Raw genomic sequence first — 65608 nt, 5'->3', positions numbered from 1 at the left:
ATCGACCTTCAAAATATTTGGATCGTAGCCCAATCGAATTTCAAAATATTTGGATCGTAGCCCTATCGATTTTCAAAATAATCTGGTTCGTAGCCCTACCGATTTTGAAATTTTTTGAATACTATAAATTTTTAAAATATTTGGATCATAACCCAATCGATTTTGAAATTAATCGAATCCTATAGATTTTAAAAATATTTGGATCATAGCCCTATCGATTTTCAAAATATTTTGTTCTTATCGATTTTCAAAATATTTGGATTGTAGAGTTAGTCATATTTTTGAAATTATGGAATGGAAAATTTTAGGCAAAACAGGACCAGGTTCAGATGGAATGTTTAGCCCCCACTCAACACAAAACAGGTCATTTCAGGATCAACATTATATGGTACAATTTCATTTTAATATTTCACCTGCAAGTAGTTGTCTTTAACAGTGGGAGGAAACTGAGGACCCAGGGAAAACCCACAAAGTTAGACAGGTGACCTTATTACCTACAAGTATGGTGACTTTATGATCTGAAAAGCACACATTGGACCAATCGGCCCCACGAAATCGCTTACAACTAGACCAGACAAATAAGGGCATATGCCATACAGAGAGCTATGTGAGAAATTTTGCCCAGATTGTAGTAATACGGGCTGTTCTTAATTCAAAGCTCTTTTTTTTACGTGCACGGCATGTACACAGGACCTTGTTTTTTTTGTCCAACCCCGCGACGAATGAAATAAATATCTATCAACCTTAAAAGATTTAATTTTATAAACAACCTTTATTTATACACCAAATAGGTTATGTGTGTTCAATTATACATTTATTTAAAATACAATAATTATTTATCCTCAGCATTATCATAAAAAACATTAAAAAACATAAAAAAAACCATAAAAAAACCCCTAAAACACCATGATATCATAATTTCTTTTTCACTTAACAACAAAAACAATATGTTATCACTTATTTGACTCCCCTCCCAATCTTCCTGTCACAACCATAGAGAGGAGGATACAAGGTTGTTTTAAAAACAATATACCAAAGCCAAGTATGATGACCTATGTTTAAGAGAGAGAGAGAGAGAGAGAGAGAGAGGGTTTAAGTCCACTCAACACAAACTAGGTCATTTTGGGACTAAGATGGTTCAATTTTATTTCACTAATTCGCTTGCGTGTAGGGGTCTTTAGCAGCAGGAGGAAGCTGGAGCACCCAGAGAAAACCCCCCAGGTTGGGCACGTGACCCTACTCCTTGTCATGTACAACCGAAGAATCGAAACCACCCTAGTTGACTCAATGACGCGCCAACCATTTACCCCCCCCTCCTCCTCCTATGTTTAAGACTACTGTAATAAAGGCTTATACACCTTCTGGGGAGGCCTTCTAGATCTTGAGGCTCTAGGCTTCAGTCTGACACTGGTTGCGAGGTAAGGTGGTCTACTGGTTTAATGCGTGCATGAGAAATCACATGATCTCTCATTGAGTCAATTGTCGTGGTTTCGATTCCCAGCTTGTATGCAAGTTTTCTCTTTGTCCTCCGGATTCCTCCCACTGCTAAAGACCCCTACGCGCAAGCAAATTATAGAAATAGTTTGTATCGAGTGGATGTTACACCCCATTTCTGTTCCTCTCTATCTGACATCGTTTATCAAGTTAAACACAAATTTGCAGAGTTAGAGCTATGATCATGAAGTCTCTAGAGTGGATTATCAAGTCCCCACACACTGCATCTATATATATATATGTTTATTGTCAATGAAGACAAGGGGTATATGACAAGGGAGATAAATCTATATTATTACATCATATAATCTATATGTAGACGTGAAATAAACACATAGCCTACTGTGAAACGAAATGAAATGGATTCTAGTCGATTGATTTGGCCTTATGAGAAAGAAAGAGATAGGGTTTAATGTGCACTCAACACAAACTAGGTCATTTCGGGACTAACATAATATTTAATTTTATTTCAATAATTCGCTTGCGCGTAGGGGTCTTTATTTTGAGAGGAAACCGGAGGATCCGGAGAAAAACCATAAGGTCAGACAGGCGACCCTACTCCTTGTCACGTACAAGCGAGGAATCATAACCACGCTACTTGACTCCATGACAAATCTTATGATGCGATAACCATTCGGCCACCCAACCCCCCTTGTCCTTATGTTATCCTACACATATTAATATCTTATAGACCATGCAGGATAACTGTTCAACAAAACAAAGACAAAACAAACAATACAATTAGCATATATAACATGGCAGAAAAACAAAACCAAATATATATAACAAAAGGGTATATTGAGCATAAATGTCATTTTTCATATTGATGGATAAAATAAAAAAAACAAATTTTTCCATTAATATTGCAACATATTCAAAAAAAATTATTGATGATAATAAAAATATATAAATGAAATAAATGAAAATTATAGTATGTGTAAAACTGTAGGTTTTCATGGTAACTGTAGGTTTTCATGGTAACTGTAGATTTACTTGGTATAAACAGTAGGTTTACAAGGTAACTGTAGGTTTACTTGGTATAAACAGTAGGTTTACAGGGTAGAATTCCAACTTTGTACCATTTCTAAAATGGGTAACTGTAGGTTTACTTGGTACAAACGGTAGGTTTACAGGTTAGAATTCCAACTTTGTACTATATCTAGGACATGTAAAAATGATTTGTAATAGCACAACATCTTTGTTTGAGGTCAAAATACATGTATGTACCGGTGATGAATATAGTTATATATAAATGAAATAAATGAAAATTATAGTATGTGTAAAACTGTAGGTTTTCATGGTAACTGTAGATTTACTTGGTATAAACAGTAGGTTTACAAGGTAACTGTAGGTTTACTTGGTATAAACAGTAGGTTTACAGGGTAGAATTCCAACTTTGTACCATTTCTAAAATGGGTAACTGTAGGTTTACTTGGTACAAACGGTAGGTTTACAGGTTAGAATTCCAACTTTGTACTATATCTAGGACATGTAAAAATGATTTGTAATAGCACAACATCTTTGTTTGAGGTCAAAATACATGTATGTACCGGTGATGAATATAGTTATACTTGAAGGAATGTGGTAAGGTCTAAATAATAAGGCCATCTGCAGATTTGGACAAAGGTCACAGGATGTAAACAGGGTTAGTGCTAACCCTAACCCAGAATCTCGTCAACAATCACATGACCTAACCCTATTTGCATTCCGGAACCTTGACGAAATCTGCAGTTGGACTTAATATTTAGACCTGACAACAAAATGTCAGACATCACTAAACTAGGGTACGTAGTACCTGACATATTTAACTTTGTGCTGGACATGTATTAATAATATCAATAAAAACACAGACAAATCGGTGCCAAAAACAAATGACAGGCACTATAGGATTTGTGTCTGACAAAGCCTAACTTGTGTCTGAGATTGTCCGTGGTAGGTGCCTTATTTCAAGCCTTGTTAGAGATTAAGTGGAGGTCAAGGTCCGTATTCAAAGAATAAAAATACTTATTTTTCCACTTAACTAAGTGTGTTACCTTAAATCGGTATTCAAAGGCTGTGTTAGATCTCCTTGGCTATGTGAAAACCTCAACTGTACACTTAAATTATGGAATACCTGCAATTGCCAAAAAGAATGAATTTCTAACTTATGGAGAGAGAGAGAGAAATGGGGTTTATAGTCCACTCGACACAAACTAGGTCATTTCGGGACTAACATATGGTTTCATTTTATTTCAATAATTCGCTTGCGCGTAGGGGTCTTTAGCAGTGGGAAGAAACCGGAGAAAACCCACGAGGTTGGACAGGCGACCCTACTCCTTGCCACGTACAACCGGTGATTCGAAACCACGCCAGTCGACTCAATGACAGACTGTATGATACAGCGCGTGCACGCTAACCATTCAGCCATCCAACCCCCCCTTCTAACTTATGGAATACCCGCTTCTGCCAAAATCATGTATTTCTAACTTCACAAACAAGTTGTGTCCCGTTAAGAGCCCCACAAAACTCATACTAAACTAATCTACAATTAGCTCCCGCTAAGCTAGTTGGCCAATATTTTAATTCCTAAATGAACACTTTCGAAAACTCTTAAGTATAATTTTAAGAAATATTCATTCCACTTCAATTTAATATCATTGAAACGGTTTATTTAGTCTTTGTGTGTATGGCAGACAGGCCTGGAAATAACAGTTTTAAATGAACCTGACAAAATGTCAGGCACTAATGAAATGGTACCTCACATTTTCAACTTAGTGCTGGACATGTATTAATAATATCAATAGAAAACAAAAATCAGTGCCAGACAAAATGACAGGCACCAGAGGTTTTGTGTCTGACAAAGCCTGAATCTGTGCCTGACATTGTCTGTGACAGGTGCGTTATTTCCAGGCTTGATGGCAGATATGAAATGGAGTAGAACCACATTACAAAATAGTATACCATTTTTGAGATATCGCGGCCATTTAGGGCAGAGATCTATTCTTGAAGAAGATAGTTGGCTGTGTTAGAATGCACTATACTCTATTAAAATCAAAGTGGTCATTACTATGAAAATGTTTCTCAAAATATTATATGAAAAAAGTATAACTATAAATAATCATTGTATACATCTTGTTGTTTTCGTAGATTTTTATAAAGTGGATTTTTCTCACTCCAACTGGCCTTTGGATACCGCTAAAAGACTAAACACTTAAAAGTTATGGCAGTTTAACTTAAGGAAAAATCTTATACTTAACATTGCCTTTGAATACCACTTACCCTCAACTTACAGGAAGTTACATATTATATATGTGAAATCTAGTAGCTAAGTGACTATCTTAAGACTTAAGATACCCTTTGAACACGGACCCAGTTCTTTTACTAAATTTAGACTGGCTTTATCAGAGACATACAACTTACAGAAAGACAAATTGGCATCATAAAACAAATCAACATATGAAATTAATTTAGTTGTCTAATCATTAAAAGCTTTACTCAAATAAAAAAAATCGCTTATAGGAAATTCACACTAAATAAAAACTTTGCCTTGAAGTATTATGAACACAAAATCAACACCCACCAATATTATGCAGCATTCGATGAAATAAAATTAAGTAAAATGAATAAAATATAAATAATACAAAAATATCATAGCAATGAAAACTAGCAAATTCTCCAGTCCGAAGATTCGCCAAATAATCAACAGAGCTACCTGGCAGAGGCCAAACCTCATAGCAATGAACACCATCTGATTATCCACTGAGGATCCAGGGGCCTGTTTCATGAAGTTTTAACTAAGATAAAATCCAAATTTTAGTCATTTGATTGGATAATATTAGATTGATTTTAGTGCTTAGCCAATCAAAATTGAAGTATCTACTAAAATTTGAATTTTATTTATAGTTAAGATTTCGAGAAACAGTGTCCAGAGCTACCTGGCAGATGACAAATCTCAAAGCAAAAAATACCAGTTGTCAGTTTACATGTCATAAAATTAAGTATTTCAATGAATTTAAAGCGGCATTAGGTAAGATTAGATAAAGAGCTGTCAGTTCTTGCTATAGCAGTTAAAAAATGGATAATGAAAAGAGAATATTTTGAAAATTTCAGTCAAATTACTTCCCTCTGAGCCAAGGAATCGGAGATATAATCATAGACTAGCCTTGATTGTCACTAATACCATAGTTACGATAATAAACAAAGTCTTGATTATCCATTTTTACTGTAACCGCATCCAGCACAAAATGTACTTGAATCCACTAAATATCTCAGGTATCCAATGGCCTCGAGAGGTAATTATGGTCTTGGTAAGTTAATTAATGTCTAATTAATAATTTAGATAACAGACCTAAAGAAAGACCTGCAATTATAATAGTCAGATTTAGCTCTTGCATAATACATGTTTAACTGTACAATAAAATAAAATACTGTTAATTCTATAGTTTTCATGTGTTAAAAATATACCTAAAAACTGATTTATAAAAAACAGCTGGCAAAAGTTAGATTCCTGGAATTGGAATTCTGATATTTCTTTTCACGCTATCTGATGATATGTCCTCTTGTTACACAGATTGAACACATAAACATCAATACTCAACAGATACTATATGACACTATATACATATCAATACAATAATTTTACAAATAAAATATTAACACATTATTAACATAATACATTGTAATCAACCCTAATAAAATTATAACATATGTAATAAAGTTTTGAAGAAATGCAGTTTTTCAATTTCATTGTTAGATTGGTAGGAAGTCCTAAAATTCTATGTTAAATAATTTCCATTATAAATGTCATTAACTTTAAATAACTTTCAAAATAAAATTATAATTAATTTTAAATAAATTCATTGATAATATCATATGTTAAGTTAATGGATTAATAAATTTCTACCTTAAATAAATTTCTTAATAAATTCATTGATAAAATTTAACGTTAACCCTTTAGCACTTAGACCTTCAGAACTAGGACTTCTTAAACTGCCCCATCATGCGCACAGCTGTCCCACTTGGACTTAGACCTCCCCAAGCCATCTTATTTAGGGCACCTTAGACCATCCCGTCATGTGCACAGCTGTCCTGCCTAGACTGAGATCCCCCAAATGCCATTTACAAAAGGGTTAAATGAATTTCCGAAGATGTTATGTTAAATAAATTCCTTAAAATGTTATGTTATATAAATTTCTTAAAATGTAATGTTAAATAAATTTCTTAAAATGTAATGTTAAATAAATTTCTTAAAAAGTTGTGTTAAATAAATTCCATAAAATGTCATGTTAAATAAATTCTTGAACATAATGTTATGTTAAATAAATTTCTTAATAAAAAGTTACGTTAAATAACTTTCATAAAATGTTATGTTAAATAAATTCCTTAATAAAATGCTATGTTAAATAAATTCCTTCAAAAAATTATACATTAAATAAATTTCTTAATAAATTTAAATTATCTTGGACAAGTGCACAACCTCAATTGTCATGGAAGAGATGAATGACATGAAAAATAAACAAAGCTTAGAATTACTTTGTGTAAAAAAAACCCAACCCTATCCTCACAGGCAAAAAAGGATCGTCCAAAAGGAACATATCGCCAGAACAATTGCCATATGTAAAATTTTATGGCCACAGTTTTATTGCAATTGGCTCAGATAGAAGTTGTTTAACGCCCCCTCGACACAAACTAGGTCATTTTAGGACTGACATAGGGTTAAATTCTATTTCAATAACTCGCTTGGTAATATGGTCTTTAGTGATGGGCGCAAACAGGAGGACCTGAAGAAAACCCAGGAAATTTCACAGGCGACCTAACTCATTCTCACGTACAAGTTCGGAATTGAAACCACGCCACTTTTCTCAATGGCATACCTTATGTTCACACGTCCGAACCCCTTCCACAATAGAAACTTACAAACATATAATATACCTTTAACAATAACCTTGTCCATGCAGTTATTTTAATTATCCACAATTCGGCTACCCATCCCCCTTCAACAATACAAACTTACAAAGATATAATATACCTTTAAAGATGGGTTCCCAGAAAAGTATTTATCGGGTGGTTATTTCCAATAAAAGTATGGCAATTTTGGTATATATGGAAATTAGAGATACCCAATCTTACTAGAAAAATACTGGATTCCCCGCAAAACACTCATGGAGCATATACAGGACAAAACTGTAAGGGTTCCCCTAATCAACAGCCCGACGATTTAGAATTTCTGCACGCGTGATGTCAAAGGTCACACGCGAACATTGAGCGCTTGATGTACAAGTTGATAAACGCTATGAAGAGTTAGACGTACAACACTTTCTGAGATAAAAATGACGGAAAATGCGCGGGTATTTGATAATCCGAGAATTTAATTAGGATTCGATATTTGTAATAAATAGTAAGCGATTAAAGACAACATCGTCTAATGTATGCAATGAATTCTCCTCTGACATCCAAGACGTGACGTAAACATGACCTGGTTTGATAAATTTAATAAATATCGCTAGTCTGATTTTACTTTAGCTCATGAAACTATCAGGTAAGAGTTTATGAAAGAAGTTTTATTATATGGGAAGGGGAACGATAATAAAATGAAATGGGGTTTAACATCCTACAGTTCTGCTCCTGACTGGGCTAATGAAGACGGGAATATGCCATACAGTGTGCTGTGAGGGAAATTTTGACCGGGCACCATGTCAGAGGAAGGGGAACAGTAAACAGAAAATTTATTAAATATAGTTTGTTGATTAGTAGCTTTAAAGTGAGAATAGAAAAAAAAAAAAAAATACTGCATGTCTTTAATATTATGTTATTGCGTGCCCTTTACTGAAACATTGTTTTATAGTAAACACAATACCAACGATGTAAATACGTCTATGTTCGGTTATTTTATTGCACTCTGTATCCCTACTATAGAAGGAATGAAATGAATGGGGTTTAACAGCCTACTAAGTTTATTGTATCTGTTATTATTGTTGAATGTACCTATATACTGTAATTTGTATGCTTGATAACGACTAGTGAAATCTTGTTGTATATAATATAGTATTGTTATCCATAGAACTCTGTTGTGTTGTATTAAGATCAATTGCTAAATGCCATTAAAAGATAAAAACAACCATGGTCAGTCGAATGTGGTGTAAAATAAACACATTCATGACTTTAACCCGTTTTTAACCTCAAGCCATGGGGATTTCCAGCTTTGTTTTTTCTCTTCATAGAACTGTGTTTTGCTTCTTCCTCGTGTTTGCCACCATCTTGTGTCACGTTCGATGAAACTGGATGACAGAAACAGTATTTACGCAAGTCTGGGTATTTCTCTTGAACACATTTTGGTTGATCACCATAGCGATCTATTCTGCTAATTTCTGGCGTGACATTATATCGGTAAGTTTCGTTACGGAAATCCACTTCAACAGTCGCTTCATATATTCCCTTATTTGGTAGAGTTTCTATGGTGATCTGATAATGAGCTTTATCCATGTTAATATCCCTGGTGAAGTTTGCGATTCTCTGATCGTCATCTTGCGAGCTTTTGTATCGTAAAACCTGAAATACACAAGATTATGAAAACAAAACTGACCTAAAGATGCATTATGTATGATTTAGATAAAGAGCTGGCTATAACAGTTCAAAAATAAATAATAAAAAAAATAAATATATTGAAAATTTCAGTCAAATTACTTTATGCCGTGCGATGTATGAGTGTATGAATGGCCGATTGCCAAGTACTTGGTATGATAATAAACAATGTTTTGACAGGGTCTGATTAAGCATGCATGGGGCATCAACAGTGAAAAGAGGGTAATTGTCAGTATGGTAGATAGGTTTATTTGGCCCAGTCATATACAATATAATAAATGACATGTTTATTTATGGTAACAAACTTTTTAGAGCTAATTTTGGGTTCCCTTTAATATCAGTCTCGATTGTCAGTCCTTTTATTGAGTGACATCCATTTTAATGATAAGCGATTACATTTTAGGGGGTCTTTAGCATTGCAGTGGGATGAAACCCACAAGGTTAGGAAGGTGACCCCTTGTCGCTTACAAGATGGGGTTTGAAAGCATGCCATGACATATCTTATGATCTAAAGCGTATGTGCTAGACTACTTCCCCCCATGTACAAGATGGTGTTTGAAAGCACACCACGGCAGACCTTATATCTGTATGTATTAGACCAACTCCTCCGCACGCCCATCCCATCCTGCCCCCCTCCCCCCCCCCAAAAAAGAAAGCACATTAATACCTGTTCATTTGGAATGACTAACATAGCCGTCAACACTTCTTTTAGTCTTAATACAGCACAATAATGTCTTTGTTTCTGAGTATAATTGTTTATATACGACACCAATGCCTTGGCCGAAATCCTTGCAAATTTATCATTAGATGGAATACGAACTTGCGTTAGACAGGCACACCAATGTGTATCAATCCCTGCTGATTCACACGATCGATTTAACGGAACTTCTTTCAATAAACTCATGGATTTATCCCCAGGTTGAGACTGGACGCCAATTCTACTATAGTCTAGAACATCTAGCAAAGTTTCATGAACATCAAAAGGTGTGGACAAGCGATTGGCATTTTTGCGTAAGTTATGAATTGCATTTGGAAATTTGTCTTCGAACCAAGGCGGGAATCTGAAGGTCATCATGGGCAGACGTTCCTCCAGTTTACCCTGAACTGTGTTACGGACGGTACTATATCGTGCTCCGTGATCTCCCATTAAAATTAACAACGTATTATCTAAAAACCCTTTGACATTTAAAAATCGTAGAAAATCTGTCAGTTCCTCGTCAATATATTCCACAGGGTTATTGTTCCAGTGTGACAACTCACTTTGAAATCCGAACGCAAATTTCGACACATTGTGGTATTTCACAAAAAAATCTTTTAAATAGTCAAGCATGAAAGTATGATGTGGCATGTTTCCGGTACAGTAACGAGGGCTATTAGAACGAAGCATCGATTCCCAGATCGCGAGCCAGAACTGTCGCATGTAATGATCAGTAGGCTGTTCCTGAAATCCAGTTAAGCGGAGATTAAAGGCCCCTATAGTTGGTTCGTCCTCCGCGAACATTGTAACGTATCCATCATCTTTAAACTTTTTCCAGATTAAAGGATAGACATCCACCATCTCTGATTCCATCTCAGATTTACGAACCTCAGGTAATTCAACTTCAGTTTTTCCTGCAAAAAATCAAAACATATGAAATAGTTAAATATGATTGTTAAAGCCTTCTGAAAGTCTAAACATCTTTCATTATTAGCAATAAAATGAAATTTAACATTTATGCACAGACTGGGCATACGTCATACCGTGTGCTATGAGGGAAATTTTGCCCGGACAGTAGGACAATGGCTCTTATATCGATTTCCAACTGCCAAGGGATCTTTTATGTGCATTCCCATGTGTACACTGGACCTCGATTTTGTCAGTTCATCTGAATGACTATGCATTGTCCTGCACCACTGACAAGGGGGGAAACCTCACCGGAAAATCCCATAGATGATATTGCAGGATAACACTATGGCTGATGGATAGGGATAGGCTAATCATGTGTCTGATACTGCAGGTTAACACTATGGTTGATGGATAGGCTAATCATGTGGCTGATACTGCAGGATAACACTTTATGGCTAATGGATAGGCTAATCATGTGGCTGATACTGCAGGATAACACTATGGTTGATGGATAGGCTAATCTTGTGGCTGATACTGCAGGATAACACTATGGTTGATGGATAGACTAATCATGTGGCTGATACTGCAGGATAACACTATGGTTGATGGATAGACTAATCATGTGGCTGATACTGCAGGATAACACTATGGTTGATGGATAGACTAATCATGTGGCTGATACTGCAGGATAACACTATGGTTGATGGATAGGCTAATCATGTGGCTGATACTGCAGGATAACACTATGGTTGATGGATAGGCTAATCTTGTGACTGATAAGTTGCAGGATAACACTAAGGCTGATAGATAACTCTGAGGCTGATAATAATGTATAACCCTACAGATGATACTGATAGGAAACCCTATGGCTGATAATGATGGATAACCTCATGGCTGATACCCAAATTTCTCTGTTATTAATAAATAAACTTACCTGTTAACATGGGTATAAGTGCTGCAGTGGTTGCATCCCCGACAATGTTATAACCATTCAATGTCACAGATTTCAACTCCTGTAAATATTTCATTGTCTTGGGCAACTTTCGCCTAAAGCTAAGCTGTGACATGGAGTCCAGCCCAAAAAACAAAACATTCATCTTAGTTGAAAATTTTCCTGGTTTTGTTTTAGAAATTCTATCGAAGACACTGGCTTTTGGATGAACATGAAGGAGAAACTGATCAAAGTCGCATTCCGAGGATTCGACCCCGAAAGCCTGGTTCTTTTGATTCCACATATCATAGTTATATCCATAGTCTCCATAGTCGTTATGGGGAAAAGCATTTTCCACCTCACTACTGTTGCTATGGAAACTATGTTCAAAATCGCCATAGTCATTACCTTGGATTTTAACACTGTCTTCGGTTTTGTTATTGATGTGGTAACTATGTTTATAATCACTGTCTAACGTTAGGTTATTATTGCTGTGGTAACTGTTATTGCTATGGTAACTGTTATTGGAATGATTATAATTGGAAATAAAGTTGGTGGTATTCTTTGAGTGCGGAATGTGGTTTGATTTATTTTCATCTGGAACAAACCCTAAATCACTTGGATTATTTTCATCTGGTAAATTACGTAGCAAACGACGTCTAAATGAGATAACAGATTTCTCGTGACTCGTTATTTCAACTTTCTCTTTATTCTCGCTTTCACTACTCTTTAAAAAACACTGAATTCTGATAAAATCCTGCTCTAATATAATATCATACGGATCAGTGTTTTTCTCCAAACTTTCGGTGTACGTGAAATAATCGTCCGTCACTCGCTCTATGCCGAGATAGACACACTTACCCAGTTCTTTCCCCTCTAGTACAGAACGATTCAACTTTACGACACCGTTTAACAAGCTGAACAGACTTTTTCCTGTACAATTTAACGGAGGCAAATGATAATATGCGTGTTTATTTGCGTCATGTTTTAAATCTAGATGAGGATGCCTGCACACCTGTTGATCTTCTGATCTAGAATTCGTCTTCGATTTAGAATGTTTCTCGAAAATACGTTGAAACATAACCATCCTTTCGTGATGTTTTCTTTCCATTTCGCGCTGCGCTGCATTTTTTCTCATGAATGGTGGAAGTGGCAAGATGCTGTTATATCCGGACATCATGCCTTCTGTGTCGTATAAAATGTTTGTATTCATCAAATTCAAACCAAATGCCAAATTTACGACGACAAGTAAAGAGCCGCATGTTAAAATAAAGAGCAGGGTTCGAACTTTTCGTGAGCGAGAATACAGCCGTATGAGTCTCACCATGATGGTATTGTGTTTTGTAAGGCCATACTCCCCTCCAATCACATACATCAGTACGACTGAAATATATAAAATAAATCTTAGATTATTTTTGCTGCCATCAAACAGCTTTTAGCATAATTTTGGTTGCATTATAAATGAATAAATCATTATTATTATAAAAGCAACATACATGTATACCGATGAAATGAAATGGGGTTTAGTGTCCTACTGTTTTGCTCTGACTGATGTATATTGATGTCCAGAAGGAACTATTAATACCTGAAATGAAATGGTGTTTAACATCCTACCTTTCCGAAGCAACCGGGACCAATGGAGAAGGGCATACAGGGAAAATTTGGAAAGACGGTGGCATTTCAATGAATTCCAGGGGTTGGGTGGTCAAATGGTTAGTGTGTACGTTGCATCACAAGGTCTGTCGTTGAGTCAAGTGATATGGTTTTGATTCCCTGCTTGTACGTGACAAGGGATGGGGTCTCCTGTGCAACCTCAGGAGTTTTCTCCAGGTCCTTCGGTTTCCCCCCACTGCTAAAGACCCCTACATGCAAGCGAATAATTGAAATAATATAAACAATATAAAAATATAAACACATGTTTGCTTTAGTCTCCCCGGTTGTACGTGGCAAGGAGTAGGGTCGCCTGTCCAACCTCGTGAGTTTTCTCCGGGTCCTCCGGTTTCCTCCCACTGCTAAAGACCCCTACGCGCAAGCAAATTATGTAAATAAAATTAAACCATGTTAGTCCCGAAATGACCTAGTTTGTGTCGAGTGGACGTTAAACCCCATTTCTCTCTCTCTCTCTCTTGCTTTAGTCTATAATATAAACAATATAAAAATATAAACACATGTTCCCTTTAGTCTCTCTCTCTCTGCATATGTGTATCTATCTCTCTGGATGTTAAACCCCATTTCTCTTTCCATCTCTTATTAAATTCCATCCATTAAGGGTTCTTATACATGCATGACAATACAGGCACATGCAAGAACCTCAGATTATTTGTACCATCCAAATGACTAGACACTGTTCCTTACCAAGCCCTCCTTCTGTAGACTAATGTAGACAAAAAAGTTGCTGTTCAATACATAAAATTTCAGGTGTATCAACTCATTGCAAAATGATAAAAACAATGTTTTGCTTCAGGCCAAAAGATCAATAGTAAGAATGACTCATTATCTCGGAAAACCATCTGTTGATGTTTGATTGCTTGTAAACATAAACTAACATATTAAATGATACTATAGGTGATAATCAATCTGCTGACATCAAATACCACATGTATATATATGGCAACAAAATACACACTTCCATTTAAAAATAAAATGGAGTTGAAAATAGACCCCATGGCACACCAAACCTTATTTTAATAATTTGCTCGATCATAGGGTCTTTAAAGTAGCCAAGTCTCCAACTCAATATCAAAAAAAGTCTTACACGTTGAAAACACAAATTATTTGTCAATTCAAATCAACATTGATGTTGTGATCTTACCGGGAAAAGGTAGGCTTCTGATATCCAATATTTAAGACAAAATAAACATTTTACCATTGGTACACGAATCGTGTACCATAGTGCGTTTCAGCGTCATTTGTAACAAGTGACCAGAAAGAACGAGGCTAGACATATTCCACAACTTCTGTCAAACGGGGACGCCATCTTATCTGGAGAGCATGCGCAATAGACTGGAATAACCAGACACTAGAAATTGTCATTCGGTTGAGACTCGTGCCATATTTCGCTGGACATAACTGATTTGAAATTAAGAGTCAAAACGGAAACAATTGAATGTAAATCAGTTTATATACAATCAGATTACATCATTATATGCGTTGCGACCCATTAGGGTCAATGATCGTATTCCTTGACACTTTCAAGCCAGTTGACTCAATGACAGACCTTATGATTTTGCATGCACTCGTTTAACCACTAGACCACCCAACCCCATAGGAGTTAACCAGGAGACTGGAGAAAACCCACAAGGCTGTAGGCTACAGGAGGTGACCCTACTCATTGTCACATAAAACTTTCTTGAAAAGCATGGGTACTTAGATAAAATGTTTACTCACAATAGTCTCTATTATCACACTTGTTCTTAGTCGATGTAAAACATGTTAATTATGTATAGATATACTTACGAAAATATACAACCCTATTTGAGACAAGCACAGCCCAAAGTATCTGATTTTACAGTAAACAGTGAAATATAGCATACAGTATCTACTTCATCTAATGAAGTTTGTTATCATTATCATGTAGTCAATATCTTATATGAAAGAATGACAGCTGTTACAATATAAAACCAATATCTTTAATATTAAAGATGATGGCTACTGAACATGTGGCTATTGTTGCTATTAATCAATCTTACTTCCAACAAAATAATCTCTCTGGCTAAGTGGGTAAAACACTGGCTCGCTAGTCTGGAGGTTGCGGGTTTGCTCCCGGTGTTGGCCGGGAAAGTTCGTTGCGATTTTCCGGCGTGGGTTCCCATTGTCATTGGTGCAGGATGGAGGACCTGACAAGGATAGCTGTCTAGTCATTTGGATAGGACAAAAACAAAAAACCCATTGGCGTGCACATAAAAGATCCCCCGACAGTTGAAATTCGATATAAGAGTAGGCTGTAGAGTCGCTGTCTGGGCAAAATTTACCTCATGGAACACCATGGCGTATGCCTATCTTCATTAGCCTTGTCGAAGCAGAACAGTAGGACATTAAACCCCATTTTATTTTCAATCCTCATCTCTCTGCTTGAATGTATAAAGTGTTAATTCTGGGGGCTAGCACCGACTTATACATGTATAATTTTAAACAAGAAGACTGTCAAAAGTTTTATTCACAAACTGAGTTGAAGATACATCTTAAAAATTAATTAGCCACACTTTTCCGTTCTGAATTTTGGTTTTTAGGCTTAAGTCTTTAGATGAATGAAATGAATTGAAATGGCATTTCTAACGTCATACTTTTCTGCACCAACCGGGCAATGAGTGTTCATGTAAGTATGGGCCGGCACCATGTTATATGCTAGAAATTTTGTCCAGGTAGCAGTCCAGTGTCGGCTCTTTAATATGTGCATGCCAATTGTGTAGGTGTGTACACAAAGCCTTGGTTTTTAGTATCACCCGAACAACTAGCCACTGTTCTTTGTCGGGACCTGTTACGTCACCTGTGACCCGTGACCCGTGACCCAACCACGCTGGGAAACTTTGCGAGTGAACCCTATCCTGATTAGTATTCAGCCAGATCTTTACTCACTGGGCCAGTTAGAAATGGTTCCACTCCTGACTCCACTAACTGATGTCGTCCGTCTTACCCCAATATTATCGCGACAATATTGTTTGTACATGTCGCTATGGGTCACTTTACTGAGCGGAGATATAAACTGAATACCAATGCAGAGTTACTGGTTATCTTGCGTCTTGTAGATTTTTGACTTCTGACCCTAACCCTAAGTAGCCGGATCAGCATACTGCGCCTAGATTTTTTTAGGATTTAGATAAGGCATAAGCATTCGAATATATCATAATCATGACATGGAAGCGGTGACAGTTCGAAACTTTGGCCGATTTAGGCTCGACTTGCATGCAATAAATGACGTATCATACATACTGTAATTTTATCGGTAAATACAGTTAACCACGTGTTAACCGTTCTCTTCTAATTCAGACAATAAACAACTGACAACAGGTTGTTGTTGACACTCTCACCGTCTAGCTCTTCAATGGTTGTACATTAGAGGCAAGAACTGTCGTCCATGCAATAACTCTCGGTGCTTCCGGTAGTAGAAAACTTCGTTGAAAGAATTTATGAATCATTCTAAAGAGTTTAGACTAGTCAATTATTTTAAAATTTAGGCGTCGAAATGGCTGTTTCTAGTGTTCATTTAGAAGCAGACGCCTATCTGGTTTGTATAACTCACGCACTGTCAACGGAGAGAGAAGAAGTGATGGGCTTGTTGATTGGAGAGGTAAAAAAAAAAAAAAACAAACAAAAAATAAAATCGTAAAAAAACAAAAAATGCAACCCCTTACAACTGACCACATGCTCTGCTAAACTAAGAATTATAAATAGGCCTAAAGTGAACAATAAACGAAACTTAGAGTTAGTTTAAATTTCTCAATCATGAATCTCTAATAGGAATTTAAGCCCTAAAATGGTCCACTTCCGTTTGAGTAGTTTGACAGTAAAAGGCTATTTTAACTATTTAAAGATGGGTTCCCAGAAAATATTTATCGGGTGGTTATTTCCAATAAAAGTATGGCAATTTTGGTATATATGGAAAGTAGAGATATCCAATCCTACTGGAAAAATACTGGATTTTATTTTGAAAAACACTCATGGAGCATATACAGGACAAAAATGTAAGGGTTCCCCTAATCAACAGCCCGACGATTAGGAACTTTTGCACGCATGATGTCAAAGGTCACAAGCGAACATTGAGCGCTTGATGTACAAGTTGATAAACTTTATGAAGAGTTAGACGTACAATACTTTCTGAGATAAAAAAGGCGCGGGTAGTGGATAATCCGAGAATTTAATTAGGATTCGATATTTGTAATAAATAGTAAGCGATTAAAGACAACATCGTTTTATGTAAGCAACTAATTCTCCTCGGACTCCCAAGACGTGACGTAAACATGACCTGGTTTGATCGAATTTTAATAGCAGGGCATTCCTTAGCAATTACAATGTTTGAGAAGGATTTGAAGCATAATTATGACAAATTAATTAGTTTGAATATGTTTTTGGTCCATATATACCATTAAATCACCCAGTTTGTATGCGGGAACCCATCTTTAAATTACATTTACAATTTACATGTTAAAGTAGTGAAATTTGATCAATCTATTATGTTCTGTGTATAACAAGCCCGTCGCGGAACAGAATTGATAGGTCTGTTTTAAATCTGATTGAATCCAAGATGGCAAATTAAATACACAGTTGGTAGTTTGATTTTGTTTTCTTAATTAATAAATCAGATTGGGCCTACATATTAGCATGGATTAAGCCCAGAGATATTTGATATTTTAGCGAAAAATGCAAACGACGCATCCTTACTTTAATTATCATCCTTGGAATTTTAGTTGTTTAACTCAGAACTGCTAAGTTGATTTGGTTACAGGTGGATGTATGATTTGTTACCCGGCAACTCATTTTTAATTTATTTGTAGGTGGATGAGCAGCATGTGTCCCATGTTTCGGCAGTCATTATGTTACGACGGTCAGATAAACGACCAGATCGTGTTGAGATATCACCAGAACAACTCTCAGATGCTTCAACCAAGGCTGAGGTTAGTCAAACGAAACTATTCCATAAAACGATAAAAAAAATTGTTTGCATTGGAATGGAAAGGGTTTTAATGTCTCATCAACACAATTGTTAGATCATTTTGTGACTAACAAATGGTAAAATGATTTCCATGGTCACAGGTGCAAAGCTAGAGAGGTAATTTTTGCCCAACGACTATGTAAGACTTTCCTTGTCAGTCTCTATATATAAAGCAGATGCTACCCCCGACAAATGGGAAGCAAGCTGAGAGTGCCTGGAGCGATTATTAGAACCTGGGAAATGAGAATAAAAAGTTTAGAGTCCGTGATTTAGGCTTATCGTCGACACAGGTAATTTTTTTATTTGCCTACCGATCTCTGTTACTAAGTAATATCCGTATATTTTATTTGCTTCAGATGCTGGCTAAAGAATTAGATCGCCCAATGCGAGTTTTAGGCTGGTATCATTCCCATCCCCATATTACTGTATGGCCTTCACATGTTGGTATGTATCATTGTCTAATAAAACTTAATTGACATGTTAATGCCATTATTCAAGTGGGATGGGTGTCAGAGTGGTATAACATATGATGTGTGGAGAGTTTGATCTAAGATTTGTATGTATTGTGACTCAGTGAGTAAGGCACTATCTCGCTATCCAAGAGGCCCTGAAGAGGTTTCGCCTTGTTGGTGTTGTAGGATGGGACAGGAGGACCTGGTAAGGGCCAGTGTCTTCTAGATGTTCGGATGAGACATGTCTTCTATAATAATTATTAAAGATACATTATGTAAGATTTAGATAAAGAGCTAACCATTCTTGCTATAAAAGTTCAAAATGAATATATTGAAAATTTCATTCAAAGTACTCTATTGCGAGTTAAGATATTAGCTTAGGAAGGTTTGACAAGATGTGTGCACTGATTGTAACCACCATACTGGTTGTTCGTAGCTAAGCCTAGCTTCTCCATTTTTAAATTAAATCAAAATATGGCTGAACTGTTCTAATCTACTTAATATTGGAGGTATCTGATTGCATCGAGAGTTGATTATGGCCTGGATCAGTTAATTAATGTCTAATTAACAATTTAGAAAAAATTTCAGGTCTGAAGAAAGACCTGCAATAGGCATATTTAGCTTTTGCATAATGTATTTTTATTATTACTTCAATGAAATCAACTGATATCGAAAAATAACAAACAGATGAAAGAAAAGATCTTGATGTTGGATAGATTTACAGATTCTAGAAAATTCTTCCAAAATTGATTATTTTAATTGAATTAATTATTCGAATTCCATTTGTTGTGACTATTGACAAACTCTGTATCATTTTTGTTTCGTTGGATCAAGGGTTTAAAGGGTTAATATTTTCTGTTTTTATTGTAGATGTACGAACTCAGGCAATGTATCAGATGTTAGATCCAGGGTTTATAGGCTTAATATTCTCAGTTTTTAATGAAGATAAAAATACAAAGGTAAGTGCAAGGAACTGTCCAAGATTTCTTACGATATAAATCAATAGAAATAAAATGGGGTTATACTTTTCTGGAGCCACAGTGGCTAAGTAAGTAAGATGCTGGCTGGCTAGCCTGGAGGTCGTGAGTTCTCAATCCTGGTGTTGGCCTAGAAAGTTCATCAGGATTTCCCATCGTGGTTTCCCCTTGTCAGTGGTACAGGATGGAGGGTCTGACAAGGGCGGCTGCCCAGTCGTTCGGATGGCACGGAAAATCGAGGTCCCATGTACACATTGGGATGCACGTAAAAGATCCGTTGGCAGTTGGAATTTGTTATAACAGTAAGCTGTAATGCAACCGTCCAGGCAAAATTTTCCTCATAGTACACTGTATAGCGTATGCCCATCTTCATTAGCCCAGTCGGAGAGAGAGAGAAGGGTTTAACGTCCACTCGACACAAACTAGGTCATTTCGGGACTAAGGCTGACCTTAAAAATATCTTTGTTTCACCAAACCCGACCCACAATCGAGGAGAAGGGTCGGTAGGTCGGGTTTTTTTTCAGATTTTTTTTTTAAGAGCTAATTTGACAGCTTGATAATTTTCCGGGTGCAAACATTCGTCTTCTTTTATTGGCAAACAAATCAATGACATCGGGATTTTTCTTGATGCACGACTCGCACACAAATTGCGACAAACTCACGTTTGAAACTCCCTCAACACGTTTTTAACGATCGTGCGGGTTGTGCCTTTATTTTTCTCGAAAACGGATGTTGAAAATATCGTCGTCATGTTTAAAACGACGCCCCACAGACATAGAGGCAGAATCATTTCGTGGGAATGGACGTGCTTTCGTCTGCAACCATTTTGTTGAGAAGCGACACCTATGACGCTTTCGTCTTGATCAACCAGTTTCAATAATGAATCAAACCATAGCCATGGTAAAGGGAAATAACTCTCGTGATATATTTCAGGTTGACACACAAAATAAAATAAAAAGATCGCGGAAAAGTGCAATAAAATAATTTAAGTCGGGGGTGGTTTTAGTTAGTCGGTCGCGTTAGGCGAAACAAAGATATTTTTAAGGTCAGCCTAACATACGGTTTAATTTTATTTCAATAATTCGCTTGCGCATAGTGGTCTTTAGCAGTGGGAGGAAACCGGAGGACCCGGAGAAAACCCACGAGGTTGGACAGGCGACCCTACTCCTTGCCACGTACAACCGGGGATTCGAAACCACGCCAGTTGACTCAATGACAGACTTTATGATACAGCGCGCGCACGCTAACCATTCAGCCATCCAACCCCCCTTAGCCCAGTCGGTGCAGAACAGTAGGATTGGGCTAATGACAATAGGCATACGCCATACAGTGTGCTATGAGCGAAATTTTGCCCAGACAGTGGCGCTACAACCTACTCTTATATCGAATTCCAACTGTCAAGGGATCTTTTACGTTATTACGTGCATGCCAATGTGTACATTTTTCATCCCATCCAAACAAGCCCTTCGTCCTGCACCACTGACAAGGTGAAACCACACTGGAAAATACTACAGATTACAATCCTAGTAGAAATGTTGCTTGGTAATAAACATTAGATTATGGTTGGCCCCTGGATCCATTAACTTGATTTGATATTGTTTGTTTTTTCTAGCAATATCTGTGTAGTTTGTCCGCAGGTTTGTCTTATCGTTTCTGTATTTCCAGTTCAATCCCTTAATGTCATTGAAACAATTTATCATAAAAAACTGAAGATATAAGTTTGTGTATTTTTACAATGAATTTCTTTTTTATGTAGCAAAATCGAGTCCAGGTGACCTGTTTTCAATCTGTGAATTATGGAGGAGATTATGGACCACCTCAGTAAGTATTTATGTCATTCTATATTCTTCATAGAGTCCAGGTAACCCAGTCCTACATTTTCAAGACATACTGTACAGGTATGATATATTATTTTTTGTGTCCATTTGTAGCAAAAACCATAAAAGAATCTTTCATATAACGGTAACTTTGAAAATGACATGGCCTCATTAGGAAAACTTGACCCAATATATTTCATTGCACTGAAAAAAAGGGAAAAAAATCGCATAGGATTTTGAAAATCTTTAGTTTCAATTGATTTACAATGTTTTTATGTTGATGAACAGGTACGAGCGAGTGGAAGTTCCACTACACATTGTACCAAGTGCAGGTATAGGTTCAACAGCTCTTGATGCTCTCGTAGAATTACCCAGAATTCTGTGTCTAGAGGAAGGAGAGGCATACGATCAAACAACACAGGGCGGTGATCTGGATCTTCTAACTAAAATACAGAACGCATCAGGTGAGTGTGTACCATTCTGTGTGTGTGTGTGTGTTGGAGGTGGGGGATTATGTTACCTGTTCAACCATGTGCGGCCTCCTTTTTCTTCCCACTGGTACAGATCTCTACCTGCAAGTGAATTATTAAAATAAAATTGCACCATCTGAGTTTGGAGTCAATCGGATTAAAAAGAGAAATAGCGTTTAAGATCCACTCGACCCAGACTAGATCATTTCAATAATTTGTTTGCGTTTAGTGGTCTTTAGCAGTCGGAGAAAACCTGAGGACCCGGAGATAACCCACAAGGTCGGACAAACGACCCTACTCCTTGTCACGTTCAAGCGGGGAATCGAAACCACGCCACTTGACGGATTAAAAAGAAGCCCATCAAAAGATTTTAGGTTAACTTACATGTGGCTTTTGACCATATTCCCCTTGTCAGTGGTACAGGACAGAGGGTTTAGACAAGGACAGCTGTCTAGTCATTTGGATGGGACTTCGCAATTGGAATTTGATAGGCCATAGCACTGCTGTGTATGCCGGTCGTCAAGTCGGAGCAGAACAGTAGCAGGGTAAACCCCATTTCATTTTTCTTTTTTTCTCTACCCCCCCCCCCCCTTTTATCTTCCCAATGTCTGTATAAAATTGTCTGTGATTATTTCAGTTTACACAAATTATTTATGTCATATTATGTAATTGTCTGTGATTATTTTCAGTTTATACGAAATGTTTATGTCATATTATGGAAGTAATGAGTGGACCTTTAATACAGGCACTAGAGAATCGTCTTAAAATGAACAAATTTAGAATGGAACAATTGACGCAGCAACGAGAAGATTTAAAACAACAACTGAGAACCTTGAAAACTTCCTGATGAGATGTGAGATGAAGATGCCTGTTGTATTTTATAAACATTAGTTTTATTTACAAACTTTCGGATTGGGGAACCAACAGAGACAATGTTAAACCCCTCCCTCAATGTGTATTGGAGAATTGAAAAACAAAACTTGTGTATACTCTCTCCAAGTGTATTTGGGAACAGACAGTAACTATGGTAACCTCCTCGCCTTTCTCCATGTGTATTGGAGGTGGTAACTATGGTAATCCCTTTTCAATGTGTATATGAGAACAGTAACTATGTAAACCCTTCCCCCTATTAAATGAGTATTGGAGGACAGTAACTATGGTAACTCCATACTCTTCTCAATTTGTATTTGAGGATAGTAACTATGGTAACCCCTCTCCATTCTCAATGTGTTTGGAAGGCAGTAACTATGGTAATCCCCTTCTCAATGTGTATGGGAGGGCAGTAATGATGGTAACACCCTCTCCCCAGTCTCAGTATGCATTGAGGGAAAGTAACTATGGTAATCCCTCTTCCTTCTCAATGTGTATTGGAGAGCAGTAACATGGGTAACCACTCCCCCTTTTCAACGTGTATTCGAGGACAGTAACATGGGTAACCCCTCCCCCTTTTCAACGTGTATTGGAGGACAGTTACATGAGTACCCCCCCCCCCCCCTTCAATGTCTATTGGAGGACATTAACTTAGATAATCCCTCTCCCTTTGAATTGTGTATTGGAGGACAGTCACTGTCAGTGCATAGGTGAATTTCAAATGGTACTTCTGATGTAGACTGCCATTCAAATGGGCTGCTGGCTTATTTTGATGAACAAATATGATTAGAAATTTCAATAAAAGTTTTAATAAAAGCGTGTAAATCAGTTTATTACATTAAAGGAGCTAAATCTCTAATATTTGGGACCTAGAAATTGACCCAAATGGGTCGCTACACATATAATAATGTAATCTGATTGTATAGAAACTGATTTACATTCAATTGTTTCTGTTTTGACTCTTAATTTCAAAATCAGTTATGTCCAACGAAATACGACACAAGTCTCAACCAAATGCCAATTTCTAGCGTCTGGTTATTCCAGTCTATTGCGCATGCTCTCCAGATAAGATATGGCGTCACCATTTGACATGAGTTGTTGAATATGTCTAGCCCCATTCTTTCTGATCACTTGTTGCAAATGACGCTGAAACGCACTATGTTTATTTTGTCTTAAATATTGGATATCAGAAGCCTACCTTTTCCTGGTAAGATTACAACATCAATGTTGATTTGAATTGACATATAATTCGTGTTTTCAAGGTGTAAGACTTTGGATGATATTGAGTTAGAGACTTGGCTACTTTAATATAAGGGGGGTTTGATGGCTGAATGGTTAGCGTGCGCGCTGTATCATAAAGTCTGTCATTGAGTCGACTGGCGTGGTTTCGAATCCCCGGTTGTATGTGGCAAGGAGTAGGGTCGCCTGTCCAACCTCGTGGGTTTTCTCCGGGTCCTCCGGTTTCCTCCAACTGCTAAAGGCCCCTACGCGCAAGCGAATTATGTAAATAAAATTAAACCATATGTTAGTCCCGAAATTACCTAGTTTGTGTCGAGTGGACGTTAAACCCCATTTCTATCTCTCTCACTTTAATATGAGCTTTTTTTTTTCTTTTTTTTTTGACCAATTTTCGTTTATACATGTATTAGGTTCCAAAGAATAGAGATTTAGCCCCTTTAAATAATATCTCGGCAAAAAAAAACCTTTAATTGTTGTGTAAACAAATGTTGAGTGTAAATATTTATTAAATAAAAGTTGTTAAATATTTTTGGGAATTTGAAATAAGTATCTCCTGGCGGTTGGAATTCGATATAAGAGTAGGCAATAGCGACGCTGTCCGAGCAAACGAGCAAAATTTTACTCATAGAACACTGTATGGCATATACCTATCTTCATTATCCCAGGTTAAACCTCGTTTTATTTCGGTTTATTCCCGCGAAGGCGCAGTTATTGACCGTAACGGATTAAAAAAGGTCGTTTTCGACGACTTCGCGGGAATCCAGCCCTAAGGATTAAAATGGATTAAAAACGTAACAATGGTGTTATAGATTGTTATGATAAGAATTTACACTTTCATAATCCCCACTTAACTAATTAACCAACATTTTAGCAACAGATAATAAATAAAAAACATAACTATACTATAACAAAAATTAATTTAGTCAAATAAATAAAAAAACATAACTATATTATAACAAAAATTAATTTAACTTTGCCAATAAAAACAACTATAATATAACAAAAATTAATTTAACTTTGCCAATAAAACAACTATAATATAACAAAAATTAGTTCAATTTCGCCAAATACGACACCCTGTCTAAATACTCGACTACTGTCAATTCATCGTACTGCGTCTTCGTTTTAATTCCTCGAGCTGGCTTTGAATTTGAGCATATTTATATCTTTTCTTTGGTGGTTCCTGTCCCCCAGCATATTGGACGATTCTTATCTCATTAATATTTTGTTCTTGTTGCAAAAATGTAATCAATTCAAAAACATTAGAGTGGGCTTTTCCAACTAGCTTCTTACATATAACCACCTGAGCAAAGATATCGCCCTCCGCGATTTGTAGGTACAAAGCTCAATCCAAGTTGTGCGTTTGCCATTGTAGAATATTATCTGAATTTCAGATAGTGTAACGGGATTTTATATCTTTAAAAATGACACTGATTGTGTGAGTGAGCGAATAGGTGAACACTACTTGGGTGATTTGATGATATTCATCATTAGTTGTCAATTGGTGAATAAATTCAGAGTGAACATAAATTCATAAAATCTTTAACACCGTTAATTGGGTCCTAATAACAACATGTCTCTCTTCAAACGAAAGCCGACACGTCGATATCTGCGCCTTCGCGGGAAGGATTAATTTTGGTCACGATCTGTAACTGCGCCTTCGCGGGAATACACCTTTATTTCATTTGTCTATGTTGTGTACCGTCATCGGCGCTGAAAAAGCGTTTGGCCTCGCTAACTGTCGTTAATCACTATTATATAGCGGCTATTTTAGGTAACTAGGTTACTGAGTTTATATGGTACGGGAAGACAAATTTGTTTATTTATTTTAGTAAAAATAAATCCCTTTTTATTAGGTGTATTAAAACCAGTTCATTGACACCCTGTTTAAAGGTTTGATCGACATCTAATTTCAATGGGATTGACTTCAGGTAATGACCCAGTTATAAATCTATTTCACACGACCTTGAAATGTACGTATTACCAATGCTATTTGCAACCGAAAGAGGCATATGAGATCTTTTATAATTCGGGGAAGAAGTGGGCTAAAATATATAGCCTGAAATCAGTTAATAATATTGCCCACCAAATTGTTCTTTTGCTCGATTGTTGTCAGCACCATCGGTTATTTTAGCGAAACGGGTCTGTTTTCCCGGAAGAAACGCCCTTTGGACATACATGTATACTAAACCGCGAAAAAAAAAACGTCAGTACGATTTCAAAATCAGAGAGGCCTTTAATCAAATCATTCTAGAAAACGACTTACTAAATGGATCAAAGCAATTTTTTGTGAACAGTATGTCGGCACATTAGTGATTAATTCATCACAATTCCAAGACATTACGAGGTTTAGAGTCTGTACACAGTCTATACATCAGTCTCTGGTGTGCCCACCGCGAGTGTCAATAACAGCAGCGCAGCGTCTGTACATGGAGTGGTCCAGACGATTGATGAACGCCATTGGCACCTGGAACCACACTCTCAGAAAAGCCTGTGGCAATCCAGCGGTACGACCTTATTAAATATCCTCTGAATTTCATCCCAAAGATGTTCAATCGGGTTTAAGTCCGGACTAAGGGCTGACCAGTGCATAACGTTGACACCGTTCTGTTGTAAAACGTCCCGATTAATTCTGGCGGTGTGGGCACGGGCGTTGTCATGCTGGAAAACGTTGTTTCGATGATGTGCGAAATGTGGTATGACGTGGGGTCTGAAAGCTTGGTCGATGTAGCGCACTGCTGTGATGCCGCCTCCTCTCCCTGGACCAAGATTTTGGAATACCACAAGACCCACTCTCTGGTTCAGACAGATTCCACCCCAAACCTTTATGCTTGGAACTCCCCATGAGTCTCATTCCATGACACATTGGTCAGAAAAACGCTGGCCACGTCGACGCCATATTCTGGTCCTGCCATCTGCAGTTGATACGCGATACCGACTCTCATCTGTGAACAGAACAGTTCTCCATTGGTGTTGTTGGGCAAACTGTAGACGTTCACGTCGATGGCGAGGGGTGACAATCGGTCCACGGTAAGGTCTACGGCAATGGATGTTCTCTCTGGTGAGACCTCGGCGCACTGTATCGGTACTGATGGGCCTTCCGTGTGTTCCCACTGTCAGACGTGCTGTCTCAGATGCCTGTGTGAATGGATTCTGCACGTGCTGTCGCACAACATGGCGGTCTTGTCGCCTTGTTGTAATCCTTGATCTACCAGTTCGCGGGCAATCGTCCGTGGTGTTGGTGGCCCGAAAGCGTTGCTGAAGCCTGTAGATGGTCTAAACATTGACCTGGAAGTGATTGGCAACGGCTTGGGCAGTGTGGCCAGCGTCGAGTCGTCCAAGCGCCTGGTTTCTCTGAGCTGTCGTGAGTCCTGGCATGCCGCTGACGTTGTAGTGTGAATGATTCAACCAGGTATATGTGTGCATTTTATAGGGGTGATCCCGGTGAACATCAATCATGTGCAGCATGAGTTACATGAAACTCATGGAGAACACATTACCATCTCAGAAGTCAGGTTGCGTTTTTGAGAACATTTCCTTCGTTCAATTCTGTGTTTGGGAAGGCGCCTTACTGCTCAGGTAAAGTTGGGATGTGGACACAAATTATACAATAAAAGCATTTGGCATGTTTTATGCAATGCGTCTATTCAGAGTAACATACCAACCTGACGTTTCATTTTCTGCTTAGTATATTTATAAGTGTAACATCAACCTTTACCCTCCCGCGTTCATTCAATATATCAACAGGCAGTTATTGTTGCGACCTATTCAAACACATGTCATATATTAAAGGCCAGATTATACTCCAAATAAGTTAAATTCAAGAGAGTTTAATGTCCTACATTACACACACACAGCAACAAGTTTATAGACAACGTTCTCACATAGTAACACGTTTATAGACAACGTTCTCACACTGCAGCATGTTTATAGACAACGTTCTCACATAGTAAAACGTTTATAGACAACGTTCTTACACACACACAGCAGCAAGTTTATAGACAACGTTCTCACACACATACAATAACACGTTTATAGGCAACATTCTAACATAATAACAAGTTTATAGACGGCGTTCTCACACACATACAGTAACACGTTTATTAACAACGTTCACCCACACATACAGTAACACGTTTATAGACAACGTTCACCCCCACACATACAGTAACACGTTTATAGACAAGGTTCTCACATAGTAACAAGTTTATATAAGACAACGTTGTCACACACACAGCAACATTTTTATAGACGAGAACTGCCAACAAGAGAGAGAGACGAGTACATTAAAGACATGCTATAATTTACAAAATATTTGAAAACATTTTAGTGTTAAACGATTATAAAGCAAATTCTCCTAATTCAATTAATATCACAGCCATCTGATGGCATACATAGTTGCTTATCGGTTTGTCATGTAAATAATAATTTGTATAACAAATGTAGCCAGATAAAAGACCTGCAATTTGTAGATTTAGCTCTTACATAATGCATCTTTAAAGAGACAATAACACTCTTGCTGGCTTGAAAGCTAACAGTAGGACGTTAAACCCCATTTCATTTCATTTCATTTGGCTTGAAAGCTCCAGAAAATAAATAATATCTCTATCTTAGTACTAGATGTTTAAGTGTCCTACCTGTTGTGTAAATTATCCATTACATCCTATTTTACTTGTCCAGAGGGTTCGAAAATATTTTTAAATCGAAGTTTCATTTGAAAAGGTTTACGTTAGACGTTTCAAACCATTATGTTGAATTTTTCAAATTTTTTAAATAAGGTGTGTTAGATGAAATTTGTATCATCAATTAATTGAAATATTCTAAAATAGTACAATTTGTTGACCAGAATAAAGATTGGGACATATTATTCAGTTACAACAAGAGTGGTATTGAGCCTTTAATTGAATCATATATACCGGTATTATCTCTTTTAGCAAAGTCATAATGGCCTCCTTTAAGATTTGATTTCTCATTATAAAAATGTCAACATGTCGACATTATTTTATTTGATGTAGGCCTAATCTTGAACTTCAAGCCTGCCCTCAATAGTGACGGTTGTTGTATATCTGAAAGTGTAAGGGAGGTATAGAATTCGAATTATTGGGGGGGGGGGATGGCTGAATGGTTAGCGTGCGCGCGCTGTATCATAAAGTCTGTCATTGAGTCGACTGGCGTGGTTTCGAATCCCCGGTTGTACGTGACAAGGAGTAGGGTCGCCTGTCCAACCTCGTGGGTTTTCTCCGGGTCCTCCGGTTTCCTCCCACTGCTAAAGACCCCTATGCGCAAGCGAATTATTGAAATAAAATTAAACCATATGTTAGTCCCGAAATGACCTAGTTTGTGTCGAGTGGACGTTAAACCCCATTTCTCTCTCTCTCTCTCGAATTATTGGAGATGAAATTAAATGGGGTTTAACGTCCTAATTGTCTGCACCGCACCGACTGGGCTAATGAAGACAGACATACCCCATGTAGTGTTCTACGGCCTACTCTTGTATCGAATGCCAACTGCCAAGGGTGTTTTACGTGCACGCTAATCAATGTGTACACGGAACCTCGGTATTTTGTCCCACCCGAACGACTAGACAGTTGTCTTTGTCAGGCTTTCTGTCCTGCACCACTGACATAGAAAACCGCGTCGTAAAACGACGAGGAACTTTCTCAGGCACAAGAGTAATTAGAGTTTAGTGGCTTAAAAGGTGTTTCGATATTTGCTACACACAGGTTTTGTATATCTTTCAATTGCACCACACGCACCCTTTATCCAGCCCCATAGAGCCCCACCCGACACCCTCCTTCCCGCAATACACCCTCCACCTTCTATCCAGCTACAGCGATCCGCCATCCTCGCCCTCTATCCCGCCACATATACAGCCGCTACCCGAACCTCTCTATCCAGCCACAGGAATCCGCCACCCCACGCCCTCTATATCCAGCCCATAAATTCGTCAGGGATCGCCTTTATAAAAATCTAGCCGAGTCATTGATCGTCTTTAATATGAATAGATACACCAATTCAATATTAATTTATTGTAGCTTTAACACATGCTGTTGCGATAATATAGGGGGTTGGGTCGTCGAATGGTTTAACGCGTGTGTGTTAGATATTAAGGCCTATCATTGAGTCAAGGGTGTATTTTCGATTCCCCGCTTGTACGTGACAATTAGTAGGGTCGCCTGTACAACCTCGTGGGTTTTCTCCAGGTCATCTGGTTTCCCCCGTCTTCGTAAGCCTAGTCGATGCAGAACTATAGGACGTTAAGCCCCAATTCATTTCATTTACTCTGGTTTCCTCCCACTTCTAAAGACTCCGCGCAAGCGAAATATTGAAATGATATTGAACAATATGTTAGCCCCGAAATGACCTAGTTTGTGTCGGGTGAACGTTAAATCCCACACCCTCTCTCTCTCTCTCTCTCTCTCTTTCTCTCTCTGGACATATATTACAATATATACACTGAATGAAATGGGGTTTAACGTCCCACTTTTTTGCACCAACCGGGATAACGAAGATGAATAATATATATACACACATTCCTTTATCTTAAAAAGAAAGATAAATGAAATGAAACAGGGTTAACGTCCTACATTTCTGCACCAACCGACATAATGGAGAGACCTAAACGCCATGCAGTGTGCTACGAGGACCATTTCCCCCAGAAAGCAGTGCTGTGGCCTACTCTTATTTCGAATTCAAGCTGTCAATGGATCTTTGTACGCACACACCAAAGTGCGTCCACCCACTCTTCTATCTGTGTAAGGGACGTCGGGTAATCGTTCTACGACAGGTCCACAACCTACACCACAAACAAAGAAGCCAGACATGGAAATCCCGAGGAACTTTCTCACCGAACAATGGAATCGAAGTCGGTATCTCCTGTTTAGTGATCCTTTCTCATTGAGCCGCAAACAAACCACTAATTTATTCCTACCGCGGAGATAGGTTTAATTCTTTCAGATAACAATCTTGCTGTTTTACTATCTTGTAGAATTGGGAACCTCCCTTCTTTTATTTGTAGCTGCCAGAGGACCTGTAAAGCAACTGCTTATAGTCGTTTGGATGGGATAAAAGAAACGAAAACGGAAGTCCGTGTAATCGTTGGCGTCCACGTAAAAAAGGGCGATTACGTCGCATTTCTAGCACCCCCCACCCCCCATACTCATAGCACACCAAGTGGCACACAACCCTAGTAACAATTATATGTACGTAACAAATATTCAATGTTTGGGCTACGTGCATTAACTATCCAAATATTACTCAAATTTGCAATTGGCCAGACTTCCATTGGAGAAAAACAATATCTGAAACAACTTAATCCCCGTATCCCCACTTTAACCCCATACATACGGGGATTATGACGTGAATAATGACAAAGAAGTTTCAAGGTCCATGATATTGTGTAAATATACCAGAATAATTTAGTTGAATATACAGAAGGATTCAAGCTGCAGTATTTACAGTTAGTGCATGCCTTATCTCTGGTAAGAAACATTTTTTATTTTACCCTTGGTGCTAGCAATATATATAGAATGTGATCGCCGCTCTTGTTCTCTACATTTTTTCGTTTCTCGTGGACAATTCGCTGCATACTAAACAGAAGCTGTGTGTCTACAATAAGCTCCGTTTGAGAACAGACACTAAGCTAACTGTATGACATCTTAAGTCCTAAATCGACGATTTTAGTCGAAAACACTAAGCACGCTTTCAGAATTTTGAGAAGTAATTATTCCGCCCCCATCTAATAAAATTGAAATGGTTTATTTGGCCTGTCTGTGTATGAAATGTGAAACTGAGTAGAACCGCATTAAAACAGTATACTCATTCTAGGATATGGCGACCATTTAGGGCAGAGATCTATTTTCGAGGGGGGTTGGATGGCCGAATTGTTAGCACGTGCGCGCTGTATCATAAGGTCAATCAGTCAACTGGCGCGGTTTCGATTCCCCGGTTGTACGTGACAAGAAGTAGGGTCGCCTGTCCAACCTCTTGGGTATTCTCCGGGTCCTCCGGTTTCCTCCCACTGCTAAAGACTCCTACGCGCAAGCGAATTATTGAAATAAAATTGAACCATGGGTTAGTCCCAAAATGACCTAGTTTATGTCGAGTGTACGTTAAATCTCTCTCTCTCTCTCTCTCTCTCTCTCTCTCTCTCAGTGGCTAAGTGGGTAAGGCGCTGACTCGCTAGCCTGGAGGTCGGGTGTTCGATCAGGGCATTGGCCGAGAAAGTTCATCCAGTGGTTTCCAATTGTCAGTGATGCAGGACGGAGGGCCTGACAAGGACAGCTGTCTAGTCGTTCGGATGGGACGAAAAACCGAGACCCGTGTACATATTGGCGTGCACGTAAAAGATCCCTTGGCAGTTGGAATTCGATATAAGAGTAGGCCGTAGCGCCGCTGTCTGGGCAAAATTTCCCTCATAGCACACTGTATGGCGTATGCCCGTCTTCATTAGCCCAGTTTAGGAGCAGAACAGTAGGACGTTAAACCCCATTTCATTTCATTTCTCTCTCAGTTCTCTGTGTGCAGAATGAATAGGTTGGTGACAGGAATCAGCAGTTCGTGAACAACATCAGCAGTTTGTGAACAACATCTTGACGACGCTCGCTGGAAACCACGCGGTTGTTCTGACCCGATTTTTGAAGAAAGGGAAGATTTTAAATCTTGTTTCATTTCAAGCTTAGGGAGACACGATGGCTAAGCCGGTAAGACGCTGGCTCGCTAGTCTATAGGTCGCGGGTTCGTTCGCGGTATTGGCGGGGAAAGTTCATCGAGATTTATAACACTATCTAGTCGTTCGGATGCCCGAAAAACCTCGGTTCCGTGTACACATTGGCATGCACGTAAAAGATCCCTTGGCAGTTGGAATTCGATAGAAGAGTAGACCTTAGCCTACACTGTATGACGTATGTCTGTCTTCATTAGCCCAGTCGAAGCAGAACAGTATGACGTTAAACACCATTTCATTTCTCCCGTTTTGATCTGATATGTTTAGTTCGACGAGAGAAGCCCTGTTAGACATTGCAAGAATATTTCAATATCGAAAAATAAGTAAAAGTATGTATGATACTGCTAATGTTATATCTCAGTCTATAGGCATACATCTTTTTGTGCAGAAAAAGTGTTGCCCATCTTGCTAATAATTTATTGATTATAAACTTCAATTTACATGTTCATCGTACACCCAAACTGAAGAGGTCTGATGGTGAATGGCTTAAAGTGTGAGCTTTAGTTCGTAATGTCTGTCATTGAGTCAGGTCGTGTGGTTTCCATAAGGCCTGTCATTAAGTCAACTGACGTGGTTTCGATTCCCAGGTTGTACGTAACAAGAAGTAGGGTCGCCTGTCCAACCTCGTGGGTTTTCCCCGGGTACTCCGGTTTCCCCCCATGGCTCAAAAATCCCCACGCGCAAGCGAAGTATTGAAATAAAATTGAACAATGTGTTAGTCCCGAAATGATCTAGTTTGTGTCGAGTGGACGTTAAACCCCATTTCTCTCTCTCTCTCTCTCTATCTATCTATCTCTCTCTCTCTCTCACGTGTGGTTTCGATTCCTAGCTTGTACGTGACAAGGGGTGGGTTCGCCTGTCCAACCTCGTGGGTTTTCTCCCGGTCTTCAGTACCATATATTAGTCTCGAAATGACCTAGTTTGTGTCGAATGGAAGTTTACCCCCTTTCTCTATCCAGTCCGTCTTGATTAGCCCAGTCGGTGTAGAACAGCAGGGCATTGAACCTTATTCCATTTTTTCTCCAGTGTCCTGATTACCCAACTACGACGACCCCAGAGTGAGTAAACATATATAGTGATACTATATTATTATGTTTTTGATTGTCATACGATTGAGTTCAAGGTACAACTTGAAGATCTGAACAAAGAGTTTATAGAATACATGGAGCTCTGTGTAAATATTACGTACTACCCCAGTAGCGGAGCCAGAGCGAGCAAAGGGGGTGACATAATAGTGTTGGATTAATATTTCGCTAAGCAGGGCTCAACATGACAATATTGTGACTCCGTACTACCTCAGTAGCGCAGCCAGAGTGGACAGAAAGTGACAAATGGTCCCTAATGCTGGATTGATGTTTCGCTGAGCGGGACATTTTGGGTAAAATTGCAATCGTTTAGCTTTAATTTACAACACGTGATATCTCCTAATAAAAGGGATATATAATAGTATGTACAAGGGGACCGCTCTACACGTAAACAAAATGCATAAGACAAACCTGCGGACAAGTCACACAAACTACGCAGTGCAAGCTATAAACAACAAATATCAAATCAAGTGAATGGAACCGGACCGGTGGTCATTGGTAAGTACCCCCGCCCCCACCCTACAAAAATTAAATTAAATGAAATGGGGTTTATCGCCTTACTGTTCAGCTCCGACTTAGCTAATGAAGACGGGCATATGCCATACAGTGTACTATGAGGGAAATATTGCCCGGATAGCAGCAATTTTCTATCGAATTCCAACTGCCAGGGGATCTTTTACGTGCCCTTCAATGTGTACACGGGAGCTCGGTTTTCCGTCCCATTCCAACGACCGGGAGAACCACGACGGAAACATTTTTGGCCCAATAAACACAAGAAAGGGGCCATGGGAATTAATGATGCCGATCGTCTGCCGAATGACGGGACCCCATCCCAAACACTGTTAAAGGCCCCGTCATACTTATTCGAAAATCAAACAGAACCAGTCGGAATGAAGATTCCAAATTGACCAAAATTCTTACTGTTTTGTAAGAATGCTTAGTATTTGGTTAAGGTGCTGAATCGTAATTTAAAGTGGAAAGGCGTAAAACAGTTGTTTGATCTGAAAATACAAGATCGAGCGATATTTATATACGTCTAATAAGTGCTTAGTATTCACAAATGATGCCTTTGTTAAGACAGCCATACAAAGAATTTTATACAAAGTGTATTCCCAATTTGGATTAATAGTCGACAGAATTTTTAAAAATTGTATTGCTCTGTTATTCTGGTTTCAAAGAGTCTGTTGATTTACTTGCATTGATCACACGTGAAGTACTATATTTAAAGGTGGAATAGACTTCCAGTCTGATTTAAACACAGATCCTATTTCGTTTTTTTTTATATAGTTCAAAATTTCGTTTTACTTGTCTTTACACACTAGGGATAAGACAATAAAACGGTCTGTTACGGCGACTTCTTGGCGTGCCATGCACAGAACTGTGGGTAAACCACTAGAAACGTCAACGCTGATTGGTTAATCAATGTCTGACGCCATAGGGTCAAAAGCCGCTCGTACGACCCCTGACACGACCTTCGGGTACAACTTGTCAGATCTTCATGTAGTATAGGCCATCGAAAGTATAAAAAACGAAACGAAATATAGATCTGTATTTTAATCAGATTGACAACTTCTTATCAAACCTGGCCCTCGCTTGGTCGCCGCCCCTAATTTACCTGTATTTACCTGTATTGGTCATATTCACGTGGAGCACCATTTATAGGCTGGGTATACCTTTGTATCAATATTGGCTGAAATCTATAATCAAACGTAAGTTGCTTTATCATAAATACTTGATATTACTACACTGTTTAAAGAACCCTTGATCGGTTATATATTATAAATAGAGGAACAGAGGAACTGTATTACTTCACACAATTATTGTTTGCTAAATTTCTAAACAATTTTATCCGACAGTTTAATGTATACGCCAGGTATTTTTTTTAGCTCTTTTATGCTACTAAAACTTTACTTCATCTGTTATCGTAATTCTTATTTTATTTTGGGAAACGACTGGGTCCTTTAGCGAGTGTACCTTGGATCGGAAGTTTATTACAGGCCTCTACTTAGACCTACCCATTTATGTTTCTTTCATCATACAACGAGACAAATAATTAACTTTGAGATAATATATCTTTAAAACGCTCTGAAATCTAAATAGTTCATATTGATTACAGTATTTGTATTAGTTTTTTTATAGCAAAGGATTCGTCCCATTATTTTATTACCATAGTTTTAAGAACTCAAGAAGTATTTAGAAAACTATTAAATACCCCGATTAAAACATGGGTATATGTGAAAGGGTGGGACGATTTACCCATTACTACCCAATACTACCCAATACCACCCAATACCACCACATACTAGCCAATACTACAACACAGTGATGCAAAATGGACATATCATATTTTTTTTAAATAGAGAGTTGTATCACGGGAATGTACTTCAAATCCGATATCGATGTCTGGCTGTTTCATTTGCCTCCCTATATCACCCAAAACAAGCAAATAATAACCCAATAATACCAAATACTTACCAAATACTACTCAATATTGACAAATAACAGCACATTAGGATAATTACTGCAACGAATATTTGATATTTTACCCAGTTATCTCCCTTTACAACCGATAAATAGAGTTTAGATTGCTACTCAGGTTAAAGCTGAAATCCGATTACAAAACTATGGAAATAATTAAATTTAAAAAAAGATAACGGCCCAAACAGTCGCCATACTTGTTTTCAATTTGTTGAACAAATATGGCGCCAGATGAGGGGTATAAGGAGACGGTGAAAACATACCTATTTGGTATAGGGAACAATAGTTTTATTGCTGCTTTGGATACCTTTTGGAACTATAATACTAGACTTTATGATGCATTAAATTATATGATGTTTCTACCTTGTTGTGCAAAGCATTTCACAAAATAAGAAGAATTGAATGGCGTTTGCATAGTTAATGTTTGGGGGTAAGAGAGTTTTTCTCTTGTTTTTTAGAACAAAAGTACATTGTGGCTGGCTTATTTCATCTAATTAGTAAAATGTATCTGACCAGACATAATAATTGTGTAGCAATAATATTTTCAATACTGAAAAAAAAAAAAAAAAAATTCAACCATTCGAGCGTGTGTGCGTATATTCTAGGAATATAGAAAGCCGTATGTGCATACGGTTCTTGACAAGGCATATCGTCGACGGGGAGTCAAGGTCGTATTTAGATTTTGCTAAATTTTCCAGGAGAGCCAAAAATCACACAGAGGTTAAGAATCAAAATATCTTATAAAACCGTCACGTCGAAATGTCGTATTTCTGAAACTTTTCTCAGATATTTCGGTACAAAATGTATGTGTAGCCATTTAAACAGTGTGCAACTATCCGCACATATCAAGCTCGACATTTAGTGCAGAAATAAAGAGTGAAAGCTACTAGTTATTTGCAATTTTATACAGCAAAGGCGTATCTTAGGAAAATATTCACCTTTTCCTGCTTCAATTTCATAGATTTCACACAGTAGAGGCTCAACAATAATTTCAATAATACGTATTTAACCATAAAACAATACTGGCTATATGTCTTTTGATTGTAATGGTTAGACAACAAAGTTAATTTTTTCAAGAAAATTCGACAATTTAGCTCTTAATATTTTATTATTATTTTTTTGGAACACAACATATACATTTTGAAATAATATCTATAAAACCTCTTTTTTTTATTGGCTTAGAAATACGACAACCAGATGAAAAAATGCACAAGAAAATAATTATCATTCAGAAGAAGCAAAAAAGTGAATTTCGAAATTAAGCAGATAGTGAAATAAAAACCCTAGTTGGAATATAGAAAGCCGGATGACGGTGCTTGACAAGGCATACTGGATGTGGGCGTTCGTTCGTTTCGATCCAATACATGCCAATATCGACAGGAACTGAGATCTTTTAGAGATAAACCTATATTTCAATTTTCTTCAAAATCGGATAAGAATTGTGAGCTGTAGATTGACCACAAATTGTGGCCGGATGGCCAGATGCCGGACGGACAGGGGCGACGACAATATACGTCCACATGAAAATGTGGGCGAATAAAGGGGTTTACAGATAATATACTAGATATATTTTGGGGGAGAACTTATATAGGCCCTTATTTGTTTTTAAATCCTATTCAGTTTAAACTAAATACTCTAATCAATAATTAGTGATAGTTTCCATAAAGAGAGATAACTCCTTGTAACGTAAATGGATGTTCCCTTGTCCATTATGTTTTCTGCATTTTGGTTTAAATCAAACTCTAACCAATACCAACAATATTCTTTGCCGAGAATGATAGCAATGGTGATGTTGCCAAAATTTGAGAGAGAGAGAGAGAGAGAGAGAGAGAGATATTTAACGTTCACGCGACACAAAATAGGTAATTTCGGGACTAACATATGGTTCAAATTTATTTTATTAATTCGCCTGCGCGTAGAAGTCTTTAGCAGTGGGAGGAAACCGGAGGACCCGGAAAAAACCCACGAGGTTGGACAGGCGACCATAATCCTTGTCACGTAAAAACGAGGAAATATGCCATATAATCAAGGCAGTTAAATATCTTATATAACATGATTACATGCGATGTTTAGCAGGGATGGAGCAAGATGGAGCCAGTATGATAGGCCCGGGGTCCCCTAAAGAACGCAATGATTCATTATGTAAGATTTAGATAAAGTGCTGGTCGTTCTTGCTATAATAGTTCAAAAACAGATAATGCAAAACAAATATAGTGAAAATTTTGTTCAGATTACTTTATTCTAAGCTGAGATATTAGCCTTTAAAGTTTGACAAGATGTGTGCACTGATTGTAACCATCGTACAGGTTGTTCGAGGCTTAGTCTCGCTTTACCAATTTTACATTAAATCATTAAATGGCTGAACCGTTCTAACCTACTTGAAATCGGATCTATCTGATGACATCGAGACTTTGTTATCGTCTTGTCATGTTAATAAATGTCTAATTAATAGTTTATATAACATTTAAGGCCTAGACAAAGACATGCAATAGGCAGATTCAACTCTCGCATAGTGCCTGTTTAAATTTGAGGCCCTTTACAGTCATGATTGTATTATGATTTTATAAACACTCGCTTTATTCCATATCTTCAGATTGAGAAACTGGAAGTTCAACAATGGAAGAATTAATCGATGCTGTTGGATCGTTTGGACGATTTCAATGGATGCTGATTCTACTCATTATGGTGTCCAAGATAACGTTTGGATTCAGTATGCTGATCATGGCATTTGGAGCGGTGATTCCAGACTGGTGGTGCCTTGCTCCTGAAAGTGATTCCATCAGCGGTAACTTCACCAACAGAACTTCCTTTAATTTTAAGAAGTGTGACATCATTGTCGATAATGTGACGTTACCATCGTGTAGCAGAGTGTTTGAAACCTCCATTACAAGTACTGTTGTCAGCGCGGTAGGTTAGCTCCGATTCTTCGTTTATTTATAATGGGTTATTTATTTGTAGCATTCGTGGTATCGTTATAAAACGAGGTTTTACCTCAACCGGGCTAAAGAAGACAATATTGGGTCTTTGAAAAATTGTTGCTTCACTCTTTCTATAGAGTCAAACCACACGTACTTAATGAACGCGAATGATATATTTATATATTAAAACAGTGATATTTTGGTAAAATCCTAACCATTGTCAAAATAGCCATCAAATTATGTATGTTTATTGATCTATGGTTGGTAGACCAAATAAGGTAATGCCCCCCTACCCACTCCCTGCTCTTGAGAAATGGAGAGGTTTATTCCATATGTGGGATTGAAATTAACGTCAAGGTTAATCTAAAACGTGCAGAAATTAGGGGGTTATAAAAGAGGGTGTTGAGCGAGACTGGTCAGAGCTCACCCAGGTATTCCAACCAGCTATTATTTATTGAGAACGAGGAACCTTCGTAGTCATTCCAGCTTAACAATAATGTCGTAGGAACCATTTAACCTGTAGTGTTATATATTACTATCACGAAGAAAACAAACGCAACAAGGAAAGACGTCCGATAGTACTACAAGGGTCATGCCATTTAGTGTGCAATGAAATAAATTGTCCCCGGACAGTGGTTTTATTACGAACTTCTAGCAAAAAAATCCCAAGGAAATATGAACCTAACCCAGATAACCGCTCATAGTAATAAATGGTTGGACTTGTTGATCAGCAGTGGACCACACAGAGACGATGGAATCAATCGAAACTGCGACATCAATCAATTCTCGGTTGTTATAAAATGGAACCGATCCAAACAGGGTACCGAGTTGAACCGCGACACCACACCAAAGCTGTTAGAATTTAATTGCATTATTTTTATTTTAGTTTGATCTGGTCTGTGAGAAGGAGTGGATTAAACCTGTAGTAACAGCTGTCCAGATGGGAGGAGTTCTTGTGGGAGCTCTGTTAGCTGGTCAAGCTGGTGATACCATCGGTAGAAAGAAAACCATCTATCTGTGTATGCTGCTTCACGCCATCTTCAACTTCACCATTATCTTCTCCATCAATTGGGAAATGTTTGCCGTGTTTAGATTTTTGATTGGTTTAACAATTGGTGGTTATCTGGTGATAGTTGTCTATCCTCTCGAGTTTATTGGTACCCACAGACGTGCTCTAGCAAGTGCCATGCCCTTCTGGGCTGTTGGCGTCTGCCTGTTGGCTCTTGTTGCTTACTTGATACCAGATTGGGAATGTCTTCATCTTTTATGCGGAGGTTTCACTATGCCTTTTCTGCTCGGCTGGTTGTGAGTATACTACATAATTAGGTTCTGGTTTCAAATAGGGCGCCATGGTTGCTCAGGGAGATCATGATTTGCCTGGCTGTGGTGCAGGGCGGTAGAACTGGCAAGGAGAACCCATGTAGAGTGCACGGAAACTATTCCATACATTTCACGTCGGCAAGAAAGTCCGGACTAGAAATGATAAGCCTTCAGGGGTTAGCGAGCTACGGTGACGTCAAGGTCTCGTATTGGATTCCGACTTTGTGTCCAGGAATGTAGTCCCTTATACCCGTATTCTAGGCTATCCAGCTGTAAATGCCGACCGACGTGATAGTGCATAATTAATGTAAACAAAATAGATAGGGGCAATAAAATGTAAGTCAAAGTTCGATTGCAGGAGTTGGTGCAAGTACGTTCACTTTACATTTATTTGATTTGGGTTAAAATTTATATGGAAAAACAAACAGATTAAAATATACCTTTTAGCATTATAGATAAAATTACAAGTTTTATAAATGTAATTTGAATTTTATAACTGTTGTTTGAATTTTATAAATGTAGTTTGAATTTTATAAATGCAATTTGTATTTCTTTAAATGCAGTTTGTATTTCTATGAATGCAATTTGTATTTCTATAAATACTGTTTGTATTTCTATAAATACTGTTTGTATTTCTATAAATACTGTTTGTATTTCTATAAATACTGTTTGTATTTCTATACAATTTGTATAGAATGCAATTTGTATTTCTATAAATGCAGTTTGTATTTCTATAAATGCAGTTTGTATTTCTATAAATGCAATTTGTATTTCTATAAATGCGATTTGTATTTCTATAAATACAATTTGTATTTCTATAAATACAATTTGTATTTCTATAAATACAATTTGTATTTCTATAAATACAATTTGTATTTCTATAAATACAATTTGTATTTCTATAAATACCGTTTGTATTTTAATAAATATTGTTCGAAGTTTGTTTTTGTAATTTAAATAAATCTAGTTTTGTACCCGAGAGTATGAGATGGTTAGCAACCAAAGATAAAATTCCAGAAGCTCTGGAAATCTTGGCCAGGATTGCTAAAATAAATGGAACAGTTGTACCGACAAATGCCGAGAGTGTTTTAAGGAAACTTAGCGAGGCAGAAAAGCAACAAAATGAAGGATTAAAGAAATATACCTATTTAGATATTTATCGTGGTTTGACCATGTTTAAAACAACGTTTTGTATTCAATTTATTTGGTAAGTTTCATTTGTCTTTTTAAAATATAAATCATTAGCTGGTTACCCAAGAAGTTACCGCCCAGCTAGAGCTGGAAGTGCGACACTCAAAACAACTTGGGCCTCCCCAACCCCTGACTCTACATGGAGCTGCCCTTATGTAGGCTTTATGTAGTCACCAAACAGACAACAAATATACATCTGAGGTAGGGTTTTTTAAGACGCCAAAACTACTGGCGTTAATTTCTTCTGGAGTTATGGCCCTCGTTTCACGTTATTGCACCTTGTTAACACCAAAAATTATCATCCGATTTGTATGTAATTTATATGCATCCTTTAACTTAATGAAACGAAAAATCCTATTGAATTTTGGTTATTTCCGTTAATTACGTGTAGAGTTATGGCCCTTGTTTCACTTTGTAGAACCCTGTGAAGGCTCTAACGACAAAAGTTATCGTCCGATCTGTATGAAATTTGTATGCATTATTTAAATTAGCGAAACGAAGAAGTCTATTGAATTTCAGTAATTTCCGTCAATTGCTTCTAGAGTTATGACTCCTGTTTTATCTTCTTGAACCTTGGGAATGCCCTAACAACAACAGTTATCATCCGATCTGCATTATTTAAATTAGTAAAACGAAAAAGACTGTTGAATTCAACAATTTTTGTATATTACTTCCATAGTTAAGGCCCTTGTTTCAGTTTGTAGCACCTTGTGATCCTTCAAAGGACAAAAATTATATTTTGATTTGTATGAAATTGTCTTGTAAATGCCCCCCACCCCCATTACCTACAAACTATTAAATATGACTGCTAGGACGATTTAGCTGCCGTGGGCGTATGTTTCGTTGTCTGGCAATCTATATTTCTTGTATTTGTTAATAATCTATTTTTTATGTTTTCTGTGGCTGCTATTTATCATGGTGTTATATTTTCTAGATTTTCTGTAGCTGCTATTTAATATGGTGTTATATTTTGTAGGTGCTCTGTTGCTGCTATTTATTATGGTGTTATATTTTCTCGGTTTTCTGTAGCTGCTATTTATTATGGTGTTATCTTTCGTATATAGGTACTCTGTAGTTGTTTGCTGCTATATTTTGTAGGTTTTCTGTGGCTGTTATTTAATATGGCATTATATTTTGTAGGTTCTCTGTTGCTGCTATTTATTATGGTGTTAAATTTTGTAGGTTCTCTGTTGCTGCTATTTATTATGGTGTTAAATTTTGTAGGTTCTCTGTAGCTGCTATATATCATGGTGTTATATTTTCTAGGTTTTCTGTGGCTGCTGTATATGATAGTTTTATATTTCATATTGTTTCTGTGGATTCTATATGCTATGGTGTTATATTTTCTAGGTTTTCTGTAAACGTTATATATTACGATGTTATATTTTCTGCTTTCCGTAGCTGCTATTTATTATGGTGTTATATTTTCTAGATTTTCTGTCGCTGCTATATATTATGGTGTTATATTTTCAATGCTATCTGTTATGGTGTTATTTTTTGTAGGTTTTCTGTCGCTGCTGTTTATTATGGTGTTATATTTGGCATTAGTGCTCTAGCGGGAAATTTCTATCTTAATTTCTTCATTGTAAATTCCCTGGAAATGCCTCTCTTTTTGCCAGCTGTTTGGCTTCTAGGAAAGTAAGTTATTTATTTATTTACTGGACAAAGTGCCGAGGTATTGGACCAGAGCTTTCAGTGTGAATGAAATAAAATAGGGTTTATCGTCCCACTTTTGTGTACCTGCAACCAGACTAATGTAGACATAGATAAGCCAAGATGGAAGCAAGCTAAACGATCCCGAGGAACTATATTGGCCAACACATCCGGGGCCTCCTGGTTAGCGAAATGAAATGGGGTTTAACCGCTTACTGGTTTGCTCCGAACTGGGCTAACAGCGGCACTACGGCCTACTCTTATATCGAATTCCAACTGTCAAGGGATCTTTTACGTGCACACCAATATGTACACGGGACCTCAGTTTTTCGTCTCATCCGAATGACTAAACAGCTGTCCTTGTCAGGCCCTCCGAACCGGCATCACTGACAAGGGGGAACCATACCGGAAAATCTGGATGAACTTTCTCGGCCAATGCAGGGATCGAACACCCGACCTCCAGGCTAGCGAGCCAGCGTCTTACCCACTTAGCCACCGTGGTCCCCTTTTTATGGTTAGCGAGTCAGTACAAGATTTACTGAGCCACATTATGGCGCAATAAAGGTCAAATGGCTGATTTCCTAAACCGTCGAGATATGTTTCCGAGGAAATATCTTGGCCAACACCCGAGACCTTCTGGTTGGCGAGTCAGTTATGTTTCATCCTATCATTCGGATAACAATGTTTTTTTTTTGTTTTCTTGTAGAATTGGTCGTAGATTGGGAACCTCTCTTCCTTTATTTCTGGCGGGTGCCTTGTGTATTATAGTAATAATAGTACAGGAAGGTAAGTCACGTGTAGAGTTATTTCCTCTGTCGCACTGATAACTCAGTATCTGTCCACCATTTCTTCTCGTACAATAAACATTACTTGACGTTAAAGGAGCTAAATCGCTAATATTTGGGACCTAGAAATTGGGTCTCAACGCATATAATAATGTAATATGAATGTATATAAACTGATTTACATTCAGTCGTTTCCGTTTTTATTCTAATTTCAAATCATTTATGTTAGGCGAAATACGCCAGAAGTCTCAATCGAATGGCAATCTCCAGTGTCTGGATATTTCAGTCTACACCGATAACATTTATTGCGCATGCTCCCCAGATAAGAATATGGCGTCAGCGTTTGAAATGACCTGTGGAATATGTTTGGCCTCGTTCTTCGAGTCTTTTGTACACGATTCTTGTACCAATGGTAAAATGTTTATTTTGTCTTAAATATTGGATATAAGAAGCCCATCTTTTGTCGGTAAGATCACAATATTAATGTTGATTTAAATTGACAAATAATTCGTGTTTTCAATGTCGAAGACGGGATGATACTGAGTTAGAGACTTAGCTACTTTAATTACAGCATGAAACGCGGCTCATCGGACTGGTTGACCGGTTATAATATCGTTATTCAGATCTGCAGGGGAATGACATTCCAAATCGTGAATCAAACCGAAACCGGGTGAATGGTGTTTAAATCAGTGTACTTGAGAGTCACAAATCTGTCAACAAAACCCCTCTAATGAGGTTATGGTTTCTTTGGACTTACATCCCAACACCCGGGGTTTCATAAAGATAACACTATGTTTTATAGTTGACGTAGTGTGCCTATAGTCACCATAATTGGCAAGTTAATGGTTGACGCCATGTATTTTTATTATTCTTAGTGTTTAACGTCCGCTTCCACCGAAGGTGATATCGCAGACAAGTCTTATTTTTTTTATTAGCTTAGCGCACGCCCAGGAGTCTTTCCAGTGGGAGGAAACCGGAGTACCCGCAGTAAACCCAGAAGGTTCAGAAGGCGCCCCTATCTCCAAGCCACATAGGCTTTATAGCCAAGATCATGTTTTTTATAGTTGACGTCACGTCTATTTGTAGTGTAGACAACGTGTGTATAATCTATTTTTCAGCAACTGACACGGCTAGAGGTACAGCTATAACAGCCTTGTCATTGGCAGCTAAATTATCCGTCGGAGCAGCATGGATGGCTTTACTTCTTATAACAAATGAAAGTTATCCCACTGTTATCAGGTTTGTGTATATTTCTTATTGACTTGAGAGTCACTGGCCACAGTTGCCGAATGGCAGACAAAAACATTAGTTCAGTTATCTAATAGACCGCGAATTGTCTAAGAAAAATACAAATTAAACGTAGAAGACAACTCTATGCAAAAATTATTTTGTTCCCATTGCCTCGAGATTGCCTTTTACCAAATAACATGGCCTCTGAAAACAGAGAACAGTCATTTTACAAGATAGGCCTCTGACCAAAGTACGTTATATTTTTGACACTGTCATATGCCGTTCGTAAACATCCGTCATCATCCTCGGGTTCCTCTAGTCGTGATGGTAAGGTATTGGGAGAGGCCTCTCTTCATACATTTTCAATAGAAGACCTGATCTCGCTTTTAACTCAATTCATCTTATCAAGGCGTGGTCATTGCTTCCCGAACATGCTCTTCATTTTAGAAACCGGGCGCCGATTTCATACTTAACAACGCGGTGGCTCAGTTAGTACAACACTTGCTCTCGAACAAGGAGGTGTAGTGTTCGCTCCTGGTGTTGGCCGAGGAAATAGGTAGTTAAACCAAATTTCATTTTATTTTATAGTGGATATCTTTGTTTGTAGGTATGTGGGTTATGGTGCTGCTAATACAGTGGCTCGAGCTGGTGGAATTCTGGCGCCCTTCATCTTCAGTGTGGTAAGTTGACACAAAACATTCACTGGTTATGTAGGATGTAAAAATAAAGTACTTCTTAGCGACTTTCTGTTGGGTGGTCGAGTGGTCAAATGCGTGCGCTTTAAATCACATGGTCAGCCACTGAGTCAAGTGACGTGGTTTCGATCCCTAGTTTGTACGTGACAAGACGTGGGTCGCCTACCCAACCTCATGCATTTTCTACAAGTCCCCTGGTTTTGACTCACTTCTAAAGATTCCCAAGCACAAACGAATTATTGAAAACGAATAAATTTATTCCATGTGCTAGTCCCAAAATGACCTAGTTTGTGTCGAGTTTTACATTACAAGGTCCAAGATATACCCACTTGAAACCTGTTCAATTTATTCCTAGAGCAAGAACCGGATCGCATCGTTTGTGATAATGGGTGTTCTTCTCATCTTAAGTGGAATCGCTGGTTTATTTCTTAAAGAAACCAAAGACAAGGCTCTATCGGATCTACTGGTAACCAAGGAAACCCACAATAAAACTAAACAAACGTTGGAAGAGGAAGAAGGTGGCCGTATTGGTCCTTATGAAGTTGGATCTGAAGATGTAATAATTGACTCCATCAACGATCAGAGGAACCATGACAAAAAGAACAAAGAAAAATGCGACCCATATTCAAACGAAGTAAATACATATCTATAAAATCACGAACAGCGAATAAACAATATTAGACATGGAGTAAATATATTAGAGTTTTTTTAAGTTGACCCGATAAAAGCGTGACTTGGGTTTTTATACATGGCAAATTGGCACAAACTCTGATTAGAACACAGATTCTACAATCTGATTAAAACACAGATCCTATTTTCGTTTCTGAGGTCTGCATGTCTTAATGATATTTTATAAAATAAACTTTATGTGGTTGTTTTTAAACTTATTGGGCGGGATACAATGACATAGCTATCCGACCGACTTCTGACGATGGGAACATTAGGCGGGATATATAGCGAAGGGTCTGACTTAAAATCGTCTTTATTTGCCTGTTAATTTTAAATATATTTTATATATGTTATGATTGTTTATATTATATTTCAAAGGGTACACGTGTTTTTATTTTCATATAGTTTTAGGTTCACAAAATATTGGTTAAGTAATATGAACATAAATTTATTATATGATATGATGAATAAGTATAAAATTCATTGTAGATAACAAAAATCAATGTTTTGTGTAGAGGTCGGCCATTGTCTCATAGATGTTACTTTTATAAATAACTTTTAATATATACTTCTTTTAACATTAAAGAGTTTGCTTGGCGGATCATTCCAAGTTTAAATACTATAAAAATAAAAAAAAGTTGAATGTTGTGTTGGACAAGCATCATAAAAGATTTTGTTGTACGCGTCTTTTACATTCCTATAGATTCTGAATTGTATGTTTTTTATTTATACAACTTTATAGAGTCTTTTAAGTATAGATTTATAAATGGATGTTTTTATTTTTATAGAAAGTATTTTTTTCATATTTAACTTCATTTTGTTTTGTTTTTATGTTTATTGCATAGCGCATCTGAACACATTATTGTGAAAGCGTGCGCTACATAAATGTTTTTATAATAATATTAATAATAATAATTTAATTTTAGCTGAATAGCTAAGGTAGTATTTTTAATATTCCCAAAACAACTGCTTATTGGTTATATATTTATCAGTATGCACATTTCATAAGGTTAACCCTTGTCGGTACAAGTGGGGTCTCCGTGGACCCCATGCACATGTTTTAAAGTGTTTTGTAATAACTAATGGGCACCGCTTTCTGAAATGCAGTGACTTTGTCCCCTATACATTTTTACTCATAGCGAAGAGATCGGTAGTCATCTGTTTCCCACATGCAGAGTTACATTACATGCAAATCAGGCCCAACGCTTGAAGGGAACATGGGGTCCAATCGGACTCACAGTAGAGATTTTGCTAATGTGTTTGCTGCCTCATACCATATTGCTATGCCAGAGTATTATCTCTTTTAGAGTCTGCATATTACAAATACCAAATTCCAAATAATCAAAGGTTTTTGTATCAAGCGTAAATTGCCATGTAACCTCTTTATCACGTAGTACACAAAGTAGAAATTTTGTTAGAATTATTAAATACTTTCCATATGTCACTAAAATGTTTTTCGATAATAATTTAGGTGTTTTTCAGATGTCAAATATGAATGCCAATAAAAACCAAACCGCTGCCTTTTAATTCAAATATATTTGTACGTAAAAACTTTGAATTATAACTGTGGTCCATATGAACCCCATGATACATGCTGTGATTCTCAAAACGTGCACCCACAAGGGTTAATCTAGCCAACTACCGAAACAATATTTTATCTCAGAACTGAAGGATGCAGTCTAAAAATACCACGGCCATCATAGAGCTATTTTATATTAACATCTTCTTGGTTAACTCTTGTTTTGCACCCTCATAGTTATAAGAAACAGACTGATTCATCCTCATAGTTATAATAAGAAACGAACTGATTCATGACAGAAATAGAAATTGTTGACGGAACCGAGAGGGTTTCTATCTGATACCAGCGGTTTATCCGCAGCTGATTGGGTAGAACCCTAAACCGAAAGGAGTAAAGCCGAAACAGGAAGTGATAGTGAAGCGCAACCGGGCCTCTATCACTGGACGGTCAAAGGTACACTGATACTCAAATTTCAGCCGCGCTAACCCTAACTATAACCCAACCCTACCTAACCATGATCTGAAAGTAGTATAACTCGGAAACCAGAGGTGATACTGTAACCACCATCCCCGAACAGACAAGCGACAGTCAGAAATAGATTAGCAATCTAGATGACCACATTCTTTCTATATATATACATTGAATGAAAGCAAGCTTTTTAAAACCGAACGATGATAATACATAGATTTTTAAGATAGGTACAAATACAGGAAGGTGTATGACATTGTGTTGAAAACCCATGAAACCCCATTCTGGCATTGACCCGGTAACCTGATATGACACCTAGAGCTAATGTTAGATATCTAGTATTATCAACTAAAGCTTCAACCAACAGTTATCATACACATGTATAACAACTAAGAGGAACGGTTATTAGAACTAAAGTCTTACACATAACACTAATAAAATCCATTCGGTACTGCGAAGGTAACTAAATTCTCCACCATCCGTACTAACATAATTCTAACCATATTATTTCTAACAACATCTACAGCAGAAAAAAAGCATTATATTTGTAACGCTGTCCTAAATTTTGCAAGCTTGCGAGTTTTACATCATCCGGACGTTGCTAGATTGCTTTACAATTCCCCAACTTATCGCTACATTATCCCGATTTACTGCACGCACGTGAACAGTAGTGTCCAATCAGAGGTTGTGACGAAAACACACTCAAATCAAATACAAATGTATAGCGACCTCCACGGAAACTTTGACATTGAATGAACCTTGAATTTTGCTTTACAACTCGATTGTCACAGGTAGACATTTTAGCTGGAAAGCACGAGACCTGGTATTCGTGATAATCGAGGAATCTGATTGGCTCTCAAGCTTGGTGAATACCCATTCAAAATTAGTGCCGAAATATACAGGTTATTACGAGAAGGCCCTGATAAGATGTACGGAGTTAAAGTGTGATCAAGCCTTCTATTGAAGATGGGAATTGCTAAGCTGAAGCACACGGCACCAACTGACACGTCATTAAAACAAGAGGTCAAATTGACAATCTATGACTCAACTTCATAAATCAGAGAATCAATTGGGTGATAATAGCGCCATCAACTTCGATTCACAAGTAGTTGTTAGATTTTGTTTATAAGATTTAAAGGGAAAGTTGATGTGAACAATCGAATTGTCAGTAATGTATTTTATTTTGGAATTTGGCATCCAAGGAACACTAATTATGTCAACCCTTGCAGGTGTTTGGACTAGTTTGTAGCAAGGTGATGTCACTTTACCATGCCCTTAATGACATCTAATCGTATTAATAATCATTGCTTTCCTAAACTGGTGAGGCTCTCAAATTATGTCCATTTTTAATCCCACACCCGTGTCGACTGCTCTTTCAACTTTCAAAGTGTCATGAACACATATATTATAGATGACAGCAAACAAACTGAAACTGAACGATGAGAAAACTGCAGCTTTACTTCTTGGTCCTGAATCTAGACGTGGTCATCGAGGTATAACACAAGGGCATGTTGGTAACCCCTCTATTCCAATTTCAAACAGCCCAGTAAATCTTGAAATGCTCTTGATTAGCAGTGTCAATATGGAAACAAATACCAAAACTGTGCCATCCTTTACTGATTGACTTAAAAGGCCACTTTGGTCAATGATCTGCCACTGGAAATAAAGAACTCACCAAATATTGTTATGTTTAGTCCCAGATTCAAAACGTCCCTGTCCACTTTCCTGTGACTGTTGCGATCGTTTCTGGACCGATGTTTAAGCCAACCTATTCAATATTACACTATTTAACTGCATTAAAAGACCCGATTAGCGAAATAATTGAAGCAACTGAATCGTTGATGCTCATCTTTAATCCCATGCATTCAAATCAGATAAGATCAAAATTTATTATACGTATGCAAACATGCCATTAGAAATAGTTTATTAATAATTATGACATAACTACATTATATAAACACAATTTATGAATGATAAGAAAAGGATGGGTGCACGTTCAAGGTAACGTTATCTTCAGTTGTTGTTAATTGATAGACTGCATGCACTATTTTAGGTGAGAACTACTTTTTTTAAAATTAAAATTAATAGGCTGTTTCTGTCAGTTCCTACGGATACTGAAGACAGCAGTCGGAAGGAGCAGGGCAAATTCGAAATATTTCCGTTAATGATTGTATTTCCATTTCGTAAAAGTTACGGGAAGCCAATTCAAAAATTTAAGGAGTCTTTTCCTTTTATAAACTGCGTTTTTTAAATGATAAATAACAAATCTAGTTCTTTGCAGGGCCTTACGTGGGGTAGGGGTTGACCAGTTGGCATGGTATACAATTTCGTGGTAGAGAGGAATGATACGCTTTTGGTAAAGATGATCCTTTGCACAAAATATTAACCATACATTATGCAGGAGCTAAATCTGCCTATTGCAGGTCTGTTTAAGGCCCGAAATCTTATATAAACATTTATAGTAGGGCGAATTACGGCCCAATAGTAAATGTTAATACGTCGTGCTAATCCGCACAGTGTTACTTAATTCAGTAAACTATATTTTAATGGATCTTAATCCCCCCCCCCCCCCCATTTATATCTACTTCATATTGTCTTATATATTTTATTAATCACCTGTCTCCAGTATTCTTTGTTTTACGCTTTATATTGAGCTTATAAATTATAATTAACGTCTACGGGCTATAGCGTTTTAGTTACCAGGGTAAGAACCCAGAAAGTACACAAGAAGTGCACTTGTACACATTTATTAACATGAAAAGAGCTTAATCAACTCTCGATGCCATCTTATGTGTTCACTGGATTTGAATCCGACCTGCTGCTCAACGCTCATTAATGATTAAATGCAAAACTGGATAATCGAAATTATGTTTTTTGATTATTTGATTGAATTTATATTTTTCATAGCGGATTTAACCTGGTCGTACATGATTATACTCTGTGATTATTTGGTAGAATTCCTGGACTTGATAACGGATATAACCTGTCCGTGTATGTGATTATTTCTGGACTTCCTAACATTTTAAATTGTCCGTATATGTTATTGTTTCTGGACTTAAATTCATGTGATTATTTGGTTGAATTCCAGGTTTTCCTAGCAGCTATAACCTAACCGTACACAATTATGCTGTTGTTTTGTTTTTAAGGAATATCTTGGCCATAACGAAGCTAATCTGATTGTTTAGAAACCAACCACAAGGTAAAAGTTTTATCATCTGGAGCTTATTCTGGTTTTATAAATACCCTCTTTATTCCGTATCTTGAGTTTGAAATCGAACAATGGAAGAATTAATCGATGCTGTAGGATCGTTTGGACGATTTCAGTGGATGCTTATTTTATTCATTACGGTATCGCAAATAACGTTTGGATTCAGTATGTTGATTATGACGTTCGGAATGGAGATACCGGACTGGTGGTGCCTTGTTCATGGAAGCGATACGATCAATGGTAACTTCACCAACAGAACTTCCTTCAATTTCAAAAGGTGTGACGTCATTGCTGAAAATGTGACGTTACAATCTTGTAGCAGAGTATTTGAAACCTCCATTACAAGTACTATTGTTAGTACGGTAAGCATACTTGTATTTATATATATATCTATGCTACTTTTAATCAGTAGGTGTTGCATAGTAAACTCTACCCATACACACATTTAAAGATTAATTGTGTAAGTACTAATAAAATAAAACCAAGTACAAACAATCCAAACCATTAGAAGTCCTAAAAAAACAGTATAGGCAAAATAGTGTAATCAGCAAATAGACTCTTCACCGTGTACAAAATACACGATAAACAGTGGTAACAGGTGTCCGGAAGAGTAAGCTTACCCTGCCTGGCGCCACACCCGCCATAGCTGCATCCAATCTATTAGACGAAATCTCGGTAAAATGCACCTGATGAACAGTGTTAAAGGACAATATTGGTGTCAGTCATTACTATTCAAAAAAAGTAGGGGATATTTGATTTTTAAGTGTTATTAAAGTCACCTAATGAAACTGACGAAGAAACAAATGACAAAATGAAATGAAGTTCACATTCATCGATTTATTCCAAATGATCGTTAGACTAAGTAAGGCACAGACTGACCATTATAAGGGTAAAATGATACCCGGGGTCAAACAGCAAAGTTACCACAGCATCACAACCAAGTCAGTAACGGGTAAATCCTCCTCTGTTTGCCAAACAAGCATTGATCCGACGTGGCATACTCCTAATGAGACGTCTAAGGTCATTTTGTTCCAGATTGTCCCATTCCTGTTGCAACGCAGCAGCAAGTTCTTGGACATTGGCAGGACGTTGTTGACGTTGACGTAACCTCTGTCCAAGCATGTCCCAGACATGCTCGATGGGGGAGAGGTCGGGACTCAGTGCTGGCCAAGGTAATGTGGTGATGTTCTGTTGTTGGAGGTAACCTGTAACGATCCTGGCCCTGTGACATCTTACGTTGTCATCCTGGAAGATGAAAGGGCGGCCATGACGTCGTGCGAACGGCACAACATGGACTGCCAAGATGTTGTCCCGGTAGTACTGGCCTGTAACACGCCCTGCAACAACATGTAAAGCCGTTCTTCCAGCAACAGTGATGCCTCCCCACACCATAACAGAACCACCCCCAAATCGATCATGTCTGATGACGTTAACGTCTTGGAAGCGCTCGTTTCGACGACGCCACACCCTCCTACGTCTGTCCAAAAAATCAACAGTGAACCTTGACTCATCTGAAAACATCACATTGCTCCAGCGTCGATTATCCCAGTGTTGACGATCCCTACACCAACGACGTCTTGCCTGAATGTGATGATCTCTCAAACAAGGGATCACGCGAGGACGTCGGGCGCGAAGGTGACCCCTATGCAGTCGATTCCGAATCGTCTGGCCACTCACTCTCACACCAGTGTCTGTTTGAAGACGAGCGCTGATCTGATTTGCTGTGATGACACGATTTCTCAAGGCCAAGGTACGGATAAATCGATCCTGGGCTTGAGTTGTCGCCCTTGGTCGACCTGAGCGTGGTCTGTCCTGTACAGATTGTGTATCACGGTATCTGGACCATAGCCTGCTTATGACAGACTGAGAAACATTCATCGTCCGCGCCACAACCGCCTGTGTTGTGCCGATCTGTAGCATGCCAAGGGCACGTAACCTTTCATTTTGGGTAAGCCGACACATATCAAAATTTGTTTTCTGGTCACTAAAACAATTAAACTGATGTTTCCACCCTGGAATTCAATGCCACAATGACTGTAACATTCAAAGTCAGAGTCGTGCAAATCTTGGGTTGGACCCCCATGATGATCCCAAGCATCACCTGCATTCCATGCGGTAGCTATTGGTGCGTTTGGGCGTCACATGTAACTGGAAATGTTTCTTCTGTTAGGTTCTATAGCGACTTTTTTCGTAGTCATTTGCATATTTTAGTATTATGCCCCCAAAATCAAATATCCCCTACTTTTTTTGAATAGTATATAATTTTAACACAGAGATCATTGCTACGATCGATGAGTAATACAGGTGTCATGAATCGAAAGTAAAAACACGAGTTATCCCTCCATATCACTGACTGGAGTGACGAGTGAAAACAGATACACGGCCGTATTTCTGCTCACTAATAATTCCTTCGAAGACCAAAAGTTGTTGTGTGAGACTGCGAGAGGGGTATCTGACAATTCATAAAAAGAATTGACTGCCACTAGATAAGAGAACACGAAAGAAAAACGGAAAAGTCCGTGCATTACCATGTTTTTATAAGGTATAGAATGAATGTACGGACTATTTCTATTTGAATTACTTTATTGAATTGTCAGATATCCTCTTACAGTCCCATATAACAACTTTTTGTCTTCGAAGGAATTATTAATGAGCAGAAATTCGTCCGTATATCTGTTATCATTCGTCACTTCAGTCAGTTATATAGAGGGATAACTCATGTTTTCCTTTGGCGTTCGTCACTTCCGATCCATGACACCTGCATATTTCTCATCTATCGTAGCAATGATCTCTGTGTTAAAATTATATCTGGAACGTGTTTAACCAGTTCTATCACATATGTGATAATGACTGACACCAATATTTCATTTAACACTGTTCATCAGGTGCATTTTACCGAGATTTCGTCTAATAGTTTGGATGCAGCTACGATGTAGTAGACATAATCAGGGAGATAGTATACGCGTCAATTAAATATATCTAGAATAATAGCCGAGAGAGACATGTTATATTTACCAATCAAGTCAATATGACGGCCATAAAATTTTTTAAAGGTTTTTATAAGTTTAGTGCGCAAGTATCCCTGTAGTTGAAGCTTAGATGACAAATGCCTCGATCTAATTAAAAAATCAGAATAAAAGGAACAAGCTCTCGAGGGCCCTTTCTGGCTTCAAATGTTGTTAAATTTATTATTTAGACATGTATTCACATGGCAAGTCCATAATCAACCGTCTAATTCTTCAGATTTAAATGGATTGTACACCTGCGAGATTTAAATATTTAACGATAAACTGGATAATTGAGACTTAGTGTCAATTGTCAAATACCGTTACTACTATATAATAAACAATCTGCGCTACTTCTTGTAGTGTGGAGGCTCAGTGATGGATGGGGGGGGGGGGGTGTTCATCAAATGGGCACAAAACCAGCCCCAACTTTTCTAGAGTAAAATTTTGCGTAGAATACTATGCCGAGTGGTAATCAGTCCGCCGTTGGGGCGTTTTCGAGATATTCGGGGTCAAAGGTCAAATGAGTTCATTTGCACTCAAAGTGAATGCGCAGTCATTCTTGAATTATGAAAAGAAGCTGAAAATGATCGAAAGTAATCACACTTTCAATAAAAATGTAAACTTGCTAAATTCACCTCTAGTCAAAAGGTAGAATTTGACGTTTTTTTGCACTAGGAAGATTTAAAGCAATAAAATGTCAACGTAGAATATAAAAATTAAAGCGAAACCTGTTCTAATATTAATAATAGGAACATTTAAAATTTATCTTTAGGGGGTCTTACTTTTACTTTGGAACGTCGAAAATGATCTTGCGTAACGGAACCAAAACGATTCGGAAACTGTTTCAAAAATACGTAAAAACTGTTAAATCAAAATCTCTCCGAATTAGTTTTACAACGAATGCTATACATAATGATACTAGTTTTCTGAAAATAAAAACAATTGAATAGTTTCATGGCTGGACTCCAGCCTGCAGGCCGCGTCACAAAGCCTTCCAAAATTTTCCCCGCTAACATTTACCAATACGACATGTATATCCCGTGAACTACTATGTACAACGCATTCGTCGGTTTTATCTGAGTCCATGTTCCGGCGAAATTCATAAAAACTCATAATAAATTTGCAAATTTTTAATCATGTCGCCAGATACGTGTTTTCCCGTCACAGATTAACGTCGGTTTTCCTAGAATGTAAAATCCACGCGACCCGCAGGCTGGAGTCCAACACTGAAACTATTCAATTGTTTTTCAGATAACTAGTATCACTATGTATAACAATCGTTGTGAAAAAAAATTGGAGAGATTTGACAGTTTTTACGGATTTTTGAAACAGGTCGTCAGAATTTACAAAGATTTAACTAATTGAACAGTTGTTAACACTCGGCATCACCGGTCCCACCTGTAATCCTCGCTACACCTTTTGTTCATCATTTAAATACGTGTCTTCCACATGGATGACCCAGGGATTAATGGACTGGAACGGAATGAGACCACTGCGGATACTGAGGATGCCTTTTGATGTGCCTCTTTTAAATGCAATTGAATCCAAGTCGGGATATTATCTATCGTTGATATTTTGTTTTCTGCTGTGGAAAACTTGGTTTCAGAGAAAACTAGATATTTTCCGTTGATATTTGATTTTGTTTCTAAATTAAATGTTAAATTATCAGTTTAAATACATTTTATCGTGAAGTATTCGGGAAAATATGATATTTTCTGCATAAAGACCTAACTGTACATTATTTTAGTTTGATCTGGTTTGTGAGAAGGAGTGGATTAAACCTGTAGTAACAGCTGTCCAGATGGGAGGAGTTCTTGTGGGAGCTCTGTTAGCTGGTCAAGCTGGTGATACCATCGGTAGAAAGAAAACCATCTATCTATGTATTCTGCTTCACGCCATCTTCAACTTCGCCATTATCTTCTCCGTCAGTTGGGAAATGTTTGCCGTGTTTAGATTTTTGATTGGTTTAACAATTGGTGGTTATCTGGTGATAGTTGTCTATCCTCTTGAGTTTATTGGTATGCATCGCCGGGCTTTAGCGGTTGCAATGCCCTTCTGGTTTATTGGTATCTCCCTACTGTCTCTAGCTGCCTTTCTGATACCAGATTGGAAAGGTCTTTATCTTATCTGTGGAGGTTTCACTCTGCCATTTTTACTGGGTTGGTTGTGAGTATTTGCTTGTTTTAGTTTCTTGGTTCAAATATATTTCACGTAGAAAAATGAATGTTTAAGTGGGGAGGCAGGGTGGGTCTTTGGTTATTGGCCACGGAAGCGTATAGGGGTCATGCAAAATTTTGTATAAGACCTCGAGATCCTGCGATCCTGTGATACTTTCTCGAGATCTCAATCTAATGGTCTCGAAATCCCCTAATAATTTTCTCGAGAATATCCCATCCTGTGTTAACGATCTGGAGAATTCGAGTTAATGTTCTCGGGATCTTGCCATCCTGTGTAAATTTTCTCGAGATCTCGGGTATTTTTATGTGTACAGGTAGTTTTAACGTTTTCTCAGCGCCCCACAACCTGTCGTTTCGAAGTTTACTCCCCCCCCCCCACACACACACCCACACATTCCCGAAAAACTTAATAGCACGATAGAGCCTACAGTTTAGTGCAAAGCATTGGGGCCATGAGAGGACGGCCCCTGTCGCTTCTAGCGCACCTTATCGTTCTGGAGTTATCCCCCTTATCCGAAAAACTTGTTAACGCAATAGAGGCTACAGTTTTTAACTGATTTTGCTTTTTGAATGTGGTGTGAAGCACTAGGGCCTTTCGATTTTCAGTATTTCGCAAACTTTGTCCGTATTTCTTTCAAATATGTGACGATGAGAGGACGAAACCTATCGATATTCAGCATTCGGTGACCATCTGTTCCTTAATATGCCCCCACCCCCGCTCCCTGAAAGCCTTGTTCACGTCATAGAGGCTCCACTTTTACAATTGTGTGTGAAGCTTTGGGGTCATGAACTTTATAGATATTCAATGGTTAGCTATCTTCCGTTCCGGAGTTATACTCTCCATTCTTTGAAAACTTTGTTTTAATGGATTTCCGCGACAAGGATGACCCCTGCTACTTTTCAGCAATATAAGGGTTTTTGTCCCAGTATATAACAAGCACGTGAACACGATAGAGAATAGATTTCTTGAAGAATGCTAGATCCTTATTCGATTTATTAAACAATCACGTTTTCCTTTCGAATAATCTGCTGTAGAGACATAGATGTTGTGTGGGCGTATCTCTACACTTTGCGTGGCTATCGTTCAAATTTCTTTTGAATCATTAGTGTCATAAGCAGAGGAACCCTATTTATTTTCGGCGGAACAATGAACCTTATTGATTTGCAGCGATCCCTGGCGTTTTGTTATGGCGTTATTCCTATTTTCCGGTAAACCTTGTGAACGCGTTAGAGCCCAGATTTTTTCAAGATTTTTGATTTAAAACCAGCTCCGAAGCATTTGTGCCACAAGACAATAAACTCTGTGTCTAGCTTTATTCTCAAACAAAATATGGTCTGAAAACCATGCAAAACATGACATTTTCTATTAAACGTGGCCCAAACATTAAATTGAAATAATTTAACAAGCATGTCTCTAATTCAAAGATAACGTGGTAGGGTTTTGAATTTCATATTTGGTGTGAAGTATTTGGGCCATAAGACGACGTACCCTATGATTTTAATCATATTTCAAATTTAGTGTAAATCATGGGTACCCTATCGATTGTCCGTTTATTCTTTCATTAGTTAGCAGTTTTCCTTTGTAACAAATGCGAAGTATTGGGCCAATGGTTGCATCACAACGTGGAGACACTACCATATAAGGTTTCATATTAACTCGGGATCTCGAGAAAATTTACCCAGGATGTCAATATCTCGAGAACATTAACCCGAATTCTCGAGAAAATTTACACAGGATATCAATATCTCAGGATAATTATCAGGGGATTTCGAGAACATTAAATTGAGATCTCGAGAAAATTGCCAGGTGATCAGGGGATTTCGAGAAAGTATCACAGGATCGCAGGATATCGAGACCTTCTACAAAATTTTGCATGACCCCTATATGCTTCCGTAATTGGCAAACTGGGTGTATAACCACTGTATAAACCTCTGTATAAACATTAAAATTTTTTATAAATGTTTTTGAAAAAAGCTTATAAATATAAAAAAAAACCCAATATATATATTTCTTGAAATTTTTATAAATATATTTTAAAATTTTTTATAAATATATTTTAAAATTTTTTATAAATATATTTTAAAAATTTTTATAAATATATTTTAAAATTTTTTATAAATATATTTTAAAATTTTTTATAAATATATTCTAAAAATTCATAAATATATTCTAAAAATTTCATAAATATTTTTATACATTTCTTTTTTTAATTTTTAAATTTTCATAATTATTTTTTTTTTAATTTTTAAATTTTCATATTTTTTTTCTTAAATTTCCATAAATATTTTTTTTTTAAATTTTGATACCATCAATATTTTTTTTTAAAATTTTCATACATATTTATTTTTTAATTTTCATAAATACATTTTTTTTAAATTTTCATAAATATTTGTTTAAATTTTCATAAATACAGTTTTGTACCCGAGAGTTTGAGATGGTTAGCAACCAAGGATAAAATACAAGAAGCTCTTGAAATCTTGGCCAGGATTGCTAAAATAAATGGAACAGTGGTACCGACAAATGCCGAGAGTGTTTTAAGGAAACTTAGCGAGACAGAGAAGCAACAAAATGGAAGATTAAAGAAATATACCTATTTAGATATTTATCGTGGTTTGAACATGTTTAAAACAACATTTTGTATTCAATTGATTTGGTGAGTGTCATTTATAAATACCAATGTTGTCGTACATGAGTTAAACTTTCGGGTGTTTGCCACAATGGACCTATTCTTCAGTAAACATAAATTAAAGCAAGTAAAAAAAGAGAATTTGTGTTGTTACCTCTTTAATACTTTGATGTGGGGTATCAATAATCCCGAAAATAGTCCCCCTCTCTCTGTTTGAGCAGGGCAAATAGGCACGAATTAATAAAGTCAGTGGGGGTTCATTGAGTGGTCTGCATCCATATGCCCTCCACCATTTTCAGATTTTACTAGACTTGTGGAGAATGCATGCCCCGTATGGCAATATATTAGACTCAAAATTCTAACATGCTATCGTCTTATTTCTAACTTCTATTCATGTAATTTCTAACTTCTATTTATGTAATTTCTAAATTAAGACAATGTATAATCCAACTTTTTTGTTTGTTCAGTGTTAGTTTATAATTCTATTTAATCTTATTTCTACTATTTAGATGGAAATGCCTTCTTCATTGAGGCTTTTGATTAAGCATGAAAGTCAAACAAATTTAGAATTTTGATACTTCTACTTAGCAACCATCATTATGACGTCGTGTCATAATATAGAATTTACATGAATAGAAGTTAGAAGTTACAAGAATAGAAGATAGAAATTAGACGATAGCATGTCAGAATTTTTAGTCTAACATACTGCCATAGGCCCCGAGTCTCTACTAATGTTGCTATATTTAACCATCGTTCCATTTATCTTGTATTGATGGTTGTCGTGTACGATGTAGGGAATTCTTTTTCTAAAACAACTGATGTCGTATACCTGGGAAGCTAAAAAAATCCCCCAGTTTCTAATGGATAATATTTTGTAGGTTTTGTGTGGAAGTTTTAAAGTACGGTATTGTACTGGAAATTAGTGATCTAGCAGATAACTTCTATCTCAACCTTTTTATCTTAAATTCTATGGGAATTCTGTTATTTCCGTTAGCTGTCTTCCTTCTAGCAAAGTAAGTAAAGGTTTTTTTTGTTGTGTTTTTTGTTGTTTTTTTTGGGGGGGGGGGGGGCATTGGGAATGGCGCCTAGAAAAATATAAAGTCTAAAGTCAGAAAGTACCCAGTTTCCTAATTATACAGTTATAAACAATTACGATTGTGCTATGAGTATGGCGTTGGCTCACTAACAAGGAAGTCGATCGGAGTTGGCGGAGAAAGTTCATCCTCTGATATATATATATAACAGCGTATGTTTGGTTGTATTATAGCGGGCCGGGAAAGGGAGTTCTTATACCTTATAATCTTTTTTAGGTTTCTTAGTTGGCGAAAATATTTCGTCTAAGGTACGAATTTACGTAATTTTACAGTCATATACAAATACCACTTGGATACCGGGAGGTTTATTCAAGAAAATATTTCATCTAACTAAATTTAATTTAATATTTTAGGGGACGAGGAAAGGGAGTTTCTATGCCTTTATTTATATCTGCTATCATGTGTATTATAGTTATAATCATACAGGAAGGTAAGTTGGTGTATATAGGAGCTTTTACGCGTGACGTACTTCCGGTGTCTATTTTTAGCCTGGCCCTTTTCTATCCGTATCTTAACATGGTAAATGCTAGGGAAAGCGGGGTTTTCCCTCTTTTTCTCTTTATAGAAAACGTATTCTTTAATGCCACTCTTGTTTTAAGTTGCGTGTAGCATTCGAAATAAATTACCGATTTCAAATCATGTCTAAGTTATTAATTTTTTGTTTTAATGACGATATACTGCGTTGTAGCAGACGATATATGTCAAGCTCGCACACGGCCCAGTTGACCGCAGTACGCAAAAGCATTACAAAGATGCATTGCTGTATGAAGCCGATTTATATGTTTTGTTTTAATTTTACTGCAAACAATTAATAGATAACATCTGTTTGGTTGTAAAATGCCATGAAATAGAGCATAAGAGTAAATTATAGAATGGGTAATTAGAGATGTTGACCTGCGGTTCCACGAAAGAATTTAAATTTAAGCACGACCGTAGCACATCATACCACATCTAATAAAAAAAGAGAACAAATACTAATCACGATGTAAAGAATGTACTGAGGCCAGTTACATATTTCCATTCAACAGTTGTTCTCTGAACCAAATACTGAATAAGAAATTGATAAAATGGACACAAATGCATCGTTCTTCTTCTTGGTTGCAGCAAGATAAACTGATTGGATTAAAATTTCACTGAGTGCCAAAAGCTGAGCCAAAAGGATTTATGTGACAACAATTAACAGAAAAAAACGGTTTTAAAAATATTCACAGATTCAACTTGATCGTCGTTTTATTCTTTCTGTTATTCATATCCCATCAATCAAGAGAAAAATTTATAAAAATGGCTGAAGTTTTACCCCGTGCACCAAACAACTATTTTATCATTGGTTAGAGCCGTCTAAACGCGGGGAAATTTACAATAGCTATTGGCTAACAGCACGCATGCATAAACAATCTTATTTGCATATTGCATACTATTTATAGTATTATTAGCTGGAATTATTTTCAAGTCGACAGCCCCAAACAAAGACCAACATAGTACCGTGTTTTGTGTCGAGTAGGGTCGTAGCATGCGTTATAGCAGACGATATATCAACCTCGCAAAGAACTGTCCAGTTGGCAGTTGAATGTAAATAGGATAGACCATTTAAATCTTTTGTGTTAATTAATATATAACATCTGTTTGACCGTAAAATGCGTAATAAACTTCACTTAATTCTACTTCGGGCCATTGAGCACGGGTCAGTCATCCACTTGTTTCAATTGCAAACGGCCAATTACGGGTCTGGTAAACTTGCCGTATCTTTCCTATATCGAAGTTTTTGTAAATATCGCTTTCTGGCATCAGTCGGTAAACCTAACGCGTATATAGAAATGGCGTTCAGTTCCATTTTATGTAAAAGAAGCTTAATGTACGACGGTATTTTCACAAAAAAACACACACTGGCCTATGGGTTTCAGTCTACGAATAAGGCCAGTGTCTGCGCATGACCGAAAATGACGTCAAAATGGAAACCCGTAAAAGCTCCTATAGTTAACTCTTGTGTTCATAGTTGACGTCACGTGTTTATAGTTGACGTCATGTGTTTATACTTGACGTCATGTGTTTATAGTTGACGGCATGTGTTTATAGTTGACGGCATGTTTCTTAAAGTTGACATAATATGTTTATAGTTGACGTCACATGCTTAAATTTGATATCATGTGTTCAAAGTTGGTGCCATATGTACATAGTTGACGTCATGTGTTTAAAGTTGACGGCATGTGTTTATAGTTGATACCATGTGTTTAAAGTTGACACCATTTGTCTATAGTTGACACCATGTTTTTAAAAGTTGACATGTGTTGACGGCATATGTTGACGGCATAATATGTTTAAAGTTGGCGTTATGTATTCAAAGTTGACAGCAAATTGCTTGGCAATTGGGGTCTTATGAAATTATTGTGAAAACCCAGCATCATTAGCCCAGTCGGAGCAGAACAGTGGGACGTTAAACCCCATTTCATTTCATTGAGAAAAAAAAAAAAATATTTTATGAATGCAGCTGTACAAATTCAGCCAATGGACATGTTGCTTTCTTAAAATTTGTGGTGGGTATAGTTGATGTCACATGTTTCTGTTTGTCGTTTTGTGTTTATTGTTTACATTTGGTGTCATATGTTGTATTTAACATGTATTTTTTTCAGCAAGTGACACCGTTAAGAGTACAGCTATAACAGCTTTGTCATTTGTAGCTATGTTAAATGTGGGAGGAGCGACGTTGGGTTTATTTCTTATTACGTATGAGAGTTATCCAACAGTTGTCAGGTATTTTCTCATTGATCCTAGCACTATAACCAGGGACATATTAAATTAGCTAAGTCCGTAACTCAATATCATCCAAAATCTTCGACATTGAAAACACGATTTTTTTTTGCAATTTAACTCAGCATTGGTGCTGTGGTCTTACCTGGAAAAGATGGGCTTCTGATATCCAATATTTAAGACAAAATAAACATTTTACCATTGGTACACGAATCGTGTACCATAATGCGTTTCAGCGCCATTTGTAACAAGGTGCTCAAAGAATGAGGCTAGACATATTCCACAAGTCATGTCAAACGGTGATGTCATATTCTTATTTGGAGAGCATGCGCAATATATACTATCGATGTTGACTGGAATAACCAGACGCTAGAAACTGTCTTTCGGTTGAGACTTCTGGCGTATTTCGCCGAACATAACTGATGACAATTCACAGTAAAATGGAAACTATTGAATGTAAAACAGTTTATACAAATTCATATTACATTATTATATGTGTTGCGACCCATTTGTGCCAATTTCCAGGCCCAAAATACTAGCGATTAAGCTCCTTTAAGCTTGCACGGGGCCGTTGGTTGGAAATGTCACTGGGGTCCATGTATCAACAGTCTAGTCATTGCCTTTCACACTCAGTATGGTAGATTGATATATTTCTTTGGCACAAAACTATATGCTTTATATAAAAGTCTGTAAACGGTGCGATATTTTCTGTTCCCCGTGTTAAACGACATATTTATTTATGGTACAATGAATGTTTTGAACTAACTTTGTGGTTCCTTTAATATCGGGGTCCCTGGCTTCCGCCCAGTCAGCTCCCCTTAACCCTGCATAAAACCCTAGCCCTTAGGTAGCGATTTATATTGTGCTTTTTAGTATGATAACAAATAAATTTGTACAATTTTCGGACTAATGTGTATTACCAACTTCTATCTACGAGAACGTCAAATCCACGTCCATCGTATTTAAAGGAAACCCCTGAAAATAATCGACTTTTCATCGAATTATTTCACCCGTGTAGATTATTTAGCGATTTCCAGACTAGTCTTATCTCTGTATTTTTCATTGTTTATGCAAGAGCTCCAGTGACATTTTTAGCCAGGGCCCAATGCAAGCTTAACCTGGCGTCACTCCTAAATCTTGTTGGGAAACGAACCCTTCGTTCTTCTGAGTTAACCCTTCCATTTGTATGTCCAAGAGTAAATTCTACACACGGCACATATTACCGCAGAATTCCGATTGATCATAAGCAAGTTATACTCTTTATTTTGTAGATGTGTATCTATGGTGCAGCTAATGCACGTTGAATGTTTTATTTTGTAGGTGTGTAGGCTATGGTGCTGCTAATGCACGTTGAATGTTTTATTTTGTAGGTGTGGAGGCTATGGTGCTGCTAATGCATGTTAAATGTTTTATTTTGTAGATGTGTAGGCTATGGTGCTGCTAATGCCGTGGCTCAAGTAGGCGGAGTTCTAGCACCCTACATATTTAATGTGGTAAGCTTACACCAAAAAATAGATTAGCTTGATTGAATAATTGGGAACAAAAGCCAGGCTATGCTACGGTACTGCTGATGCCGTGGCTCAAACTGACTGGGTCTAGCACATTACAAATCATGGTAAGCTAACACCAAAAAATAGATTAGCTTGATTGATTAATTGACGGCAAAAGGGTCTGCGCCGCGCCGGTCACGTTACGGAAGATCCTTGGTGTGAGCCTATGTGGCTTGGAGATAGGGGCGCCTTCTCAACCTCGTGGTTTCCTCCCACAGGAAAGACCCCTGCGCGTGCTCTAAGAAAGTAAGACAACTTGTCGGAGATATTTCCCTCATTTGAAAATGACGTTAAACACTAAGAAGAACAAGACTGATCATTGCGACTTGGTTTGTGTCTTAAGCCCGTGTACACGTTGGCGTGCATATAAAGGAACCTTGACATTTGGAATTCGATAT

General features: G+C 37.5%; 5 protein-coding genes across 5 annotated transcripts; 3 read left to right on the top strand and 2 right to left on the bottom strand.

Moving 5' to 3' along the window:
• Positions 1–8000: 8000 nt before the first annotated feature.
• LOC126811515 (uncharacterized) lies at positions 8001–11980 on the bottom strand. Its single transcript, XM_050537192.2, has 3 exons — positions 11595–11980; positions 9722–10665; positions 8001–9021 (listed from the first exon to the last, which is right to left on the bottom strand). Exons 1-3 carry the CDS (start codon positions 11893–11895, stop codon positions 8635–8637), a joined length of 1632 nt encoding a protein of 543 aa, XP_050393149.2. The 5' UTR covers positions 11896–11980; the 3' UTR covers positions 8001–8634.
• On the bottom strand, positions 11927–16612 carry LOC130010573 (uncharacterized). The gene is made up of 3 exons (XM_056098328.1): positions 16521–16612; positions 11988–12974; positions 11927–11949 (listed from the first exon to the last, which is right to left on the bottom strand). Exons 2-3 carry the CDS (start codon positions 12964–12966, stop codon positions 11927–11929), a joined length of 1002 nt encoding a protein of 333 aa, XP_055954303.1. The 5' UTR covers positions 12967–12974; positions 16521–16612.
• A 57-nt stretch (positions 16613–16669) lies between these two features.
• Positions 16670–23645, top strand: LOC126811520 (lys-63-specific deubiquitinase BRCC36). Its single transcript, XM_050537207.2, has 7 exons — positions 16670–16878; positions 18083–18202; positions 18597–18684; positions 19563–19651; positions 21426–21490; positions 21775–21950; positions 22646–23645. The coding sequence occupies exons 1-7, from the start codon at positions 16774–16776 to the stop codon at positions 22801–22803; spliced, it is 801 nt and encodes a 266-aa protein (XP_050393164.1). The 5' UTR covers positions 16670–16773; the 3' UTR covers positions 22804–23645.
• A 16812-nt stretch (positions 23646–40457) lies between these two features.
• LOC126811962 (solute carrier family 22 member 7-like) lies at positions 40458–47580 on the top strand. The gene is made up of 3 exons (XM_050538060.2): positions 40458–40573; positions 41559–41655; positions 47557–47580. Exons 1-3 carry the CDS (start codon positions 40458–40460, stop codon positions 47578–47580), a joined length of 237 nt encoding a protein of 78 aa, XP_050394017.2.
• Positions 47581–52080: 4500 nt separating this feature from the next.
• On the top strand, positions 52081–61496 carry LOC126811972 (uncharacterized). Its single transcript, XM_056098322.1, has 4 exons — positions 52081–52149; positions 56765–56844; positions 61328–61345; positions 61481–61496. Exons 1-4 carry the CDS (start codon positions 52081–52083, stop codon positions 61494–61496), a joined length of 183 nt encoding a protein of 60 aa, XP_055954297.1.
• The last annotated feature ends 4112 nt before the right edge of the window (positions 61497–65608 follow it).

Source organism: Patella vulgata, chromosome 1 (assembly GCF_932274485.2).
Source record: "Patella vulgata chromosome 1, xgPatVulg1.2, whole genome shotgun sequence".
Lineage (NCBI taxonomy): Eukaryota > Metazoa > Mollusca > Gastropoda > Patellidae > Patella > Patella vulgata.
Note: the sequence above shows the minus strand (reverse complement) of the source record. Positions and strands in the feature narration are given on the sequence as shown.

What these genes read in the sequence shown, in the direction of transcription:
- LOC126811515 (XM_050537192.2), bottom strand. Translation starts at nt 11,895, where the DNA reads ATGTGGAATCAAAAGAACCAGGCTTTCGGGGTCGAATCCTCGGAATGC. An exon ending in ACTTATACCCATGTTAACAG is followed by an intron (nt 10,666 to 11,594) that starts GTAAGTTTATTT and finishes GATTTTTTGCAG; the next exon opens with GAAAAACTGAAGTTGAATTA. An exon ending in TAGTCATTCCAAATGAACAG is followed by an intron (nt 9,022 to 9,721) that starts GTATTAATGTGC and finishes TGTGTATTTCAG; the next exon opens with GTTTTACGATACAAAAGCTC.
- LOC130010573 (XM_056098328.1), bottom strand. Translation starts at nt 12,966, where the DNA reads ATGTATGTGATTGGAGGGGAGTATGGCCTTACAAAACACAATACCATC. An exon ending in AATCCAAGGTAATGACTATG is followed by an intron (nt 11,950 to 11,987) that starts GCGATTTTGAAC and finishes AACAGTAGTGAG; the next exon opens with GTGGAAAATGCTTTTCCCCA.
- LOC126811520 (XM_050537207.2), top strand. Translation starts at nt 16,774, where the DNA reads ATGGCTGTTTCTAGTGTTCATTTAGAAGCAGACGCCTATCTGGTTTGT. An exon ending in ATGCTTCAACCAAGGCTGAG is followed by an intron (nt 18,203 to 18,596) that starts GTTAGTCAAACG and finishes TATTTGCTTCAG; the next exon opens with ATGCTGGCTAAAGAATTAGA. An exon ending in ATGAAGATAAAAATACAAAG is followed by an intron (nt 19,652 to 21,425) that starts GTAAGTGCAAGG and finishes TTTTTTATGTAG; the next exon opens with CAAAATCGAGTCCAGGTGAC.
- LOC126811962 (XM_050538060.2), top strand. Translation starts at nt 40,458, where the DNA reads ATGCCCTTCTGGGCTGTTGGCGTCTGCCTGTTGGCTCTTGTTGCTTAC. An exon ending in ATGCCTTTTCTGCTCGGCTG is followed by an intron (nt 40,574 to 41,558) that starts GTTGTGAGTATA and finishes AAATAAATCTAG; the next exon opens with TTTTGTACCCGAGAGTATGA. An exon ending in CTAAAATAAATGGAACAGTT is followed by an intron (nt 41,656 to 47,556) that starts GTACCGACAAAT and finishes ACAACTTTATAG; the next exon opens with AGTCTTTTAAGTATAGATTT.
- LOC126811972 (XM_056098322.1), top strand. Translation starts at nt 52,081, where the DNA reads ATGGAAGAATTAATCGATGCTGTAGGATCGTTTGGACGATTTCAGTGG. An exon ending in TGCTTATTTTATTCATTACG is followed by an intron (nt 52,150 to 56,764) that starts GTATCGCAAATA and finishes ACATTATTTTAG; the next exon opens with TTTGATCTGGTTTGTGAGAA.